At 38.7% G+C, this 72,089-nt stretch overlaps 1 protein-coding gene across 1 annotated transcript; it reads right to left on the bottom strand.

Annotated features, from left to right (window-relative positions):
* Positions 1–29,582: 29,582 nt before the first annotated feature.
* On the bottom strand, positions 29,583–56,749 carry LOC138753076 (probable G-protein coupled receptor 139). Its single transcript, XM_069915668.1, has 3 exons — positions 56,504–56,749; positions 42,674–42,764; positions 29,583–30,481 (listed from the first exon to the last, which is right to left on the bottom strand). Exons 1-3 carry the CDS (start codon positions 56,747–56,749, stop codon positions 29,583–29,585), a joined length of 1,236 nt encoding a protein of 411 aa, XP_069771769.1.
* Positions 56,750–72,089: the final 15,340 nt, after the last annotated feature.

Here is a 72,089-nt window from a genome sequence, read left to right as displayed (position 1 = left end):
AAGAAATCTCCAAATATCAACAGCTCCAGAGTTAGTAAGGAAAGAGTTAATATATGTAGCCGATTTATTCGGTAGGAACTGTGAAGGTTTCGACCTATCTAGCAGGGGATTCAAACAACAGTTAAAATCCCCACCCATTATTAAATGATATTAATTTAGGTTGGGTAAAATAGTAAACAAAGATCTAAAAAACTCAGGGTGATCTACATTCGGGGCATAAACATTAACCATGACAACCTTAATATTGAATAATAACCCAGTAACCAATAAAAATCTGCCGTTAGGGTCTACAGTGATGTCATGTTGAACAAATGTAATAGAGGGATCAATAAAAATAGAAATTCCTCGAGTATTACAGCATCAGTTGGCATGAAATTGTGGGCCTTTCCAAGATTTAAAAAAACGCAGATTATCCTCCTTCCTCACATGAGCCTCTGTAAAAAAATAATCTGTGCTTTCAGTCTCTGGAATTCTTTAAAGACCTTCCTCCTTTTAAACAGGTGGTTTAAACCATTAGCATTCCAAGAGACAAAATTAATGTTTTGATCCATTACTTAGGTCAACCCTCCAGTATATAAAGGGTTAACCAAAGCAGGGACCCATGCGTCCGGAAGAAGAATTAAGATATAAGGAAGGACCGGAAATGACGACGTGTCAGCCATATCTGTAGTTCTAAAAAAATCAGGAAAAAAAGAAAGAAAATGAAACATAAAAACCCCTGAAAGAAAAACAAAACCCACCCCCCACCCACAAAGCCCCCCATCTGACCAGAGAGCGATCAGAGAAAAAGAAGAAATAACACTAAACCTACCCCCATGTCTTCAGACGGCAGCTCCTAATATTAAGGTAAGATCCACCACCCAAACTTATAAGAAGGATAACTTAAGCTAAATTCAAATGCTAAATATTGAAAAAAATATATTTAAAAAGAAATAAAAGAAAAATCGTAATTGTGTAGAACCTGCTGATAAAACAAAGTCATAAAGAGTTAAATCATTTTAAAATTACTTTATGGAGAAAGACAAAGAGAAAATGGCGAATGTAAAAAAAAACTGCGAAAAGTTTTAATAAACAAAAAATAAAAAATCGCCATTTTCAGTAACTCAGAAATAAAATAGTAAAGAATATAATCATATTATTAGCATAGATTAATATAAAATTAAACATACACTTATATATTAAAAAAAATTCTCACAGAGGAGAAAGAAATATATATAAAAATGTGTTAGAGATGAACAGGATAATTAGAGCTACAATGATCTATGACTTTTCGAATGGTCAGAAATCAGAGTCTGACTATTAACCTGAAAAAGACCGATATCTTCCGCATTTTTTATCGGTCACTCAGGCTGAGAGGTCGCGCTAGACGGGAAATTAGCCGACAGGTAGTTCCGTGCTGCAGACACGGAGTCGAATATTTGACGAGCTTGGTTCTCTGGAGAAATTCTGAGCCTCGCAGTATACAGGAGCGCAGGTTTCAGTTTCTTCTCAAAACATTCAGACATCAGATCTTTAAACAGTCTTCGAGCCCGTACTACCTCCGGACTAAAATCTTCATAGGCTCTTAGACTAAAGCCACGAACAGTCACATTTCCAAGTCTTCTGGCTGTACGAATCAATCCATCCTTTGTACTCACATAGTGCGTACGGACCATCACCACTCTGGGATTAGAAGCTTCAGCATTTCGGTTCCAGATACGATGTACTCTATCGAGTAGCGGTGGATCAGCAGGGAATTCGGATGGGTATGCTTCTTTTAATAGCTCAGCAAAAAACGTCAGGAGATCTCCTTTCTCAATGCCTTCAGGAATTCCAACCAAACGAATATTTTGTCTTCTGGAACGGTTCTCTGAATCAATGCTTTTCAGCTGGAGTGCTTCAAGCTGTTTAATTGCTTAGGAAAGTTTCTGTTCGACCTCAGCCAGTCTAATCTCTTTTTGTTGAACTTCAGTCTGAAGAGCTGCAATTAAGATATGTTGTTTTTTGGTTTCAGCTTCTGAGGCAATTAAAGCTATACGAAGTTTAGCTAGATCTTTTTTTGTGACAAACATCTTTGAATTCATCACGCAAAAAAATTTAAAAAGTCAATGAAGGTCATCTCACTTAGTTTAATGTCTGGTTGTTTCTTCTCTCGGCCGTCACCTTCTTCTGCCCGGGTTTTAGCTCGTGTAGCTTTTCCGTCAGTCATTTCTTCAAAATTTTCAGACTCAAGTATAAATAGAGAAATAATAAAGATCTTTCTGACTTCTGTGAAGTTAGTTCAAAGGTAGATACAGGTTAAGAATAGTATATTTTATGGAGCAAAAACCAAAACGTGTTCACTCCATGAGCGCCATCTGGAGACCCCCTAATATGTCTAATAGGATGTGTTAATCACCAATGTTAATGCCCAAAACTCCCTTATTCTCGCTCATGAAGTGCTGTCTTAAAACGGGCTGTTTGTCAATTATGTTCGTGCCAATGTCAAACCTGTTATCTCTACCTCCCTTTCACAGATCGGTGCCATACTATGTTTATAGCAGTGTCAATTCTTCTTTGTTAAATTTATTCCACAGATTCCTCTTAATTAAGAATTAAAAATTGAAACGCGCAGCATTATTTCGATTTAATTCATCACCCTCATTTACTTTCACATGTATGAATTCTACAGCTTCAGGTATTATTCGACATGAAGGGGGTGGGTGGTATGTGGTGATTATAACCCACAGCGTCCACACTTTGCTTGAAAGACATTAATAGTTATTTCACATCTCTTAGTTCTGTAGTTCCTTTGCTGGGAAATTTGCTTCTTTAATTGATGACTCCACCCGAACTAATAGCAATGTTTCCTGGATTTATAATGTTAAGAAATAGCATCTACCCAATAACATTTAATGTCACATTTGGTTCTGCCGACTGCACTTCTACTCCTGACAACTCGTAGAAATCATGATTTCCCTTCTCTCGTGTGACATAAGACTATGCCAGGGTCGTTAATATCGATTGTAATGAAGCGGATATTGTTTCAGGAAGGAGATGGTATGGTACCCTGTTAAAACCCACTGCTGGAGATCTTGGATGTATGAATGGTCATCGGAATTATTTCGGCTATAAACTTAGTTCGATCCCTGTTCCAATGGGGATCCAGCTGTTAACGCCAAAGTATATTTTTGCATACTTTATTTCTCATAGATTTGTAGAGAGATGGCGATCTGGTTAAGACGGCCTATAACAGGTACAGGCAATAATGAGCAAATGAGGTACTAGAAGATCATAGAAAATTTAAGGAAATATTGAAGAAGAACATTAGGACGGCAAAAAGAAGACATAAGGTATCTTTGGGAGATAACGTGAAGGTAAACTCGAAGGGATTTCACAAGAATGTTATGAGTAAATGGATGATAAGGGAAAAGATTGGCGCTTAAATGAACAGGATGGTTGTCTATTGGTCGAGCTTTACAAGATGGGGTGATCTTATCTATGATTTTTGCATCAGTATTTACTCATAATATTCGCATGGTATATAAGGAATGAAGCGGAACAAGACGTCGTGGCAGGGAACAAATATAGATTAAAGAGGAGGAGGTGTTTGCTGTCTTACAGAAAATAACGGTAGAAAAATACCCAGAGCATGGCATGATATTCCCTCGGATCTTGAGAGACGAATGCAGACATTGCAGGAGACCTGGTTGAGTTGCCAGTGGATTGGAGGGTAATTCATGCTGCACTATAGTTTACAAAAGACTCTAAATGTCAACTTGGAAACTAGGGAATTACACAATGGTGAGCCTGATATCAGAGTAGGTTTATTATTGGAGGCTATTCTCAGAGATCGGATACATACGATGGGACAGCCAAAGCATTATTGTCAGCATGGGGTTATGCTTGGTAGATTGTGTTTTATGAATCTTATCGAGGTCTTAGAGGCTGTTAACAAGAATGTAGACGAAATAAAGGCTGTGGATGTTGTTTTCACTGATTCTAATAAGTCGTTTGACAAGATACCAGACGGGAGGTTCAGATAGAAGGTATCCATTGAAAGATTGTAAACAGGATTCGAAATTGGAAGGTAGATAATGGCTTCTCAGACTGGAGGCCTGCGATTAGTGGTGATCATCATGGATCAGCGCTGCTGCTATTCTTGTTTGCTCTCTCTATCGATTATCTTCAGGATAACGTGGTAAATTGGACCAGCAAGTTTGCTGATGACACTAAGATTGGAAGTGTTCTGGACAGTGAGGAAGGCTTTCAAATCATTTGGAGTGACCTTGACCAACTGGCAGATGGAACTTATTACAGACAATTGTGAGGTGATGCATGTTGGAAGAGAAAACCAAGGTAGGAGATACGGTGCAAATGGTCGGGCACGAAGGAGTGCGGAGGAACATAAAATCCGAAAATTTAGATCAATTGTTTCCCGAAAGTGGTGATGCAGGTAGACAGGGTTGTGAAGAAAACTCTTTGGCACCTTGGCCTCCATAAATCAAAGTATTGGGTACAGGAGGTGGAATGCTATGGTGAGGTTATATGAGACATTAGTGGGGTAAAGTTTGGAGTCTTATATGCAGTCGTGTTCGCGAAATGTGAGGAAGGATATCAATAAGATTGAAAGAGTTCATAGAAGATTTACATGGATGTTGCTGGGTTTCAGGATTTGAGTTAATGATAAAAGTTAAACTGGTTAGAACTTTATTCTTTAGAGTGTAGAAGAATGAGGGGAGATGAGATAGAGGTTTACAAATTTATGAGATGTCTAGACAGAATAAATGTATGTAGTCGTTCTCCAATTAGATTAGCAGAGAAACATACCATAGGACATGGATTTAGGGTGAAACAGGAAAGTTTATGGGGAACATAAGGGTGAACATTTTCACTCATAGAGTCGTGGTCGCGTGGAGCATGTTGCTATTGACGCTACAGATGGGGAATCACTCTCACATTCTTACATTGGATGAGATCGGTATGAATTGTGATGGAACGGAGCAGGTCAGTGGGAGGAGAAGCATGATGTTATCTGCAGAGACTAGAAGGGCTGAATGGCATGTTTTCTGCACTGCAGTGTTCTATGTTTCAATGAAAATCATGACCGCAAGGGCGCATTAACCTCTGCCCACCTATTTCTGCAAACACGAATACGGTATTTATGAAGAAGGACAATTAATCTGTGACAGAAAATTGAATTACATCATGGGAGAAGATTGTGAGAACAGCATGAAGATGTATATTGTATTTTTCCGATGTCAAAATCAAGATATTCTCCAATATGAACACGATTGTGTCCAGACCCACTGTTAATAACTTTGACTATTGTTAAAGATATAACTTAGTTTCCAAATAATACGTATCGCTGTTTTGATGCTATAACTCAACGAGTTGTTTCCAATTATGTTCTAGTTAATGTCCAAAATGTCAATTGAAATTTTATTCCGCCGTTCCATACCAATTATGTTCGTACCACGATCAGACTTTTCAACATAAAAAATCTTCCTCTGTGATACATATTAAGAACAGAAAAGAGATGGAAAATGTAGGATAATGATCAGAGATTTTCCAGTGGAGCACTGAGAAGAGCGAGAGAGAATATGTTTCAAAACATTTGCTCTCGACTGTGCGCATTTATTTGACCACTTATTTGTCTGGATCAACCTCTATCTATCATTTCACGTCCATGTCTGAAACTGAATCATGTTATTTTCTGTTATTTGTTGGCTTTTTACACTGTCCACTGCTCCTCCTTTCTCAGTGTCACCCACGAATGGACGGAAACACCCAGCGACATTTCCATCCAGATCCATTGTTATCGCTGTCACAAATATGGACGATCGAACACAGATCCATGTGGATCGCCATGTGTTGCGATCTTCTATCCAAAGGAAGACACTTCCATTCATCCAGTTGCATTCCGAACTTACGTGATTTAATCTACTTAATAAGCTATTTTTCAACATCTTGCGCCATGTCATCTATATTGCTGAAGGTAGTACTATTACTTAATGGCATTGCTAGGACGTCTTTGTCATCCTTTTGCAGAATTGCTTAATTAAACAATTATATTGATCATTTAATCAGTTCCTCCCCAATCTTATGATTCTCCCATGTTTTGCTATCAGCAGAGAAATTTCATACTCACTTTCAGGGCTTTAGTTTGCGCAGTGAATAATGAAGTGATTTTTCATCTATTTTCAATTATCCTTTCAGTTATGTAAATTATTTCAATTTCGGATTGACATGCTAAGGATGTTCTGCAGTCATTGAAGAAATGTATATATAGCGTGTGCAGCATCAAGTGCGATAGAGGGAAATCTTGTCAGTGCTTGCAATGATTTACAAAATGATTTAAAATGGTTGGAAGTCAGTGACAGTGAACAACATCTGAAAGAGGAGCAAAATTAACAGAAAAGCAGAATGAAGATACAAATATTGCTGAAGTTAGAGCACTCTCTGATGAGGACATAAAGTTAGTGCCAGTTGGATATTATATTAATGCGGGTTAATGATGAGAATATTGAGGTGTTGTGAGTTTCCTGCTAATAAAATATGGAGAGTTGTTCATCAGATTGTAATTCCTCAAGCCTAACAGGGTTAACCTTTAAACATTCCCCATAGCTCACATTTAGTTGGGCAGTTTGGGGTAAAGAAAACTACCTATAAAATGATGAATCTATTTTATTGGCCTAATTTGAGAAAAGTTGATGAGGCATTGTGTAAGACCCGATACACTGGTCAAGTTGTGGCAAAACCTAATCAGGGTCCACTAGTTGCTCCTTTAAAGCAGATTCCCGTTTTGAAGATTTTTATGCTGACATAATACTGGACATAAATCATGTCATTGAATTTCACTAAAAAATAGTGATTCTGTGTATTTCAACAATTAGTTCATAATTTGGGATATAAACAAATTCCATTATCTGCATCTCACTCGGAATCTCATGGAGCGTCGGAGAGGTTCCATTCATGTTATGATAACTATTATGAAGACATATTGTTGTGAGAATGAAAGAGTTTGTGATGGAAGTTCTCATTTACTTTTGTTTGCCGTCAGGGAACTGGTAGAAGAATCCTTAGATTTTAGGTTTTTTGAAATAGTATTTTGACATGATATTAGGAGGTCTTTAATATTCTTCAAAGAACAGTGTTAAAAAGAATGTGCATTTGAAGTGTTTGATTATGATTCACAATTCGAGATCATTGGTGAAAAAAGAGTTTAAGATATTTGTGGAAGATTTGAAAGTGGCTAAGATCTGGGATGACAGAAAAGCGAGAAAGAGTATTTTTTAAACTGGGGTATAGTGCGTTAATTCTAATCTCAACAACTTTTAATCATCTGAGAGCAAATATTTCAGGATTTATGAAATAAAATCTTAAGTAATTTAAGTTAGTTACGTGATGAAAACTCCTGATGTGAGACGAAAAGCAGAGCTGCTGTGAGAGCAGGATTAAACGTTACTTTAAGAATGTGAATGTTAGTCAGCAACAACCTTAGTCGTGTATGATAGGAAGTTCTGTAAAATCTTTACTGACATTGCTTAGCCATCGTGGAAGCCAACTCTACGTCTGGGACAAACTCTCCCAGTGCAAATTTCTAGTCAACACAGGTGCCGATGGTATTATTCTTCCTCGTTCGGGCTTTGGCATCTGTAACAGCAGCACAGGTCCGGCAGGCACTTCGGTGAATAACAGTTCAATTCGTGAATATGGAACCTAGACTGTACTCCTGAATTTGAGCTACAATAAACTCACATGGAAGTTCATTCTTGCTGCTGTGTCCTGGCCGTTGCTTGATGGCGACTTCTTCAGAGCCCACTCGCTGATGGTAGAAGTAAAATGGCGCTGGTTAGTTATGGAATCTGCAAAAGGACCTGCAGTCAGGAATACAGGTTCCATGAGGATTGTGCAATTTAATCGGACAACGTGTTCCAAAATATTAGGTTTAATTAAAATATGAATAGTGTAACATTTCTTACATATTTCTATACTTAACTCTAAATGTAATCCCATTATGCACAAATGTAAATGGGTGGGTGTGTGGGTGTGGTTCTGGGTATGGTTGTGGGTGTGCTGTGGTGCCTGTGTGTGGGTGTAGGTGTGTGTGTGGGTGTTGGGATGTGCGTGTGGGTGTTTGTGTGTGTGGGTTAAAGAGAGTGGGTATGGGAGTAAGTGTGCATGTGGGTGTGTAGGTGTTGATGAGCGTGTGTATATGGAGTATCTGTGTGTGCTTGAGTGTGTGGGTGTGTGGAAGTGTGGGTGTGTGAGTTTGTGTGTGTGTGTGTGTGTGTGTGTGTGTGTGTGTGTGTGTGTGTGTGTGTGTGCGTGTGTGTGTGTGTGTTTGTGTATGTGTGTGTGTGTGTGTGTGTGTGTGTGTGTTTTAAAGTCCGAAACTAATTCAGTTTAAATATATGTCTGGAAAGTCCAGTTTCAAACTGCTTGTGGAACATCAGCATATTTTTAAAATGTACTTCAGAAGTAATTATAAAACACATTTCATTATTGTAACTTCACATCTCTTTAAACTTACAAGTCTCTTGTTGTGATATATTTCAGGGATCTATTATTTACGAAAGTTTTTCCAATTTTTTAGCTGTTTCTCAAGGTTGTAAACTTCACAACGAGTTATTTCTTAATCAAGAGTGAACTTTTTCTGAGCACATGAGGCTGCCACACTTTGATTAGAAGAGCAGTTGGAAGTTGGCTTACTTATTTGAAAGCCATTTCTGTTGTGTATCTCCTATAATAAGGATAATGCAATATAGAAAAAGTTTCCCAATCTCTTTCTGCAGGGTATCCTAGTTTTAGAGGATGTCCAGAGTTTCTTCAGTCTCTTCAGTCGTCACCTGTTTCAAAATGCCTCTCTGCTTCAGTATCTAGTTCTCTAACATCACGTGATGTGGTATCCATCATCAATTAGATCAGTCTCAATTCTTGTGAACAATGTGACCTTTTTCCGAAGTCTTTAATCGTTTCCAGCTCCAGCTTCTTGTAAACCATGTGATGTTCATAGCTTTGCCTTGCAGACGTCATGACACTGAAAGATGGTAACATTTCTGACTGTATTATATTCTAGTGTGTGACCACCTGCAAAATCCATTGCATTACGTAAAACTTATCTATAGAAAATCTGGCTTAACAGTAACTTAAATATTCATATTATCACAAATCCATTACACATCCTTTCACACAGGAAATTTTTGATTGTTTAAAAGATCACATTTTTAAATTACACTCTGCCATTTGTTTTGATGGGTTTCACATTATTAAACAACTTAATATAAATAACGATTGCAGACATTACATGGAATTATTACATGTACATCGGCATTCATCGATGACCTTGGTTAAGACTCTAATGTGAGCTCGAACCAAGTCCAATATTTGCAAAATTAAACTCCAGTTTAATAATCAACTGTTCTTATTTTTAAATTTACTCAAAACTACCAAATGTTCATGATCAGTGTAAAAAATTATTGGTCGCATGTCAATGCAAGCATATCCTTCAAAATGATGCATGAGATAACAACCCTTTCTCAATAGTAATATAATAGTTGATGTTTACTGAATTAAACACTGGATGTTCAATCTCACCACAGTCATTATTTTCTTCCAAAAATCATTGTGATTTCAATAGAGGTTTGTGACGTAATATATCTTCCAGTTTGTCAAATGCTTACTGACATATGGCTCTCCAAATAATCTTTTCACTCTCCTTCAAAAGTTTAGTCAAGAGAATAGCAATGTCACCGAAGATTTTTACAGAACTTCCTATAATACCCTGCTATTACTAAAAGTCACCTTTCTTACCTGTGGTCAAGGAAATTCAAATATGGTCTGAACTTTAACTTGAACAGGCTCCAGGTTACTTTGACCAACAACATAACCAAATGAAATCACCTGAACATGACAAAATTCACTCTTAGCTAAATTAAAAGTAAGATTGGCATTCAAAAGTTCATCAAACAATTTCTCTTTAAAACGAGTCTCGCAAGAGTCAACTTGTATGGTTTCATAACCCTCAATATTTGCAGTTTTATTTACAATTAAGACCTCTGGAGAAGTTTATTTCTGGATAATATTCACATTCTTAAAATGATGTTTTATCATGCTATCGCAGCAATTCTGTGTTTGGCGTCTCGCATCAGGAGTTTTATTAATGTAACTAATTTAATTTACTGTAGATTTTGTTTCATAAATCCTGCAATATTTGCTCTCAGAGGATTATAACTTGTTGAGATTGGAATTAAAACATTATCCCACAGTTTAAAAATTCTCTGTCTCGCTTTTCTGTCATTCCAGATTTTAATTTTATTTTGAGCCACATTCAAATCTTTCTCAACTATCTTAAACTCTTTCTTTCCAATACTCACAGAATTCTGAAACATAGTCTAACACTTCAAATGCATATTCTCCTTAACAGTGTTCTTTGAAGAATATTAATGTTCCCCTAACGTCATGTCCAAATACTAATTCAAAAGGCCTAAAATCTAAGGAATTTTGTACCAATTCCCTTACGGCAAACAAAAGTTAATGAGCAGATCCATCACAAACATTTTCATTCTCACAACAATAGGCCTTCGTCATAGTTATCATATTATGAATGGAACTTCTCCGACGCTCCCTGAGATTCTGAGTGAGATGCAGATGATGGAATTTGTTTATCTCCCAAATTATGAACTAACTCTTGAAATACACATGATCTGTAGTTTTTAGTCAAATTAAATGACATGATTTATGTCCACTATAATGTTCACATAAAAATCTCAAATACAGGAATTGGGTTTAAAGGAGCAACTAATGGACACTGATTAGGTTTTGCCACAACTTGACAAGTTTGTCCGGTCTTACAAAATGCCTTGGCGACATTTTTCAAATGAGACCAATAAAATATTTTCATCATTTTATAGGTAGCTTCCTTTACCGCAAACTGCCCACCTAAATGTGAGCTATGGGGAATGTTTAAAGGTTAACCCTGATAGGCTTAAGGAATTACAGACTGATGAACAACTCTCCAATTTTCATGAGAAGAAAATTCGCGTCACCTTCATTTTCTCATCAATATACCCGCATTAATATAATATCCAACTGTTACTTTCTCAATTTCCTCATAGGATTGTGCTCTAACTTCTGCAAGGTCTGTATCTTAATTCTGTTTTTCTGTTAATTTTTCTCCCTTTTCAAATGCTGTGGACTGTCATTGACTTCCAACCCTTTTAAATCTTTTTGTAAATCACTGTTAACACTGACAAGATTTCCCTCTATCGACCTGGTCATTGCACACACTATATATACATTTCTTCAATGACTGCAGAACAACCTAAGTTGGAGTATTTTAAATCAATGGAAGAATAGTTTGAAAATAGATGAAAAATCACTTCATTATTTTCTGCACAAACTGTGGCCCTGGATCGTACCTTGGAAGTGAGTATGATTTTTATTCTGCTGATCGCTGAACATGGGAAGAATTATAAGATTGGTGTGGAATTGATTAAATGTGCAATATCATTGTTACATAAAACAGTTCTGAAAAAGGATAACAAAGATGTCCGAGAAATGTCATTGAGTAAAACTACTGACTGCAGTTTGTTGAATCATTGTGCGGTTTATTTCAGAATCGTTTTGTATTGTTTACTCAAGCTAATGCAACTGTTTTAGTTGTGGTGCTTTTAATTGTGTTATCGACTCTTTATTGGACAAATATCAAAAAAAATTCTAAGTAAATCAAAGATGGCAACACAAATTAATGCGTTAATAAAAGATTTAAATTTGGTGGATATTTGGAGAAAAGTTAACACTACAGAGAAAGATTTTGCTTTTTAACCTTCGAGACATGATTCGTTTTCTAGAATTGATTTATTTTTGGTACCAGCACATTTACAACGTAGAGTATTAAGGGCAGAATATAAAAGTAGAATTATATCTGATCATTCGCTATTACTTTTTTGTTGTGAAAATTCGGAGTTAGTATGTCTGTCGTTTAGATAGAGGTATTATGTAGTGCTATTGAAGAAACCTGAGTTTGTTACATTTTTTAAATAGCAGATTTCTTTATTTGTGACTGAAAATTTTAATTATGTGGATAGTCATTTTGTAATATGGGATGCTTTATTTGAGAGGGCAGATCATTAGTTATTCTACGAAAGTTAAAAAACAATATATGGAAGAAAGTTTAGTTAGAAAATAAGATTGCTGAGATAGATAAGGACTTTCAGAAGAGGTAACAGAAGATAAAATGTTCCATTTTAAAGGTTGAAATTGCGTTATGATCCGTTAGAAACTTATCAATTTGAGGGCTTTAGTAAACGAACTAAACAACGTTATTATGAGTTGAGGAAAGAGCTCATAAGGTACTTTCTTGGAAATTGAGAGCTGAACAGGCGTCTCGGACAATTAATGCTGTTAATAAGAGTTCAATAATAACATAAGCCTCAGGAAATTAATGACCAGTTTTGTTCATTTTATAAAAAAAGATATACTTCTGAGGGGAAACAGGATAATGGTTCTATTGACTCTTACTTATCTAAATTAAAGTTACCGGTATTAGATGGAATTGATGTTCAGGAATTGGAATCTCCATTTACAGATTTTGAAATTAACGAACCTATTCAGGAAATGCCAAAAGGAAAGTCCCCAGGAGATGATGGGTTGCCTATGGAATTTTATAAACTTTTATATGATGATTTTTCTAATAAACTTGGAGAGGTGTTGAATCAAGTTACTCAAGACCAGAAGTTACCAGAATCATGTTCTCGTGCTTTAATAACTGTTATTCCATAAAAAGATACAGTCCATTAAAACTATATTCATATGGACCTATTTTTTTATTAAATGTGGATTTTAAAATTATAGTGAAAGTATTAGCTAATAGATTTGATAAATATTTGCCTAAATTGGTACATATTGATCAAACAGGTTTAATTAAGAATATAAATGATTCAAACAATATATTTCGAATAATTACTTTGGTCAATGAATATCGAAAGCAACCTAACAATCCTATTCTGGTTGCATTCGATGCAGAAAATGTTTATGATAGGGTTGAGTGGTATTTTTTATTTAAGGTGTTAGAGCAATTTAAATTCCACCCTTTTATTTTCATTGGGTAAGGCTTTATATACGAACGTGATTGCTAGGGTGGTGAGAAATGGACAGATTGCTTTGCTATTTAAATGGACTTCTTCATCTCGACAGGGTTGCCCATTTTCACCAGCCTTATTTGCTTGGTTTGTGATCTGTCAGCTCAGGCTAATAGACAAAATTAAGAAATTAGATGGATGACGGTTAAGAATGAAGAATATAAAATTTACATTTGCAGATGACACGTTGGTATACTTGACAGAACCGTAACGGTCGTTGAAACAACTGCAAGAGTGTTTGTTGAAATTTGGAGAATTATCGCGATTTAAAATTAATTGGGATAAAAGTGAAATTTGATTAGTTAGAGTGCAAGATTATTCTGAATTTAACACAATTACAAAATGGAGGAGAAGTAAAATTAAATATTTAGGCATGCATTTGGATTCTAATTATCAATCATTATATAAATTAAATTATGTACCTATGTGAAGACGGATTAAAGCAGATTTAATTAAGTTGAAAGATCTTCAATTAACTTTGTTTGGTCGGGTTAACTGTATTAAAATGAATATGTTTCCTCGAATTCAATATTAATTCCAGTCACTACCTTGTTCACATTCGAAGAGATTTTTTTTCAACATCTGAATAAACCAGTGCGAGAGTTTTTATGGAAAGTTAGATTAGCTCGAATGGTGTTTTAAAGACTTGCATGGAAGTAAACACTGGGTAGATTACAAATACCACATTTTTGAAATTATTATGAAGAGGATCAGTTGAAGGAGTTAATTGGGAGTTAATTGAAGGAGTTAGATCAGCCTCATATTTGGGCTAAAGTGGAGATGGCGTGTAATTCTAGGGTTGAAATAGATGAATTTAAATATCGTTGGAACTCGATTGATTTACAGCAATATGATATGCCGATATTGAAATATTTATTAAAGGTTTGGTTAAATAAATAGGGTGTTAGGGTCGAAAGATAAATTATCTATTTTAACTCCATTATATAGTCATGAGATTAATCCTTTTTCAATGTTTAATAATCATTTGAATATTTGGGATTCTAAGGGTATAAAGACAATACAATATTGTTTTGTAGAGGGGAATTTTTTCTTTTAATCAATTGAGAGAAAGGTTTGATATACCTGTAAATTATTTCTTTGTGTATTATCATCGTAAGGATTTAATAAAAGATGATTATGGTGGAGAGATAATTATACCTACTTTATCGAGATTTGATTCTTTGATTTTCTCTATACTAAAAAAGTGTTATATTTCAGTTAGGTATAATTGTTACAAGATAATGTAGATATATCAGATTTGGAGAAATCTAAACTTAAACGTGAGAATGATTTAGTATTTATTTTCCTAAAGAAGATTGGGCGAATATGTGTCAAAAAGATGTAATTAAATTGACTAATGTGCGATATGGAATGGTTAATTATAATTATGACATCAATTATATTTAACCACGCAAAAGTTTTAAAGAAATGCGTTTAGTAAATCGGATTCTCGTTTTAGATGTTGTTGATATATTGTAAATTTTTACATGCTGTATGGAATTGTGTTAATATTCAAAATGAAAAATTAAAGTAGTTTTGGGGAAATTATTTAATTTTATACTACCGTAGGATCCATCGATTTTCTTGTTTATAGATTTATATTCGTTAAGAGGAATGGGATTGGATAAAATTTAAATTGCTTTTGTTCGTTTGGTACTATCAGTAGCGCATAAATGTGTTGCTAGTACCTGGAAGGATGATACTGAGACTAATATAGCTCGTTGGCATAATGAATTGAAAGTATGTGTTGTTATGGAACATTTTATTATAATTTACATGACAATTATATTTTTTCTTAGTGGGCTCTCTCCGTATTTGAAATATATGCATTTAGATATTTTTTGAAATGTTGTTAACATTTAGAATAAATATAGAATAAATATTTTTGTTGCTCCCCTTAAGGGAGCTGACTGTAACGGTCGGAGGGGGAATAGATATTAGTGATTTTGTTTTTTCCTGAATATTTTTATATTGTGTGCTATGTTTCTGTTATCTTTTAAGTAAAATTAGGAAAAAAGCCAAAGCCAAATAATTTTTTTGCCTTATAGTTCCCATTTTAATTTTTCAAAAACTCCATTAGTGGAAAAAGATATATATTTAAAGTAAGATTTCATTAACTCATTTACTGCAAGTACATTTGAATGCAATTAGGTCGGGAATACACGAGAACACATATTTCATATTCAACTACTATTTCAATACGTCATTCATCATAAACACACATTCAAGAATTGTCGTCACTTCAGTGAGAACATCGCCTCTGACGCTGGCTGCAGATTTCTTATAATTCGAGGTACTAACTTTGTTTATTTCAACCTTAAATCTCTACGTTTTGTAATTTCTCTTAACATGTAGCAAATCACTGACAATACTAAAACTGCATTCTACTAAATAAGATGATGGAAAATGTATCATTATTTCCCTTGATAAAGTAGTACAGTTCAGTATTTATTTACATCATGGTTCCTTTCACCTTGAACAGATTTTTAACAGTCATCATGTTGCCACTCTAATAACACCTCTTGATGGAATTTCAATTAACTCCACAGCAATGGCTAAGCTGTCCAAGAGGGAACATCCACTGTCTTTAAATCACAAATATTTCATTGACGTCGGTCTCAAACATTTGCTACTGGTCAACAATCACGTTTGTAGCAGCATTAGTTTCCTCACACTTATACAACCAATAGAATAGACAGTAAATTCTTGCAGAAATATTCCTATTGCGCAATTCAAGAAGTCTCAGGAATTCAAATATCTTTGTTTTTGCATCAACGATGGTCACCTTTGCTAGTTGGAATTGCTTGTTCTATGTGCTGAGTTTCTCAAAATTATCCGACAAGTAACTCGAAAGGTTAGATCAGGTGCCGCAGTCTGTCTGAGTACAGATGGCTGCTCTAAAAGGTTCATGTGGTTTTGTGTGTGTGTGTGTGTGTGTGTGTGTGTGTGTGTGTGTGTGTGTGCGTGTGTGCGTGTGTATGTGTGCACGTGTGTGTGTGTGTGTGTGTGTGTGTTTGTGTGTGTGTGTGTACGTGTGCGTGTGTGTGTGCATGCGTGACACATGTGCGTGCGTGTGTTTGTATGTGTGTGTTTGTGTGTGTATGAGGGAGACAAAGAGAGGGGGAGGGGAGGGACATAGAGTGATGGAGAGAACATTGAGTTACATTTCTACAGTTCAGCAGCAGCAGCTGGGACTAGAACAGGACAAGCTGAAATGCTTGTGGAAACCCCCATTTTGAAGACGGGTTATGAGTGCTTAGTTCAGCCTGGTCAAGCCCTTGACGTCCATAGAAGAGGAGAGGACTGACTGCATTGTGTTTCACTTGAAATACGGAATACAAAAAGGAACTCTGTGGTGAACTAAAAAAGGTTATCATCCAGAAAACCCTGAATGGAGAAAGATTGTTCAGCAAGACACCGAAGCGACTGAAACAGAAATTGATAGGGCAATAATGTAGAAATTAGCAAATTTCTCTATGTTCGATTGGTACTGCAGATGCCGATGCATGAAGACTATGGTTAATTGATGGACTGTATTAAATTCAGAAAGGCATATAGAAGCTGGAGAGAAGAATGAAAGTATCTTCCTCTGGATAGAAGATCGCAACACGTGGTGATCCGCACAGATCTGTGTTGGATTTTCTCCATTCGTGACCTCAATCACAATGGATCTGGATGGATACGTTGCTGGGTGTTTCCGTCAGTTCGTGGGTGACACTAAGAATGGAGGAGCAGTCGACAGTGTAAAAAGCCAACAAATAACAGAAAATAACATGGTTCAGTTGCAGGCATGGACCGACAAATGAAGCATAGATGTTGATCCAGACAAGTGAGTGGTCTCGAGCAAATGTTTTCAAACATATTCTCTCTCGCTCTTCTCAGTGCTCCACTGGAAAATCTCTGATCGTACTCCCACATTCTCCATATCCTCTCTGTTCTTAATCAGTATCACCGTGGAAGAATTTTTATAATGAATAGACTGATCGAGGTATTAACATAATAGGTGGAATAAAGTTCGATTTGACTCTGGCCTAAACATTTTACTGAATAAGCGTGTGCCATTTCAAGTATTCAATAAATCTTGTGGGTTTTGATCAGACTAAAAAGAAGGAAAATCACGTTCAGCGCCACACGCTGTCCAGCGCCAGCGATTGGGACAAGGGATCGAATTCCGCGTTGTCTGTGAGGCTGGGGGTAGGGGTGGGTGTGTGTTTCAGGATTCCTTGCACCGTATGTTAATGTGGTATATTGACGAGGCACTGGATTGTGGGCCGATTTGGCCTGTTGCCATGCTGCATGTGTCAAAAAGACTCAGATATATATCTGGTATAAAGAGATATTTTTGAAGGCACCAATACCAAACTTACTCGATGAGACAATATATAAACATGATAAAGTCCATGGAAAGTAAGGCATTCACCCCGCTGCTTCTGGCTGACTGATATCAAAAATAATATTTACACCAGGGCACATCCATGGTCATGGACGTCGCAAACGCGTTTGAGACCACTAATTTGGGAAGATATTACATGCAAATTACGTTTAAAAAAATATGCATGTCGAATGAATACATATTTAAAACAGGATTCTGTCACCGATGTATCCCCCTTGTAATGTACCAAGTGGACCCCGAAAACCAGCGGCAATCGAACTTCACGAAGACAAATACTTACTTAAACAGAAGTTGTTTTTAATGATCTTTAAACAAGAAAATAGGATTAATCTCGAACTTATTACTATTAACCTACCTAACCTAACTTAACCAAGTATAATTCTAAGCGCACATGTATGTAATGTGTTTGTAAGTTCAGAAAAGTTATTTAATTCACAGTCCAATCTCACGTTTCATTCCTCCAAGTTCTCTGGTTGCTGGCAATTTGTAAACTGTGCACAGAATTTAACATTCAGGAAGTTCACCAGACTTTGTTGTGAAAGGTAAATGGTTACCACTCAGGAAGGTTCTTGTCGGTTTTCAGAGAGAGATACGATGCTCATTGGACACAAACTGCTTCTTCCCATCATCAACATCAGTGTCTTGTTGAAGAAATTTGCACCATCAGGGATTTCCCGGTATGACCACGTTCTTTCAGGTCACCGCATATTTCCTTTTTGTATCCCGTATTTCAAGTGAAATATTAGACAGCCAGTCCTCACCTGTTGTCTGGACCACAAGGGCTTTGAGTAGGCTAAACTCAGAACTCACAATCCGTCTTCAAAATGGGTTTTTTCCACAAGTTCTCCAGTTTGTCCTGTCTCAATCACAGCTGCTGCTGCTGAACTGTGGAACTGTAACTCCATTATCTCTCCATTTCCCTCTGTCTCAAACACACACACACACACACACACACACACACACATACATAAAAACACTCATTCGCTCTCTCTCTCTCTCTCTCTCTCTCTCTCTCTCTCACACACACACACACACACACACACATACACACACACACACATATACAAACATACACACACACATACAAACACACACATACACACACACACACACACACACACACACACACGGACGCACGCACACATGGACGCACGCACACACGGACGCACGCACACTCAGAGAAAATGATAAGACCCTTATCAAACTGCCAAATGCATTCAAACAGACTGCAGCACTGATCCTAACCTTCTGAGTTCATTCATTTGCTGCTTTCCAAAACAATATTCATTACTCCACTGCATGTACAATTAACATATACTTGTGAAGACCTCATTGGAATCATTCAAAGTTGTGCTAAGCCACGCGGTGCCGCGACTGTCTGGCTTGAGCAGAGCTTCAGCTTTTTCAATTAGGTCTGATTCGAAATGTTTGCAAGTAACCAACATTTAAAAAAAAAACCTGCCACAATTTATCTTCTGTAAAACATATCTATATACAATATGAAGTATAACATAATCTGTCACACCCTGACTATTTTAAATTTACCTCTGTTAGAATTCAAATGAAATAGAATAATTATGCTGGGTCGGGTAGCTTTTTTAAAGAAACAGAAGCATAAATTATTATTCAGAATTTTGGAATGCAATGATTGACCAAAAATTCAGATCATGACAGAGTTTAGTGAGGATTTCAGCGACTGGACAGAATGAAAACCCTGATCCTCCTCTAACTGTTGTTTGTATATCCGTGTGACCTCATACAGATCGGTCCATAAGATAATCCATTTGCATTTATATAGAGTACATTAATTACTTCATTCTAAGAAATGGATAGATCAATGCATGGAGAATCTCCTGCCTGAACTTCTTTGGATAGCGGTGTAGATGGTCGTGTTTGTGCCAGAGCCAAGAAGTTGTGGCATAGTTTTCACGTTCACAGAAATGTTGACAGATGGTTGATTCTAATCCTGTGTATGGAAAATATTGCACACTGAGATAACACAGGAAATGTGGCCCGGAGTGTGGAAAAAGTGCTAGGTATCACACGCAGCAATGCGATGGACAAGTAAGCATGGTTACCCAGCTCACTGTCACTCCTGAGGTGGTGTAAGCTCCTCCAGACGCGAATGGCCACTAAAATGCCTCTGCCCATGAGTGCAATATCAAGCTAACTGAAAAAGAAAGGAATGAAAATTGATTGTAACCCATCGATTTGTAAGGTAGGGTGTGGTTTGACAGGTGAGCTGTGGGAAAATTATGGTGGGGTGTGTATTAATTGTGCTGCTGGTGGGAATATTGTGGTGGGGCGTGACGATATTGTGGTGGGGCGATGGAATATTATGCTGAGGGCGAGAATATTGCGCTGGGACGTGGGAATATTGTGCTAGTGGTGGGAATATTGCGTTGAGGTGTGGGAATATTGCACTGGATGGGTATATTGTGGTGGGGGTTGGTATATTGGAGTGAGTCGTGCGAATATTGTGGAGGGGCGTGGGAATATTGTGCTGGGCTGGCAATATTGTGCTGGGGATGGGAATAATGCTTTTTCATCTGGCGATATTTTGGTGGGGTGTTGGGATATTGCGGTGGGGTGGAGGGGCGTGGGGATATTGTGGTTTGGCGTGGGAATATTGCGCTGGGTGCGAATATTGTGGTGGGGAATTGGAATATTGTGCTAAGGTGGGAATGTTGTGGTGCGGGTTCGAATTTTGTGGTGAGTCATGCGAATAATGTGGAGGAACAAGAATATTGTGCTGGGGATGGGAATATTGCATTTTGGTGTGGGAATATTGTGTTGGGGCGTTGGGATATTGTGGTAGAGCGTTGGAATATTTCGGTAAGGTGCAGTAATTTTATGGTTGGTGGTGGGAATATTGTGGTAAGGCGTGTGAATATTGTGGTGAGGCGTGTGAATATTGTGGTGGGACGTATGAATATTGTAGTGTTGCTTAGGTCTATATTGTGGGAGGTGTCGGAATATTGTGCTTGGTGTGGGAAAATTGTGGTGGGCCGTTAGAATATTGTGGTGGGCGTGCGAATATTGTGGGAGGTTTGGGAATATTGTATTGTGAATGGGAATATTGTTCATGGGCATTCGGTATTGTGGTCAGTTCTTGGAATATTGTGGTCGAGTGTGGGAATATTGTGGAGGTGCGTGGCAATATTTTGGGCGTGTGGGAATATTGTGGTGGGGTGTGAGCATATTGGGGAGGGGCGTGAGAATATTGCGTTGTGGCTTGGGAATATTCTGGTGGCCATAGGAATATTGTGGTTTAGGTGGGTATATTGTGGTGGTGCGTGGAAATATTGTACTGAGACGTGAGACAATCGTGGAGGGGAATGGGAATATTGTGGAGTGCCGTGGATATATTGTGGTGTGGCGTTGGAATATCGTCCTGGGGCATGTGAATATTGTATCGGGACGGGAAACATTTTGGGAAACAATGAAAAGTTGGTTTGAAAACATATACTCGTTATATTGGTTTGAAAGGTTTGACCTAGCAACACTGTGGGTACAACACTATTTTGGTAACTTCTAAGTAAAACGACTTTGTTCTTTTAATTTTCATAATTTGTATTTCAGCTCTACCAATGTTTACCTACTGTTTCCCCATTGTTTATCTTATTTTATCCTTGGCTTTTTTTGACTGGTCATTCCAAATGATCTAATTTGCGACGAGGATTACAAATGACCTTAACAATCATTTCTCCTTCCAGACCCCTTTACCTTTTCAGGTCAATAGTGAGTGAGATGTGTATCTGGATGAATTTTTCTTCACCTGTGTATGGCTGGTGGTGAGGAGGGGAGAAATGTCCGACCGAGGCGGAGGAGGATGCCAAGATTGGAATAAATATGGATCCCCAGGCTGACAGAGTATTTTCATGTCGTTTGGGAGGAATTGTTAGAGCAGCATGCACACTCACATTTAAAAAAAAAACAGACTATTTGCCGGAGTTTTGTAGAATGCTTTTTGCAGGAGGCAGCAAGGTATCGACAGCGGCTTGCCTGGGTGAGCATGTGATCTTTGCAGGCAGAGAGGAACTGTTTTGTTCTCAGAGAGTCGTGTGTGAAACAATGACAGGAGTCACAGCATTTTTTTTCCTGAAGGACAAAGCCGGCAACCTTTGAAAGTCTGCCTGGTCGAAGGAGAGGAATGATGGTGTGAAAGGTGACCTGAAAGAAAGATGATAATCTGGATAACCCTGAAGGGGTCAAGTTTCATCAGCATGACTGAGTGAGAAGGAATCAGCTGTGGATGTCCAGGAAAAGGAATCTCTCTCTGAAAACCAGAAAGAACCCTCCTAAGTGGTAACCATTTGCCTGTTACCGTCAAGAGGGAATGATCTGCCTATGATTCCACCTGGTGTCATTTCCTGTTCACCTCCTGCCTCATCCCTCCTTCAGCTCATTTCCACGTGTCAGTTTCTACCACCTGCAGCCTTCGATTGAAGCTTTGATTCTCCAACAGTGATCGCACATTTGACCCCGTGTTCTCCATCTTCCTTTTCGTGGACCCTTTATTTTCTCTTGACACACGGCCCCTTTATCAGGCTCCTGTCAATTAATGTTGTGTGTGAATGGACGGCTGAAGGAAGCTGCAGTGTTTGAAACGGTAACAAATGCAGGGATCACGACATCTGAAATGTATCTATAGAAAGAGGCATGTATGGATACCTGAACTCGTTACCATTTGCAATGAATTCGATACGGCAGTATGTGAGCAAATCAGCCTCGCCCTGACAGTGGGATAAAAGATGAAGACGTATGTGGAAAGGCGACAGTGGAAACAAAATGGATCGGCTTAGGCGTGATTTTGTGAAACATCTCAGCTTTTTCTGTGATGGAAACCCGAGCTGGGTGCAGTATTCAGTTTAAATCCCGCTTCCAATGTCCACAAAAGCCAGGTGAACTTTGTTAATGCCAACTTCTGTGCACAGTACAAGAATTGCCTGCAACCAGTGAGATTGGTCTGTGCTCTAAATAACTTTTCTAATCCTAAATGTACGTTCACACACCTGCGCTTGGTATTAGAGGGGGGGGGGGGAATTAATTAGGTAGGTTAAGTAATAAGTTAAATTTTAATTCTGTTTTCTTGTTCAAATATAATTAAAAACGATGTTTATTTAGGTAACCCTGTGTTGTGGTGCTTATTTATTGCTGCTGGTTTTGGAAGACTTACTCTGGAATCCGTTATACCAGAAAGAGTAAACCAAGAAGCGAGTGCAGTTCTGAAGCAGTCTATACGAGAAAAAAAATGTCAGGACCCGCGCTAATATTTTCATTCATTTTCTTCAGTGTCCCTTGTTTCCACCACTAATTTATTACATTTTTCATTTCTAAGACATGATAAAATATTGATTAACCACTTTCAGGGAGCTCACCCTGTTATATTCATCTGTTGCAGCCCTGTGGCACATTCACAATGAGCAGACCAAGCAAGTAAAGGGATTGTCTCTCTTTCAGTGATTTAACATATTCCAATTTTTAATTGGCATTTTTGGGATGTTTCGCCCTGAAATGAGCATCAAGACGGTCTGCATTCAGTTTTTTTTTATTTCTCAAAGTCTGTTGGCATAATAGGCAAAAGGATGCACGTTGGTAGCGTACATCAGGTATAACCCCCAAACCTCAAGAACTCCTCTAACCTCATTCTTTACTGGCCCATAAATACTTAAATAATTCTCGCATGCCTCTAGTCGTCTTAAGATTTACCTCCACTTTATACTGTTACCTCTTCATCTTGCAGCCTTCCTTTCAAATATATATCCCCATCTTAACCCCCAATCCCTTCCATCACTCGTCATGGTTCACTGCTCTCCAGTTAATATCTACGTAAACGTCATGTCTAATCGTGTTGACCCTGGACTCTTTATACTGGTTATGTCATCTCTGCCCATGCAGACTCGAGCAAGGGGATCCATCTCAACCGCGGAGGGAGCATTTTCTTGCAATGATGGTGCTCAACCGGCCGAGGATCTCCAGCAGTTTATAATGCCTTCTTCTTCGGAACATGTATTTTATTCCGCGCTGATAAAAAGAGAGGGAAGTCTGGAATGAGTAAATATGTTCACATTGCTGAACATTTTTCAATGAAAATCCGGTACGTCCAAATCACTTTGTTTAACAGGAGCTTTTATTTTCCAAGTTAAGTCTTCGAAACAGCGTGTGCCTACTCGTTTTTAAAAGATATCGAAAACCCAGTGATTTATAATTTGAATCCCCAACTATCATAATCACGTCTACACCTTTCGATTCTATTGACGGATTGCAGCAGCATTTTATAAACACAAATAAAATTCTGCCAACAAAACAGCTATATCAACGGAATTGAATTGTTAGGCTGGTTTCCACACTCAACCAATGTACTGTCATCAACAGAAATAGAGGCAACAGATGTTCAATTACGTTGGTGCATATTTTAAAGATATCTACAAAATGCACGAAGATTTTCGACCATGTATTTGTAGATTGCCAACATTGGTTGTAATAGCAAGTGCATTTAATGACAGAGATATCCATTTAATGTAAAGAAATATTTTTACCCAATTCTCCAGCTGTTTCCTGAATTTCCTCTGTGACAATGTATAAATGCACGTGTTGGTTCAGGTACTGAGAAATTGCAACATGAATCCACATTGCTGCAGGACATATGTCGGTGTATTCAAGTATTTGTTAGTGTAAAAATAATTTTGATATTCCTATTTCAAGTTAAACATGGTAAAAGGAATCCACAACAAAATAAAGTTTATTGACAGAGCAAATAATAAAAATCAATGACTTCCTCCGATTTTCCACCTCCGAATCTCTCTGCAAAATATAATATGACTGATTATGAAACGATTGAATAATACAATTAAACAGAAAGGCAACAAAGGTGTCATGATGCTGTTGAACACCCGGTATGCCTGGAATACGGGTGAAGTGACAAATGCAGTGTTTCCAATGCAGTACCATGGAACGCGGTCAATAATGTACAGCGGTTTCACGGCAAAGTAGCAGGGAACAAACCTGGCACAGATTTCTGTCGGCACAGCCTCCGTTCTCTCGGTGCAATAACGTTCCTTCAGCTTTTAACTAGAAATAGCGATAGAGCGATCGAACGTAAAATCCACCGTCAGCCACACTGAAGAATCCATGGCCGAAAGGCTCACGACAAGGTTGAGAGTGCATATCGGAGTTATAAGCAAATAACGGGAATAATTATATATATTATTTATTTGATCCAACAGAACGCCAGATACAACGCTGATCAAATCTGCAATTGCCGTCCAGCCAAGTAACGAGCTATGCATTTGGAGAGTGCATATTTTCCACGTGAAGGAATCACAATCACAATTAAATTACCTGGAACGAGGAGGTAAAAAAAAGATAGTTCAACTGATTTAAACCTGACCTGTTTGACTTGGTGCATCGAGCCCATAAAGTACGCTGTATCAACCCATTCTTTTTCCGGCAGGTTGTCTGACAATCATTGAGTGTAAAGTCAGCTGCCTGTAATTCCGTTTGTCCCCTCGATGTGAAGCGAACGGGGAACCGGAGCAGAGATTGTGCCACATGTTCCAGCAGTGTTAAGCGGGCCTCTGAGGTCCACAGTTTTAACCGCGAGCAGATACTCACCTCAGAGTTAGTCCTCCGTTGTTATCTGAAAATGCTGGATGCATTGACAGTGGGTAGAAAGTGAGGCAAGTAAACTTGTGTTTCTTCAGGAGTAAGAGCCTTCGCTATATGGAATCTTAAATATAAATATCAAGCTGGCAAGAGCACACTGAACGAAATGCGAGTGAGCTATTCTCGTTCTTCTTCAGCTCAATTATGGGGACGTGAGGGAGGGGTTAAATTTGAAAACCGAGAGCATTCGTGTGATCCTGCCGTTTTTCGCATCAGGCTCGTCTCATTGAACAAACATGCTGAAGTATGTGTTCCTCCATTGGACAAGGTTTAATGAATGTCAATCGTCTGGGGAGACGATGAGCAAATGTTGTTCATGTTATTTGCAACATCTTTTAGAAAAAAGATTCTGAATATTTTCCCGGAATCCCCGATCAAGAGGGGACACACATGGGAAGATTGTTGAAAATGTTAGGGGGAGCCAATTCAACTTTGGCCCAAACAGGAGGTTGTGTAACATCTAACATCCTATTGACAAATTTTTATTGTGTCGTCTCAAAGAAATTATGAAATTGAGGCAGTTGACGTCTCCCTAAAGCATATTTGGGCAATGCTATCCAAGCTAATTTCCTTCTCCACAACATTTTCTTTACTGCCATGTACGTTCCAAGTTAAGTTTCAAAAGGAAAGTGCGCATCCTCGTATTTAAAAGATTTCTAAAACCCACTGATTTAGAATGTGAATACACTAATATTATAATCACATCTATCCTTTAGGTTCTCTTGACGGATTGCAGCAGCATTTTACAAACTCAAATATAATTCTTGCAAAAAAAATCTATATCACCAGAGTTGATTTGTTGGACTGGTTTCCACACCCAAATAATGATCTGTCTTCAATGGAAATAGAGGCACAGGTGCTCACTCCTCTTGGTGCATCCATTAATGATATCTACAAAACGCACGGAGATTTTAGACCATTTATGTAGACATTCTCAACAGTGGTTGTAATAGCAAGTGCATTGATTGACAAAGATATCCAATTACTGTAAAGAAATGATTTACCCCATTCTGCAGATGCCTCCCAAATGCCCTCTGTTAGAATGTACAAATGCACGTGTTGGTCGAAGTATGAGGATTTGCAACATGAATCCACAATGCTGCAAGACATATCTCGGAGTATTCAAGTACTTCTCCGTTTAAAAATAATTGACAACTGGCCATGTAAAGAGATATATGGTAAAAGGAATCCACAATAAAATAAGTTTGATTGATAGAGCGAAAAATTAAATAAATGACTTCGTCCGCATCTCACTGCAACCCACTTTTATTTTGGAGTGTCCGACGACGCAATTTATTTACAATTATAATATGACTGATTGTTAAAGCATTAAATAATAGAATTAAACTGATCAGGAACAAAGGTGTTGTGATGCAGCTGAACACAATATATGCTTCGAAGAGGGATGAAGCGAAAAATTCTGTTTTTTCAATGCAGTAGCATGGCATTTGGTTAATGACAGAGCGTTTCATACTCTCTGAGAGAGAGAGAGAGAGAGAGAGAGAGAGAGAGAGAGAGTGAGAGAGAGAGAGAGAGAGAGAGAGAAAGAGAGAGAGAGAGTGAGAGAGAGGGGGAGAGGGAGAGAGGGAGAGAGAGAGAGAGAGAGAGAGAGAGAGAGAGAAAGCGAGCTGAAAGAAATAGGTTATTATCTGGCAAACCCTGAAGGGGTAAATTTCGTCAGCAAGACACTAAAGTGGCTGATGGACGTAAATCATTTTTAGATGTCCTGGAACAACACTCTCTCTCCGAAAATCGACAAGAACCTTCCTGGGCAGTAACCATTTACCTTTGAAACATCAATGCCTGGTGAACGGTATAAATATTAAACACTTTGCAAATGATAAGAATTGCCCTCAACCAATGAATATGGAGGAACGAGAAGCGAGAATGGACCGTGCATCAAATAACATTTCTGAACTAACACACACATTACACATATATGCGCTTCGAATTAGAAAGGGGTTAAGTTAGGTTAGTTAAGTCAATTGTGTTAAGTTGAAGTGTGATTCTGTTTTCATGTTAAAGATAATTAAAACAAAATCCTGACATAACAATATTACCTGATCTTATCTGTATCCTATTTTTTTTTTCATATCGGGCAATTGCCTGCCTGCATCGAGATGCGCCTATCATTGCCCAGACCACCAACATCATGATTAAAAACAGCTCCGTCTGTTCATGTCACTGTACAAGGGACGCTGGGATGGCAAATAAAATCCATCTGATCTCGGTTACATAATCTACAAAAGTACATGGAATCGCCTGGAAGCTCAAGCAGAAATAACGCAGATAATAGGAGACTTCTCTATAAAGGAGCGATGAGAGAGGCACAGTTTAGCATTCTCACAATGGGGCGGGTGCTGACTATTTTCCACAAAGGCTGTAATGATGAAATGGTACAAATGACGGAAGGTTAAATTTCCATTGACGATGCAGTAAGGACACGCATCAGAAATGTTTGATGTGGGGGTGTGGCTTGATGGCGAAGCAAGAAGAAGTGTAATTCTGCCGTCCCCCAGTTGGACTCATAAGTACCCGAATTAAAACTCTTAATAAATTCAGGAATATTTGCTTCGATGTTGTCTGAATGTTAAAAGACTACAATGGCCGCTAATACAAAGAAGTCGAAAGCACAAACACAGAAGAAACCTCCTTTTAAAAGTACAGATGAAATCAGGTCTTTTTCATGGAAGAATATTTTTTTAAGTAATTGACAGTTTAAAGGAAAAAAGTTATTGAGGGATTGTTTTGAAGAGGATAATTTTTATCATTTAACCTACTTAGAGAGAAATAATAAATTTAATGAATTCTTTGTTTGTTTATTATCAAATTAGAGCATTAGTGAAAGAAAATTTTTCAAAAGAAATGAAAATTCCCAAGTGAACGAAATTTGAGTTTATAATTTCTCATTTTGAAGTTAAGGGTTCTATTTGAGAAATGTAGGTGTTGTTACAAAATACTATGGATAAAATCAATAAAGATAAATCCAGGAGTAAATGGGAAAATGATTTAACTTGTGATATTGATCAGGCTGAGTGGGAAATAAAGTGTTTTGAGGGTGTGAATAAATTGTTTAATGTAAGATACAGTATGATTAATTATATGTTCTTTCATCAGTTATATTTAACCCCTGAGAAATTGAGAAAATATGGATTTAGTAATTAGGAGTTGTGTTTTAGATGTGGATTATGTGTTTGAACTATTTTACATTCTCTTGGCCTTTGTGATACAGTTCAATCATTTTGATACAAGCGAACGTGAGTGCATAGGCTTTCTTCATACGTGCAGTCATGTTGCATCTTTGACCCTTAATGCACACTCCCCACAAATGTATCAGAATACACCACTATGTTGCAACATTTAAGATATATTTCTGCTGCATTGAATATTCTTGAGGGCAATGAATGTTATGGTTAAGTAGGATCACTGTACTATTGCCTTAGATACATGTGCATCAACATATTCCCGATCTAAATAAATGCAACGTATAACATCTGTATAAAAAAGTTGTTTTTATACACTATCTTAATCTGTCCTAAGTATACCGAGGCCTAAGACAGCATTGGCATAGCACCTGATCTGACTGTATGCCAGGTACGCTTGGATTGTCCAAACAAAGCTTCTATTGTGCTACATACATCAAATATAGATGCTTTCAGGTGCAACGGGGGATTCTCGGAGCAGGATATTATATCAACAGGAGAAGAGTTAGGTCAACATCCTGACCGGTTCCCCATTTTCAAGGGGCCATCCGACAGCCTCATAGGAGTACAATAGGCTGCTTCGCAGTTTTACAGTTGGGTGTTGTGGCCACCTGGAAGTGGTAAGGGGACCTATCCAAACCGCGGAGGAAGTGTTTTCTTGCATGATGGTGCTCGACCGGTCGCGGAGCTCCAGCAGTTTATAATTCCTTCTTCTTCAGCACATGTAGTTTTATTCCGCGCTGATAAAGAAAGGGGAGGGGTGTCCGGAATGAGTAAATATGTTCACATTGTTGGACATTTTAAAATGAAATTCCGGTACGTCCAAATAACTTTCTTTAACATGAGCTTTTATGTTCCAAGTTAAGTCTCTGAATGTACGTGCGCATCCTCATATTTAAAAGATATCAATAAAATAATGGTTTAGAATATGAATCCCCTAATATCATAATCATGTCTACACCCTTTGGTTTACTTGAGGGATTGTAGCAGCATTTTAAAACCTCGAATGTAATTCTGCCGACAAAACAAGTATATCACTGGAATAGAATAGTTGGACTGGTTTCCACGTTCAAATAATATACTGTCATCAACGGAAATAGAGGCAACAGATTCTCAATGACGTTGATGCGTCCTTTAATTATATCTACAAAAGGCACGAAAATTTCCGACCATTTATTTGTAAATTCCAAACAGTGGTTGTAATCGCAAGTGCATTTAACGACAAAGATATCCATTTAATGTAAAGAAATATTTTACCCCATTCTTCAGCTGCTTCCTGAATTCCCTCTGTGACAATGTATAAATGCACGTATTGGTACAGGTACTGAGAAATTGCAACATGAATCCACATTGCTGCAGTACATATGACGGAGTATTCAAGTATTTGTCCAGGTAAAAATAATTTTGTGTTGGCCATTTCATGAAACATATGGTAAAAGGAATCCACAACAAAATAAAGTTGATGGACAGAGCGAACAATAAAAACATTGACTTCCTCCGATTTTCCACCTCCGAATCTTTCTGCCGCTCACTATTTTTTCGGAGACTCCGACGCAATTTATTTACAAATATAATATGACTGATTATTAAAGTATTGAATAATATAATTAAACAGAAAGGCAACAAAGGTGTCATGATGCTGTTGAACACACGGTATGCCCGGAATTGAGGTGTAACGACAAATTCAGTGTTTTCAATGCAGTACCATGGAATGCGGTCATTAACATAGAGTGGTTTCACGGCAAAGTAGCAGGGAACATACCTGGCACAGGTTACTAACGGCACCATTAGTGTCACCACAGCCGCCGTTCTCTCGGTGCAATAACGTTCCCTCAGCTTTTGACTACAAATGGCGATAGAGCGATCGAAAGTAAAAGCCACCGTCAGCCAAACTGAAGAATCCATGACTGAAAGCCTCACCACAATGTTGAGAGCGCATATCGGAGTTATAAACAAATAAGGGGAATAATGATGGATATTATTTATTTGATCAAACAGAACGCCAGTCACAACGCTTATTAAATCTGCCATTGCCATTCCAGCCAAGTAACGAGCTGTGCATTTGGACAGTCCACATTTTCCACGTGAGAGAATCACAATCACAACTAAATTAGCTGAAAGGAAGAGAAAAAAAGATTGTTCAATACATGTCATCATGACTTGTTTTACTTGGTACACCTGCCCCATCATGTACTATGTCTCAACCCATTCTTTGTGCGACTGGTTGGATAACATTTATTGCGTGTAAAGTCAGCTGCCTCGGGCTCCTTTGTCCCGTCGAGTTGGCAAGAACGGCGAGCCGAAGCGCAGGGTTCATCACATGTTCCAGCTGTTTAGAGCGGGACTCTGAGGTCCGCAGATTTACCCGCGAGCAGACACTCACCTCAGAGTTATTCCTCCCTTGGGGTCTGAAAATGCTGGGTGCATTGATAGTGGGTAGAATGTGGGGTCAGAAATCCTTTGTTTCTTCAGAAATAGAGCCTTCACCATATGGAATCTTAAATATAAATATCAAGTTGGCAAGAGCACACGGAAGGGAATGCGAGTGAGATATTCTCATACTTATTCAAAACAATTATGGGGACGTGAGGGAGTTGTAGCATTTGCCATGTCGGCGATCAATTGGAAAACGTAAAGAAAGAGCTGTGCTGTAAATCACAGCTGTAATATTTCAAGGTTTCGTCCATAGACTCGAATAACTGGAATCATATTTCTAAGCCTTGCGTTGTCAACCGGAGCAAAGAATAAGCTGGAACTGGATCAGTTTTGGCACGGACCTTGCTGCTGACATGAATTAATGAACCGTCAGCAGAAGTTTAAATAGAGAACAAAAAAGTAAATATGGGTTGGTCGAAGCTTGAGCGTTCTGAATATGATTTATCCCGAGCCTCAGCTTCGGTAAGGGCTATCAAAACTATCTTCTGCAGTGCGGCAGAACAATCAGAAAGATGGACAAGACGGAGAGTAGCAAGTTCCTATAACGTACCAGGAATCCCCACCACTGCCAGCAGTGGGAAGTAAATTGACGCAATGTAGTAAATGGCAGCATATCCCATTTTCCATGCGAGATAACGATCAATGTACAGAAGGTTCAAACGAGCAGGTTTAAAGGGGATTGTATCAACACGCTCTTATAGAAGAAAAGGAGAGTCCACCGAGACCATTGGCATGAACCTGCCGTTCATCGCATCAGGCTCGTCTCATTGAACAAACACGGTGAACTATTTGTTCCTCCATCAGACATTGTTCAGTGAATGACAATCGTCAGGGGAGACGACGAGCAAATGTTCTTCATGTTGTTAGTGGCATATTTTAGAAAAGGGTGTCGAATATTTTCGCGGAACCCCCCGATCATGGGAAAATTATTGAGATGGTTAACGGGAGTCAAATCAACTTTAGCCCAACCAGGAGGTTGTGAAACATCTAACGTCCAATATTTAAAAAAAATAATTGTGCAGTCAAATAATAATTCTGAAACTGAGGCAGTTGAAGCCAACCTAAAGCATATTTCTAAGTAAATTTCTGGAATGCTACCCTAGCTAATTTCCTTTTCTACAATATTTTCCTTAATGCCGTATTCGTTCCAAGTTAAGTATCCAAAAGAACGTGTGCATCCTGGTAACCATACGACCATATAACCATTTACGGAGCGGAAACAGGCCATGTTGGCCTTTCGAGTCCACACCGGTTCACTGATTTTGTGCAACCTCTTCAGGAATTGGTCACGGTAGATCTTCATTCAATAACGATGGGCGAATTCAATGCAGGTGGAATCAGATGTAGAAATGTTTGTAAAACGTGCAGGTCAATACTTCTCGCGCCCGATTGGTTAGTTCCACCCAACCCACTGTATGGGGACTGGTTCAGTCCATAACTAGTCCGCTAATTGGGCACCCTGTGTCTGAGGAGGTGCACGCCTTATCTGGGCTTCGAAAATTACAGTTGGGAGGTAAAATCCACTCACGTACAACCCAGGTTAAATCAGACAAGCAGGATGAAAAGAGAGGGGCTGCTGCTAATAACGGTCCGACAAGGAAGGACCTTTTTCTAACCTTGTTAAAGTTAGGCGAACCTAAAAGTGATATTGATGGGAAACCTACTGTGGTCCTTTATGCCCTTTATAAGAGGAAGGCAGGGGAACATCTTCCCCAGCTGTTGAGTCCTCCTGGCCCAACTGTGCCTTTTCCACCATCTGCTGCTCCTATCAAGCCAGCTTCTCTTGCTCCAGTTATCCATGATGAGATACAACAAATGGTTAAAAAGGCTCTTATGGATAATAGTGGCATGTAGGCCTGGAAGCCCCCGAACCCTACTAAAGCATGAGGGTGTGGGCATAGCCCCCGTGTCTACTCTATAGGGACACGGTGTATACATGGGGACCCGCAGCCCGACATAACGTTAACAGACATCTTAGTCACATCTTCATCACTGGGATGTTTGTAGATGATTTCAATAACGCAGTGATTTAGAATGCGAATCCCCAAATATCATAATCACGGCTAGTCCTTTCGGATCTCTTGACGGATTGCAGCAATATTTTCAAAACTCGAATATAATTCTGCCAGCAAAAGAGGTATATCTCCGGAGTTGAATTGTTGGACTGTTTTCCACACTCAAATAATGCTCTGTCATCAATGGAAATAGATGCACAGATGCTGACACAAGTTGGTGCATTATTTAATGATATCTGCAAAACGCACGGAGATTTTAGACCATTTAATTGTAAATTCTCAATAGTGGTTGTAATAGCAAGTGCATTTAATGTCAAAGATATCCATTTAATGTCAAGAAATATTTTACCTCATTGTCCAGCTGCCTAATAAATGCCCCCTGTGACAATGTATAAATACACATGTTGGTACAGGTACTGAGAAATTGCAACATGAATCCACATTGCTGCAGGAAATATGTCGGTGTATTCAAGTATTTTTCAAGGTAAAAATCATTTTAAACTGGCCACGTCAAGTGATATATGGAAAAAGGAATACACAACAAAATAAAGTTGATAGACATAGCGATCAATAAAACGATTGACTTCCTCCGATTTTCAACCTACGAATCTCTCTGCAACCCACGCAATTTATTTACAAATATAATGGATGATTATTAAAGCATTGCATAATACAAGTAAACAGTTCGGCAACAAAGGTGTTATGATGCAGCTGAATACAGTATATGCTTCTAAGAGGGGTGAAGAGACAAATTAAATGTTTTCAAGGGAGCAGCAATGACTTAGAGCGGTTCATACTCTCTGAGGGAGAGCGAGAAAGAGAAAAGAGACAGCAAGAAAGAGGAGACGGGGAAGTTCGTGATTAGCAACGAAGTTTACCGATGGGAGGGTCAAGTATCGTTTTACAGCCTTTATTTCGCATAGTGCATCATTGGTAGTTGGTGGCAGTCTCCATAATTACTGACTGAAATCTTATCTATAAGCATGTATATTTATGGAGATGTGCTAAAAACCTATTAAATGAAATAGGATGAAATAGTGGAATATTATATTTTTATATATTAGGATCATAGTTTTATCTAATATGTCTAATAGGATGTGTCAATCACCAATGTTAATGCCCAAGACTCCCTTATTCTCGCTCATGAGGTGCTGTCTTAAAACGGGCTGTTTACCAATTATGTTCGTGCCAATGTCAAACCTGTTATCTCTACCAACCATTCACGGATCGGTGCCATACTATGTTTATAGCAGTGTCAATTCTTCTTTGTTAAATTTATACCACAGATTCCTCTTAATTAAGAATTAAAAATTGAAACACGCAGCATTATTTCGATTTAATTCATCTCCCTCATTTACTTTCACAGTGTATGAATTCTACAGCTTCAGGTATTATTCGACCTAATGGGGGTGGGTGGTATTTGGTGATTATAATCCACAGCGTCCACACTTTGCTGGAAAGACATTAATAGTTATTTCACATCTCTTAGTTCCGTAGTTCCTTTGTTGGGAAATTTGCTTGTTTAATTGATGACTCCACCCGAACTAATAGCAATGTTTCCTGGATTTATAATGTTAAGAAATAGCATCTACCCAATTGCATTTAATGTCACATTCGGTTCTGCCGACTGCACTTCTACTCCTGACAACTGGTAGAAATCATGATTTCCCTTCTCTCGTGTGACATAAGACTATGCCAGGGACGTTAACATCGATTGTAATGAGGCGGGTATTGATTCAGGAAGGAGATGGTATGGTACCCTGCTAAAAACCACTGATGGAGATCTGGGATGTATGAATGGTCATCGGAATTATTTCGGCTATAAACTTTGTTCAATCCCTGTTCCAATGGGGATCCTGCCGTTAACGCCAAAGTATATAATTGCATACTTTATTTCTCATAGATTTGGAGAGATATGGCGATCTGGTTAAGACGGCCTATAACAGGTACAGGCAATAATGAGCAAATGAGGTACTAGAAGAGCATAGAAAATGTAAGGAAATATTTAAGAAGAACATTAGGACGGCAAAAAGAAGACATAAGGTATCTTTGGGAGATAACGTGAAGGTAAACTCGAAGGGATTTCACAAGAATGTTATGAGTGAAAGGATGATAAGGGACAAAATTGACCCTTAAAAGAATAGGGTGGTTGTCTATTGGTCGAGCTTTACAAGATGGGGTGATCTTAACTCTGATTTTTGCATCAGTATTTACTCATAATTTTCGCATGATATATAAGGAAGGAAGGGGAACAAGACGTAGTGGCATGGAACAAATAGAGATTAAAGAGGAGGAGGTGTTTGCTGTCTTATAGAAAATAATGGTAGAAAAATACCCAGAGCCTGGCATGATATTCCCTCGAATCTTGAGAGACGAATGCAGATATTGCAGGAGGCCTGGTTGAGTTGCCAGTGGATTGGAGGGTCATTCATGCTGCACTATAGTTTACAAAAGACTCTAAATGTCAACTTGGAAACTATGGAATTACAGGATGGTGAGCCTGATATCAGAGTAGGCTTATTATTGGAGGCTATTCTCAGAGATCGGATATGTATGATGGGACAGCCAAGGCATTATTGTCAGCAAGGGGTTATGCTTGGTAGATTGTGTTTTATGAATCATATCGAGGTCTTAGAGGCGGTTACCAAGAATGTAGACGAAATAAAGGCTGTGGATGTTGTTTTCACTGATTCTAATAAGTCGTTTGACAAGATACCACACGGGAGGTTCAGATAGAAGGTATCCATTGAAAGATTGTAAACAGGATTCGAAATTGGAAGGTAGATAATGGCTTCTCAGACTGGAGGCCTGCAATTAGTGTTGATCCTCATGGATCAGCGCTGCTGCTATTCTTGTTTGCTGTTTCTATCGATGATCTTCAGGATAACGTGGTAAATTGGACCAGCAAGTTTGCTGATGACACTAAGATTTGATGTGTTGTGGACAGTGAGGAAGGCTTTTAAATCATTCGGAGTGATCTTGACCAACTGGCAGATGGAACTTATTACAGACAGTTGTGAGGTGTTGCATGTTGGAAGGGAAAACCAAGGTAGATGATATGTTGTAAATGGTCGGGCACAAAGGAGTGCGGAGGAACATAAAATCCGAAAATTTAGATCAATTGTTTCCCGAAATTGGCGATACAGGTAGACAGGGTGGAGAAGAAATCTCTTTGGCACCTTGGCCTCCATAAATCAAAGTATTGAGTACAGGAGGTGGGATGTTATTGTGAGGTTATATAAGATAAGTGGGGTAAAGTTTGGAGTTTAATATGCAGTTCTGTTCGCGAAACGTGAGGAAGGATATCAATAAGATTGAAAGAGTTCATAGAAGGTTTACATGGATGTTGATGGGTTTCAGGATTTGAGTTAATGGTAAAAGTTAAACAGGTTAGGACTTTATTCCTTAGAGTGTAGAAGAATGAGAGATGAGATAGAGGTTTTCAAATTTATGAGATGTTTAGACAGAATAAATGCATGTAGTCGTTCTCCAATTAGATTAGCAGAGAAACTGCTTTAGGGTGAAACAGGAAGGTTTAGGGGGAACATAAGGGTGAACATTTTCACTCATAGAGTCGTGGTCGCGTGGAGCACTTTGCTATTGACGCCACAAATGGGGAAACACTCTTACATTCTTACATTGGATGAGATCGGTATGAATGGTGATGGAACGGAGCAGGTCAGTGGGACGAGAAGCATGATGTTATCTGCAGAGACTAGAAGGGCCGAATGTCATGTTTTCTGCGCTGCAGTGTTCTATGATTCAAACGATAATCATGACCGCAAAGGGCATTCTCCTCTGCCCACCTATTTCTGCAAACACGAATACGGTATTTATGAAGAAGGACAATTAATCTGTTACAGAAAATTGAATCGCATCATGGGAGAAGATTGTGAGAACAGCATGAAGATGTATATTGTATTTTTCCGATGTCAAAATCAAGATATTCTCCAATATGAACACGATTGTGTCCAGCACCACTGTTAATAACTTTGACTATTGTTAAAAATATAACTTAGTTTCCAAATAGTCTCGCTGTTCTGATGCTATAACTCAACGAGTTGTTTCCAATTATGTTCTAGTTAATGTCCAAAATGTCAATTCAAACTTTATTCCGCCGTTCCATACCAATTATGTTCGTACCCCGATCAGACTTTTCATCATAAAACATCTTCCACAGTGATACATATTAAGAACAGAAAAGAGATTGAAAATGTAGGATAATGATCAGAGATTTTCCAGTGGAGCACAGAGAAGAGCGAGAGAGAATATGTTTGATACGATTTGCGCTCGACTGTGCGCATTTATTTGACCACTTATTTGTCTGGATCAGCCTCTATCTATCATTTCCCGGTCCATGTCTGCAAATGAATCATGTTATTTTCTGTTATTTGTTGGCTTTTAACACTGTACAGTGGTCCTCCTTTCTCAGTGTCACCCTGCGACATTCTCATCCAGATCCATTGTTATCGATGTCACAAATATAGACGATCGAACACAGTTCCATGTGGATCGCCATGTGTTGAGATTTTTTATCCAAAGGAAGACACTTCCATTCATCTAGTTGCATTGCGAACTTCCGTGATTTCATCGACTTAATAAACAATTTTTCAACATCTTGCGCCATGTCATCTATATTGTTGAAGATAGTACTATTACTTAATGGCATTGCTAGGACGTCTTTGTCATCCTTTTGCAGAACTCCTTAATTAATCAATTATATTGGTCATTTAATCAGTTCCTCCCCAATCGTATAATTCTCCCATGTTTTGCTATCAGCAGAGAAATTTCATACTCACTTTCAGGGCTTTAGTTTGCACAGTGAATAATGAAGTGATTTTTCATCTATTTTCAAACTATTCTTTCAGTGATTTAAATTATTCCAATTTCGGATTGACATGTTAAGGATGTTCCGCAGTCAGTTAAGAAATGTATAATCATGTTGAGGAACTTTGGGGGGCATCCGTTGCGCTCTAGTATTTGCCAAGGCCCTTTCCTGCTCACTGTGTCGAAGGCTTTGGTGAGGTCAACAAAGGTGATGTAGAGTCTTTTGTTTTGTTCTCTGCACTTTTCTTGGAGCTGTCTGAGGGCAAAGACCATGTCAGTAGTTCCTCTCTTTGCGCGAAAACCAACAAGGTCGGGTCAGATTCAGCAATGAGCTCTCTGAACCCTTCTCCATTAACAATGGCGTGAAGCAAGGCTGTGTTCTCGCACCAACCCTCTTTTCAATCTTCTTCAGCATGATGCTGAACCAATCCATGAAAGACCACAACAATGAAGACGCGGTTTACATCCGGTACCACATGGATGGCAGTCTCTTCAATCAGAGGCGCGTGCAAGCTCACACCAAGACACAAGAGAAACTTGTCCGTGAACTACTCTTTGCAGACGATGCCGCTTTAGTTGCCCATTCAGAGCCAGCTCTTCAGCGCTTGACGGCCTGTTTTGCGGAAACTGCCAAAATATTTGGCCTAGAAGTCAGCCTGAAGAAAACTGAGGTCCTCCATCAGCCAGCTCCCCACCATGACTACCAGCCCCCCCCCCCACATCTCCATCGGGCCCACAAAACTCAAAACGGTCAACCAGTTTACCTATCTCGGCTGCACCATTTCATCAGATGAAAGGATCGACAACGAGATAGACAACAGATTCTCCAAGGCAAATAGTGCCTTTGGAAGACTACATAAAAGAGTCTGGAAAAAGAACCAACTGAAAAACCTCACAAAGATTAGCGTATACAGAGCCGTTGTCATACCCACACCCCTGTTCGGCTCTGAATCATGGGTCCTCTACCGGCATCACCTACGGCTCCTAGAACACTTCCACCAGCGTTGTCTCTGCTCCCTCTGCAAAATTCATTGGAGCGACTTCACCCCTAACATTGAAGTACTCGAGATGGCAGAGGCCGACAGCATCGAGTCCACGCTGCTGAAGATCCAGAATGGAGGACCATCGCCTTCCCAAGATCGTGTTATATGGCGAGCTCTCCACTGGCCACCGTGACAGAGGTGCACCAAAGAAGCGCGACAAGGACTGCCTAAAGAAATCTCTTGTGCCTGCCACATTGACCACTGCCAGTGGGCTGATATCGCCTAAAACTGTGCATCTTGGCGCCTCACAGTTCAGCGGGCAGCAACCTCCTTTGAAAAAGACCGCAGAGCCCACTTCACTGACAAAAGACAAAGGAGAAAAAACCCAGCACCCAACCCCAACCAACCATTTTCCCCTGCAATCGCTGCAACCGTGTCTGCCTGTCCCGCATCGGACTTGTCAGCCACAATCGAGCCTGCAGCTGACGTGGACTTTTACCCCCTCCATAAATCTTCGTCCGCGAAGCCAAGCCAAAGAAAGAAGAAATGTATATATTGCATGTGCAGCATCTAGTGTGATAGAGGGAAATCTTGTCTGTGTACACAATGATTCACAAAATGATTTAAAATGGTTGGAAGTCAGTGACAGTGAACAACATCTGAAAGAGGAGCAAAATTAACAGAAAAACAGAATGAAGATGCAAATATTGCTGATGTTAGAACACTGTCTGATGAGGACATAAAGTTAATGCCAGTTGGATATTATATTAATGCGGGTTAATGATGAGAAAATTGAGGTGTCGTGAGTTTCCTCCTAATAAAATATGGACAGTTGTTCATCAGATTGTAATTCCTAAAGCCTAACAGGGTTAACCTTTAAACATTTCCCATAGCTCACATTTAGTTGGGCAGTTTAGGGTAAATAAAACTACCTATAAAATTATGAATCTATTTTATTGGCCTAATTTAAGAAAAGTTGCTGAGGCATTGTGTAAGACCCGATACACTGGTCAAGTTGTGGCAAAACCTAATCAGGGTCCACTAGTTGCTCCTTTAAATCAGATTCCCGTTTTGAAGATTTTTATGCTGACATAATAGTGGACATAAATCACGTCGTTTAATTTGACTAAAAAATTGAGATTCTGTGTATTTCAACAATTAGTACATAATGTGGGATATAAACAAATTCCATCATCTGCATCTCACTCGGAATCTCGTGGAGCGTCGGAGAGGTTCCATTCATGTTATGATAACTATTATGAAGACATATTGTTGTGAGAATGAAAGAGTTTGTGATGGAAGTTCTCATTTACTTTTGTTTGCCATAAGGGAACTGGTAGAAGAATCCTTAGATTTTAGATTTTTTAAATTAGTATTTTGACATGATGTTAGGAGGTCTTTAATATTCTTCAAAGAACAGTGTTAACAAGAATGTGAATTTGAAATGTTTGATTATGATTCACAATTCGAGATCATTGGGGAAAAAAGAGTTTAAGATATTTGTGGAAGATTTTAAAGTGGCTAAGATCTGGGATGACAGAAAAGCGAGACAGAGTATTTTTTTAAACTGGGGAATAGTGCGTTAATTCTAATCTCAACAACTTTTAATCATCTGAGAGCAAATATTTCAGGATTTATGAAATAAAATCTTAAGTAATTTAAGTTATTTACGTGATTAAAACTCCTGATGCGAGACGCAAAATATAGCTGCTGTGATAGCACGATTAAACGTTACTTTAAGATTGTGAATGTTAGTCAGGAACAACCACAGTCGTGTATTATAGGAAGTTCTGTAAAATCTTTGCTGACATTGTTTAGCCACCGTGTAAGCCAACTCTACGTCTGGGACAAACTTTCCCAGTGCAAATTTCTAGTCAACACAGGTGCCGATGTTATTATTCTTCCTCCTTCGGGCTTTGGCATCTGTAACAGCAGCACAGGTCCGGCAGGCACTTCGGTGAATAACAGTTCAATTCGTGCATATGGAACCTAGAATGCACTCCTGAATTTCGGCTACAATAAACTCACATGGAAGTTTATTCTTGCTGCTGTGTCCTTGCCGTTGCTTGGTGGCGAGTTCTTCAGAGCCCACTCGCTGATGGTAGAAGTAAAATGGCGCTGGTTAGTTAGGGAATCTGCAAAAGGACCTGCAGTCAGGAATACAGATTCCATGAGGATTGTGCAATTTAATCGGACAACGTGTTCCAAAATATTAGTTTTAATTAAAATATGAATAGTGTAATATTTCTTACATATTTCTATACTTAACTCTAAATGTAATCCATTATGAACAAATGTAAATGGGTGGGTGTGTGGGTGTGGTTCTGGGTATATGGGTGTGGGTGTGCTGTGGTGCACGTGTGTGGGTGTGGGTGTGTGTGTGGGTGTTGGGATGTGTGTGTGGGTGTTTGTGTGTGTGGGTTAAAGAGAGTGGGTATGGGTGTAATTTTGTATGTGGGTGTGTAGGTGTGTGTAGGTGTTGATGAGCGTGTGTATGTGGAGTATCTGTGTGTGCTTGAGTGTGTGTGTGTGTGTGTGTGTGTGTGTGTGTGTGTGTGTGTGTGTGTGTGTGTGTGTGTGTGTGTGTGTGTGTGTGTGTGTGTGTGTGTGTGTGTTTTAAAGTCCGAAACTAATTCAGTTTAAATATGCGTCTGGAAAGTCCAATTTCAAACTACTTGTGGAACATCAGGATCTTTTTAAAATGTACTTCAGAAGTAATTATAAAGCACATTTAATTATTGTAACTTCAGATATCTTTAAACTTACAAGTCACTTGTTGCGATGTCTTTGAGGGATATATTTTTTATGAAAGGTTTTCCACATTTTTAGCTGTTTCTCAAGGTTGTGAACATCACGACTAGTTATTTCTGAAACAAGAGTGAACATTTTCTGAGCACGTGAGGCTGCCACACTTTGATTAGAAGAGCATTTGGAAGTTGTCTTACATATTTGAAAGCCATATCTGTTGTGTATCTCCTATAATAAGGATAATTCAATATGAAAAGGTTTCCCAATCTCTTTCTGCAGGGTATCCTGGTTTGACAGAAGGTCCAGAGTTTCTTCAGTCTCTTCAGTCGTCACCTGATTAAAAATGTCTCTCTGCTTCAGTATCTAGTTCTCTAACATCATGTGACGTGGCATCCATCATCAATGAGATCAGTCTCAATTCTTGTGAACTATGTGATCTTTTTCCGAAGTCTTTAATAGTTTCCAGTTCCAGCTTCTTGTAAACCATGTGATGTTCATAGCTTTGCCTTGCAGACGTCATGACTCTGAAAGATGGTAACATTTCTGACAATATTATATTGTAGTGTGTGACCGTCTGCAAAATCCACTACATTACTTCAAACTTATCTATAGAAAATCTGGCTTAACAGTAACTTAAATATTCATATTATCACAGATCCATTACACATCCTTTCACACAGTAAATTTTTGATTTTTTAAAAGATCACATTTTTAAATTACACTCTGCCATTTGTTTTGATGGGTTTCACATTCTTAAACAACTTAATATAAATAATTATTGCAGACATTACATGGAATTATTACATCTACATCGGCAATCATCGATGACCTTGGTTAAGACTCTAATGTGAGCTCGAACCAAGTCCAATATTTGCAAACTTAAACTCCAGTTTAATAATCAACTGTACTTATTTTTAAATTTACTCACAACTACCAAATGTTCATGGTCAGTGTAAAAAATTATTGGTCTCATGTCAATGCAAACATATCCTTCAAAATGATCCATGGGACAACAACCCTTTCTCAATAGTAGTATAATATTTGATGTTTACTGAATTAAACACTGGATGTTCAATCTCACCACAGACATTATTTTCTTCCAAAAATCATTGTGATTTTAATAGAGGTTTGTGACGTAATATATCTTCCAGTTTGTCAAATGCTTCGTGACATATGGCTCTCCAAATAATATTTTCACTCTCCTTCAAAAGTTTAGTCAAGAGAATAGCAATGTCACCGAAGATTTTTACAGAACTTCCTATAATACCCTGCTATTACTAAAAGTCACCTTTCTTACCTGTGGGCATAGGAAATTCAGATATAGTCTGAATATTAACTTGAACAGGCTCCAGGTTACTTTGACCAACAACATAACCAACTGAAATCACCTGAACATGAAAAAATTCACTCTTAGCTAAATTAAAAGTAAGATTGGCATTCAAAAGTTCATCAAACAATTTCTCTTTAAAATGAGTCTCGCAAGATTCAACTTGTATGGTTTCATAACCCTCAACATTTGCAGTTTTATTTATAATTAAGACCTCTGGAGAAGTTTATTTCTGGCTAACATACACATTCTTAAAATAATGTTTTATTGTGCTATCGCAGCACCTCTGTTTTTGGCATCTCGCATCCGGAGTTTTAATAACATAACTAATTTAATTTACTGTAGATTTTATTTCATAAATCCTGCAATATTTGCTCTCAGAGGATTATAACATGTTCATATTGGAATTAAGACACTATCCCACAGTTTAAAAATTTTCTGTCTCGCTTTTCTGTCATTCCAGATTTTAATTTAATTTTGAGCCACTTTCAAATCTTTCTCAACTATCTTAAACTCTTTTTTCCAATACTCATGGAATTCTGAAATATAGTCTAACACTTCAAATGCACATTCTCGTTAACAGTGTTCTTAGAAGAATATTAAAGTCCCCCTAATGTCATGTCCGAATACTAATTCAAAAGGCCTAAAATCTAATGATTCTTGTACCAATTCCCTTACGGCAAACAAAAGTAAATGAGAACATCCATCACAAACATTTTCATTCTCACAACAATAGGCCTTCGTCATAGTTATCATATTATGAATGGAACTTCCCCGACGCTCCCTGAGATTCTGAGTGAGATGCAGATGATGGAATTTGTTTTGGAGTCTCCAGGTGGCGCTCATGGAGTGAACACGTTTTGGTTTTTGCTCCATAAAATATACTATTTTTAACCTGTGTCCACCTTTGAACTAACTTCACAGAAGTCAAAAAGATCTTTATTATTTCTCTAATTATACTTGAGTCTGAAAATTTTGAAGAAATGACTGAAGGAAAAGCTACACGAGCTAAAACCCGGGCAGAAGAAGGTGACGGCCGAGAGAAGAAACAACCAGACATTAAACTAAGTGAGATGACCTTCACTGACTTTTTAAAATTCTTTCGTGATGAATTCAAAGATGTTTGTCACAAAAAAGACCTAGCTGAACTTCGTACAGCTTTAATTGCCTCAGAAGCTGAAACGAAAAAACAACATACCTTAATTGCAGCTCTTCAAACTGAAGTTCAACAAAAAGAGATTAGACTGACTGAGGTCGAACAGAAACTTTCCAAAGCAATTAAACAGCAAGAAGCGCTTCAGCTGAAAAGCATTGATTCAGAGAACCATTCCAGAAGACAAAATATTCGTTTGGTTGGAATTCCTGAAGGCATTGATAAAGGAGATCTCCTGACGTTTTTTGCTGAGCTATTAAAAGAAGCATACCCATCCGAATTGCCTGCTGACCCACCTCTACTCGATAGAGTACATCGTATCTGGAACCGAAATGCTGAAGCATCCAAACCCAGAGTGGTGATGGTCCGTATGCATTATGTGAGTACAAAGGATAAATTGATTCGTACAGCCAAAAGACTTGGAAATGTGACTGTTCGTGGCTTTAGTCTAAGAGCCTATGAAGATTTTAGTCCGGAGGTAGTACGGGCTCAAAGACTGTTTAAAGATCTGATGTCCGAATGTTTTGAGAAGAAACTGAAACCTGTGCTCCTGTATCCTGCGAGGGTCAGGATTTCTCCGGAGAACCAAGCTTGTCAAATATTCGACTCCATGTCTGCAGCACGGAACGACCTGTCGGCTAATTTCCCGTCTAGTGTGACCTCTCAGCCCGAGTGACCGATAAAAAATGCGGTAGATATCGGTCTTATTCAGGTTAATAGTCAGATTCTGATTTCTGACCATTCGAAAAGTAATAGATCATTATAGCTCTAATGATCCTGTTCATCTTTAATACATTTTTATATATTTTCTTTCTCCTCTGTGAGAATTTTTTTAAATATATAAGTGTATGTTTAATTTTATATTAATCTATACTAATAATATGATTATATTCTTTACTATTTTATTTCTGAGTTACTGAAAATGGCGATTTTTTATTTTTTGTTTATTGAAACTTTTCATGGTTTTTTTTTACATTCGCCATTTTCTCTTTGTCTTTCTTCATAAAGTTTTATTTCATTTCAAATATTTTTCTTTCAATATTTAGCATTTGATTTTAGCTTGAGTTATCCTTTTTATAAGTTTAGGTGGTGGATCTTATCTTAATATTAGGAGCTGCCGTCTGAAAACATGGGGGTAGGTTTAGTATTATCTCTTCTTTTTTTCTGATCACTCTCTGGTCAGATGGGGGGATTTGTGGGTGGGGGTGGGTTTTGTTTTTCTTTCAGGGGTTTTTATGTTTCATTTTCTTTCGTTTTTTCTTGATTTTTCTTTTAGAACTACAGATATGGCTGACACGTCGTCATTTCCGGTCCTTCCTTATATCTTAATTCTTCTTCCGGGCGCATGGGTCCCTGCTTTGGTTAACCCTTTATATACTGAAGGGTTGACCTAAGTAATGGATCAAAATATTAATTTTGTCTCTTGGAATGCTAATGGTCTAAACAACATGTTTAAAAGGAGGAAGGTCTTTAAAGTATTCAGGAGACTGAAAGCACAGATTCTTTTTTTTACAGGAGACTCATGTGAGGAAGGAGGATAATCTGCGTTTTTTTAAATCTTGGAAAGGCCCACAATTTCATGCCAACTCATGCTCTAAGACTCGAGGTGTATCTATTTTTATTGATCCCTCTATTACATTTGTTCAACATGACATCACTGTAGACCCTAACGGCAGATTCTTATTGGTTACTGGGTTATTATTCAATATTAAGGTTGTCATGGTTAATGTTTATGCCCCGAATGTAGATCACCCTGAGTTTTTTAGATCTTTGTTTACTATTTTACCCAATCTAAATGAATATCATTTAATAATGGGTGGGGATTCTAACTGTTGTCTGAATCCCCTGCTAGATAGATCGAAACCTTCACAGCTCCTACCGAATAAATCAGCTACATATATTAACTCTTTCCTTACTAACTCTGGAGCTGTTGATATTTGGAGATTTCTTCACCCGACAGATAAAGAGTTTTCCTTTTTTTCTCATGTATACCATTCATACTCGAGAATTGATCACTTTTTTATTGATTCACGTTTTATTCCACTTGTAACTGCTTGTAAGTATGACATTATAGCCATTTCGGATCACTCTCCATTACAACTCTCTCTTATATTCAAAGACTATGTTTCTACTATTAAGCACTGGCGTTTTGATGTTACATTATTGCAAGATTTAGACTTTGTTAAATTTATGAAAGAACAAATTAACTTTTTCTTTTCAACAAATTACACTACGGTAATTTCTTATGGAATATTGTGGGATACATTCAAGGCTTATATTCGTGGTCAAATTATTTCTTGCTCAGTAGCTTTGAAGAAATGCATCAAAAACAAGATTCATCTATTGGTTGAGAAGATTAAAGACATTGATAAGAGATATGTGACTGATCCTACTGAAGAACTTTACAAACAAAGAATTGAACTGCAGATGGAATATAATTTGTTACTTACATTTTCGATTGAAAACCAGTTAATTAGATCTAAATCTGATTTTTATGTGCATAGTGAGAAATCGGGTAAACTGTTGGCTAATCATCTGAAGAATATTTCAACTAAACGCCAAATTGTGGAGATTTGCAAACAGAATGGAGAACTGACTGTTAACCAGGAAGAGATAAATCAATCTTTCAAAAATTTTTATACATCCTTATATAGTACAGAATCCCCTCAAGACCTTAGTAGTATGTTTAATTTTTTGGAACATTTGAAACTCCCAAAAGTATTACCTCAAGATAACTTAGAATTAAGTAAACCCATTACAGATTCGGAGATTAATAATACTATTTTCTCACTGAATTCGGGGAAAGCACCAGGTCCTGATGGATATTCTGTGGAATTTTATAAAGCTTTTTCTTCTACTCTCTCTCCCTGGCTGATTAAGATGTTTGATGAATCTATCACATTGGGTAAACTATCACAATCATTTTACATAGCTACGATTTATCTAATCTTGAAAAAAAATATAGACCCGACCGAATGTTCTTCTTATAGACCTATTTCTTTGTTGAATGTTGATTCTAAGATCTTCTCTAAAATTCTAGCGACAAGGCTAGAGAAGATATTACCATATATTATCTCTGAAGACCAGACTGGATTCATTAAAAATCGTTATTCCTCCTTTACTATTAGAAGATTGATGAATATTATTTACACTCCTTCACATAAGTCTTCAGAATGTGTTATTTCACTAGATGCTGAGAAGGCCTTCGATAGAGTAGAATGGCCTTATTTATTTACAGTTCTTGAAAAATTTAATTTTAGTCCGATATTTATATCTTGGATTAAACTTCTTTATAATTCCCCAGTTGCCTCGGTTTTTACTAATACCCAAATATCGCCATATTTTCGATTATTTCGGGGCACCAGGCAAGGGTTCCCACTTTGCCCTTTATTATTTAATTTAGCTTTAGAACCTTTGGCAATTGCTATCAGAGAAGCACCCAATATTACTGGTATTATTCGTTGCAGGGATATTCATAAAGTATCACTATATGCAGATGATTTATTGTTATATATTTCCAATCCTGAAAATTCTATTCCTGCAGTTTTATCTTTATTAGCCCAATTTAGTAATTTTTCGGGATATAAACTGAACTTAAATAAAAGTGAATTATTCCCTTTTAGTGGATGGGTTCCTATTTATGATAGTTTGCCTTTTAAAATAGCTAGATACCATTTTATATATTTAGGGATTAAGATTACTAAAAAACATAAAGATTTGTTTCGGACTAATTTTTTCCCCCTATTGGACCTGATCGGCAGTTTATTTACCAATTGGTCACCATTATCCCTATCCATGATAGGCCGAATTAATGCTATTAAGATGATGATCTTACCTAAATTTTTATATATATTCCAAGCTATACCTATTTTTGTTCCTAAATCTTTTTTTGATAAGGTCGATTCTAAATTGTCCTCATATATCTGGCAAAACAAGAATCCTAGATTGGGGAAAAAATATTTACAGAAATCTAAACTAGAGGAAGGGTTGGCATTACCCAACTTTAGAATTTATTACTGGGCAATTAATATTAGTTATTTAAGGTATTGGTGAATTATTCAGAATTATCTCTAAATCCCCATTGGGTAAATTTAGAAATTAAACCGATACAAAATTTTTCAATTAGCTCTATTTTGGGAGCTGCTATCCCTTTTACTCTTACTAAATTATATAAACAAATTGATAATCCAATGGCTAAACATACACTACGTATATGGTTTCAATTCCGGAGATTTTTTGGCCTATGTCATTTTATCTTGGAAACTCCTATTATACTAAATTTCCTTTTTCATCCCTCTCTAATTGATCAAGCTTATTTACGCTGGAAAGTTAAAGGTATAACATGCTTTTCGGATTTATTCTTGGATAACTCTTTCATGTCATTTGAACAATTATCCATGAAATATGATTTACCTCGATCTCATTTCTTTCGATATTTGCAGATTAGGAGTTTCTTAGTTTCGACTTTACCCTCTTTTCCCAATCGGGAGACTACGACTGTTTTAGAGGATATACTATATTCAAAATTCCCTCCAAAATGTGTGATATCTAAATTATATAATATAATTACAAAAATTAATTCTGGGACTTTTGAAAAGTTTAAAAATGATTGGGAAAGAGAACTAAATCTTCATATTTCCAATGAAAATTGGAATAAAATTCTGCGACTGGTAAACTCTTCTTCTCTATGTGCAAAGCATTCACTAATACAGTTTAAAGTTGTTCATAGAGCTCATGTGTCTAAAGATAAACTCCATCGCTTTTATTCTCATATCGATCCTATATGTGATAAATGTCAATTGGAAATAGTTTCCCTTACACATATGTTTTGGTCCTGTCCCTCTTTACAGAATTATTGGAAGGAAAATTTTTCCATTATATCTACTATTTTGAATATTGATTTACAACCACATCCCATTACTGCAATTTTTGGATTACCTATGATAGATTTGACTTATTTATCTCTTCCTGCGGATCGTATGATTGCTTTTCTTACACTAATGGCTAGAAGACCTATACTATTGAATTGGAAAGCGGTTAATCCTCCCACTGTTTTCCTATGGTTTACCCAAACTATACTATGTTTAAATTTAGAGAAAATTAGAAACTCTGTCTATGAATCCCCTTCTAAGTTTGAGTTAACCTGGCGACCATTTATTCAATATTTTCATTTGTGGTGAGTTGATCTGGCTCTGTTTTCTTTCTATGATTATGTATGATAATTGGGCTGTAAGATGAGATCGGAGTGATTGGCGTGGTTTAGCTATATCTGTAGTTTTTTTTAAGTTTTTTTAATTCAGATTTGTTTTTTCTTCCTTTTTGGGTTTTTTTTTCTCTTTTGTCATATTTTGTTATTAATTATATCTTTTTTAGAGATAGTTCACACCCTAAACTGATCTAAAAAATTTTTATGATATATTTTTATTCTGTAATATTATTGTTTAATATCTCTGTATTAATTCATTACTTACTATGTATCTTTTATATCTCTTTGAACTGTATGTGTTTATAAATTATAATAATAATAAAAAGATTGAAAAAAAGAAAGTAATTTGTTTATCTCCAAAATTATGAACTAACTGTTGAAATACACATGATCTGTAGTTTTTAGTCAAATTAAAGGACATGATTTATGTCCACTATAATGATCGCTTAAAAATCTCAAAAACAGGAATTGGTTTTAAAGGAGCAACTAATGGACACTGATTAGGTTTTGCCACAACTTGACAAGTTTGTCCGGTCTTACAAAATGCCTTAGCGACATTTTTCAAATGAGACCAATAAAATATTTTCATCATTTTATAGGTAGCTTCCTTTACCGCAAACTGCCCACCTAAATGTGAGCTATGGGGAATGTTTAAAGGTTACCCCTGATAGACTTAAGGAATTACAGACTGATGAACAACTCTCCAATTTTCATGAGAAGAAAACTCGCGTCACCTTCATTTTCTCATCAATATACCCGCATTAATATAATATCCAACTGGTACTTCCTTAAATTCCTCATCGGATTGTGCTCTAACTTCTGCAAGGTCTGTATCTTAATTCTGTTTTTCTATTAATTTTTCTCCCTTTTCAGATGCTGTGCACTGTCATTGACTTCCAACCCTTTTAAATCTTTTTTGTAAATCACTGTTAACACTGACAAGATTTCCCTCTATCGACCTGGTCATTGCACACACTATATATACATTTCTTCAATGACTGTAGAAAAACCTAAATTGGAGTATTTAAAATCAATGAAAGAATAGTTTGAAATAGATGAAAAATCACTTCATTATTTTCTGCACGAACTATAGCCCTGGATCGTACCTTGGAAGTGAGTATGATTTTTATTCTGCTGATCGCTGAACATGGGAAGAATTATAAGATTGGGGTGGAACTGATTAAATGTGCAATATCATTGTTACATAAAACAGTTCTGAAAAAGGATAACAAAGATGTCCGAGAAATGTCATTGAGTAATAGAACTGACTGCAGTTTGTTGAATCATTATGAGCGGTTTATTTCAGAATCGTTTTGTATTGTTTACTCAAGCTCATGCAACTGTTTTAGTTGTGGTGCTTTTAATTGTGTTCTCGACTCTTTATTGGACAAATATCCAAAAAAAGGTATAAGTAAATCAAAGATGGCAACACAAATTAATGCGTTAATAAAAGATTTAAATTTGGTGGATATTTGGAGAAAAGTTAACACTACAGAGAAAGATTTTTGTTTTTAACCTTCGAGACATGATTCGTTTTCTAGAATTGATTTATTTTTGGTACCAGCACATTTACAAGGTAGAGTATTAAGGGCAGAATATAAAAGTAGAATTATATCTGATCATTCGCTATTACTTTTTTGTTGTGAAAATTCGGAGTTAGTATGTCTGTCGTTTAGATAGAGGTATTATGTAGTGCTATTGAAGAAACCTGAGTTTGTTACTTTTGTTAAATAGCAGATTTCTTTATTTGTGACTGAAAATTTTAATTATGTGGATAGTCCTTTTGTAATATGGGATGCTTTATTTGAGAGGGCATATCATTAGTTATTCTACGAAAGTTAAAAAACAATATATGGCAGAAAGTTTAGTTAGAAAATAAGATTGCTGAGTTAGAGAAGGACTTTCAGAAGAGGTAACAGAAGATAAAATGTTCAATTTTAAAGGTTGAAATTGCGTTATGATACTTTAGAAACTTATCAATTTGAGGGCTTTAGAAAAAGATCTAAACAACGTTATTATGAGTTGAGGAAAGAGCTCATAAGGTACTTTCTTGGCAATTGAGAGCTGAACAGGCGTCTCGGACCATTAATGTTGTTAAGAAGAATTCAATAATAACATAACCCTCTGGAAATTAATGACCAGTTTTGTTCATTTTATAAAAAAAGGATATACTTTTGAGGGGAAACAGGATAATGGTTCTATTGACTCTTACTTATTTAAATTAAAGTTACCGGCATTAGATGGAGTTGATGTTCAGGAATTGGAATCACCATTTACAGATTTTGAAATTAACGAACCTATTCAGGAAATGCCGAAAGGAAAGTCCCCAGGGGATGATGGGTTGCCTCTGTAATTTTTTAATCTTTTATATGATGATTTTTCTAATAAACTTGGAGAGGTGTTGAATCAAGTTACTGAGGACCAGAAGTTACCAGAATCATGTTCTCGTGCTTTAATAACTGTTATTCCAAAAAAAGATACAGTCCATTAAAAATATCTTCATATAGACCTATGTCTTTATTAAATGTGGATTTTAAAATTATAGCGAACGTATTAGCTAATAGACTTCATAAATATTTGCCTAAATTGGTACACATTGATCAAACAAGTTTAATTAAGAATATAAATGCATCAGACAATATATTTCGAATAATTACTTTGGTCAATGGATATCGAAAGCAACCTAACAATCCTATTCTGGTTGCATTAGATGCAGAAAATGATTTTGATAAGGTTGAGTGGTATTTTTTATTTAAGCAATTTAAATTCGACCCTTTTTTTTTGGTTGGGTAAGGCTTTATATACGAACGCGATTGCTAGGGTGGTGAGAAATGGACAGATTCCTTTACTATTTAAATTGACTTCTTCATCTCGACAGGGCTGCCCATTTTCACCAGCCTTATTTGCTTGGTTTGTGAACTGTCAGCACAGGCTATTAAACAAAATAAAGAAATTAGATGGATGACGGTTAAGAATGAAGAATATAAAATTTACATTTGCAGATGACATGTTGGTATACTTGACGGAACCGTAAGGGAAGTTGAAACAACTGCAAGAGTGTTTGTTGAAATTTGGAGAATTATCGCGATTTAAAGTTAATTGGAATACAAGTGAAATTTTATTAGTTGGAGTGCAAGATTATTCCGAATTTAAAACAATTAAAAAATGAAGGAGGAGAAGTAAAATTAAATAATTAGGTATGCATTTGGATTCGAATTATCAATCATTATATAAATTAAATTATGTACCTATGTGAAGACGGATTAAAGCAGATTTAATTAAGTTGAAAGATCTTCAATTAACTTTGTTTGGTCGGTTTAACTGTATTAAAATGAATATGTTTCCTTGAATTCAATATTAATTCCAGTCACTACCTTGTTCACATTCGAAGAGATTTTTTTTTCAACATCTGAATAAACCAGTGTGAGAGTTTTTATGAAAAGTTAGGTGAGCTCGAATGGCGTTGTGAAGACTTGCATGGAAGTAAATACTGGGTGGATTACAAATACCACATTTTTGAAATTATTATGAAGAGGCTCAGTTGAAGGAGTTAATTGGGAGTTAATTGAAGGAGTTCAATCTGCCTCATATTTGGGCTAAAGTGGAGATGGCGTGCAATTCTAGGGTTGAAATAGAAGAATTTAAATATCGTTGGAACTCGATTGTTTTACAGCAATATGATATGCCGATATTGAAACAGTTATTAAAGGTTTGGTTAAATAAATAGGGTGTTAGGGTCGAAAGATAAATTATCTATTTTAACTCCATTGTATAATAATATTAATCATTTTTCAATGTTTAATAATCATTTGAATATTTGGGATTCTAAGGGTAAAAAGACAAAACAATATTGTTTTGTAGAGGGGCATTTTTTTCTTTTAATCAATTGAGAAAAAGATTTGATACACCTGAAAATTCTTTGTTTGTGTATTATCAACGTCAGGCTTTAATAAAGATAATTATGGGAAAGAGATAATTGTACCTACTCTGTCGAGATTTGATTCTTTGATTTTCTCTATACTAAAAAAGGGTTATATTTCAGTTAGTTATAATTGTTACAAGATAATATAGATATATCAGATTGGGAGAAATCTAAACTTGAATGTGAGAATGATTTAGTATTTATTTTCTCGAAAGAAGATTCGGCGAATATGTGTCAAAATGATGTAATTAAATTAAATAATGTGCGATATGGAATGGTTAATTATAATTATGACATCAATTATATTTAACCACGCAAAAGTTTCAAAGAAATGCGTTTAGTAATTTGCATTTTCGCTTTAGATGTTGTTCATATATTGTAAATTTTAACATGCTGTATGGAATTGCGTTAATATTCAAAATGAAAAATTAAAGCAGTTTTGGAGAAATTATATAATTTTATACTACCGTAGGATCCAACGATTTTCTTGTTTGGAAATTTATATTCGTTAAGAGGAATGGGATTGGATATAATTTAAATTGCTTTTGTTCGTTCGGTACTATCAGCAGCGGGTAAATGCTAGTACTTGGAAGGATGATACTGAGATTAATATAGCTCGTTGGCATAATGAATTGAAAGTATGTGTTGTTATGGAAAATTTTACTTATACTTTACATGACAATTATTTTTTCTTAGTGGGCTGTCTCCGTATTTAAAATATATGCATTTAGATACATTTTGAAATGTTGTTAACATTTAAAATAAATATAGAATAAATATTTTGTTGCTCCCCTTCAGGGAGCTGGCTGTAACGGTAGGAGGGGGGATAGATATTAGTGATTTTTATTCCTGAATATATTTATATTATGTGCTATGTTTCTGTTATCTTTTAAATAAAATTCTACAAAATAAGATGATGGAAAATGTATCATTATTTCCCTTGATAAAGTAGTACAGTTCAGTATTTATTTACATCATGGATCCTTTCACCTTGAACACATTTTTAACAGAGTCATCATGTTGCAACTCTAATAACACCTCTTGATGGAATTTCAATTAACTCCACAGCAATGGCTAAGCTGTCCAAGAGGGAACATCCACTGTCTTTAAATCACAAATATTTCATTGAGGTCGGTCTCCAACATTTGCAACTGGTCAACAATCACGTTTGTAGCAGCATTAGTTTCCTCACGCTTATTCAACCAATAGAATAGACAGTAAATTCTTGCAGAAATATTCCTTTTGTGCAATTCAAGAAGTCTCATGAATTCAAATATCTTTGTTTTTGCATCAACGGGCGTCACCTTTGCTAGTTGGAATTGCTTGTTCTATGTACTGAGTTTCTCAAAATTATTCGACAAGTAACTCAGAAGGTTAGATCAGGTGCCACAGTCTGTCTGGGTACAGATGGCTGTTCTAAATGTTTCATGTGGTTTTGTGTGTGTGTGTGTGTGTGTGTGTATGTGTGTGTGTGTGTGTGTGTGTGTGTGTGTGTGTGTGTGTGTGTGTGTGTGTGTGTGTGTGTGTGTGTGTGTGTGTGTGTGTGTGTGTGTGTGTGTGTGTGTGTGTACGTTTGTGTGTGTGCACGTGTGCGTGTGTGTGTGCATGTGTGACATATGTTCGTGCATGTGTGTGTATGTGTGTGTTTGTGTGTGTATGAGGGAGACAAAGAGACGGGGCGGGGAGCGAGATAAAGTGATGGAGAGACAATTGAGTTACATTTCTACATTTCATCAGCAGCAGCTGGGTCTAGAACAGGACAAGCTGAAATGCTTGTGGAAACCCCCATTTTGAAGACGGGTTATGAGTGCTTAGTTCAGCCTGGTCAAGCCCTTGTCGTCCATAGAAGAGGAGAGGACTGACTGCATTATGTTTCACTTGAAATACGGAAAACAAAAAGGAACTCTGTGGTGAACTAAAAAAGGTTATCATCCGGAAAAACCCTGATGGAGAAAGATTGTTCAGCAAGACACCGAAGCGACTGAAACAAAAACTCTGATGGGGCAATAATGTAGAAATTAGCAAATTTCACTATGGTCAGTTGGTACTGCAGATGCCGATGCATGAAGACTATGGTTAATTGCTGGACTGTATTAAACACCGAAAGGCATATAGAAGCTGGAGAGAAGAATGAAAGTGTCTTCCTCTGGATAGAAGCTCGCAACACGTGGTGATCCGCACAGATCTGTGTTCGATCTTCTCCATTCGTGACCTCGATCACAATGGATCTGCATGTATACGTTGCTGGGTGTTTCCGTCAGTTCGCGGGTGACACTAAGAATGGAGGAGCAGTGGACAGTGTAAAGATCCAACAAATAACAGAAAATAACATGGTTCAGTTGCAGACATGGACCGACAAATAGAGCATAGAAGTTGATCCAGACAAGTGAGTAGTCAAATATATGCGCACAGTCTAGTGCAAATATTTTCAAATATATTCTCTCTCGCTCTTCTCAGTGCTCCACTGGAAAATCTCTGATCGTGCTCCCACATTCTCCATATCCTCTCTGTTCTTAATCAGTATCACCGTGGAAGAACTTTTATGATGAATAGACTGATTGAGGTATTAACATAATAGGTGGAATAAATTTCGATTTGACATTTTGAACATTAACTCGAACATAATTTGAAATAACCCGTTTCGTTACAGCATCAGAACAGCGAGACTTATTATGTGGAAGCTAAGTTATACCTTTAACAATAGTCCAAGTCGATAAGAGTAGTTCTGGACACAATCGTGTTCATATTGGAGAATACCTGGAATTTGACATCGAAAAAATATAATATATATCTTCATGATGTTCTCACCATCCTCTTCCATGATGCGATTCCATTTTCTGTAACAGATTATTTGTCTTTCTTCATAAATACCGTATATGTGTTTGCAGAAATAGGTTTCAGAGTAGATAGGAAGAGGAGACTGCCCCCTAGCGTCATGATATATCATAGAACCACAGAACACGACAGCGCAGAAAACATGCCATTCGGCCCTTCTTGTCTGTGCACAAACCTCACACCTCTCATCCCACTGCCCTGCACCGTCCCATCACCATTCAGACCGCTCTCATTCAAAGTAAGAATGTAAGAATAATTCTCAATTACAGCGCCAATGGCAACATGTTCAAAGCTGCCACGACCCTTTGAGTGAAAATGTTCACACTTATAATCCCCCTAAACTTTCCCCTTCAATCTAAAACATTGTCCTATGGTATTTATCTCTCCTTCTCTAAGTGGAGAGTGTCTACTTGCATTAACTCTGTCGACACATCTCATAATTTTCTAAACCTCTATCTAATCTCCCCTCATTATCTAAGGAATAAAGTTCTAACCTGTTTATTTGTTCCCCCTAATTCTACTCCTGAAACCCGGCAACATCCATTTCATCAGCCAATTTGTCGGTCCAATTTACAACATTATCATCTAGATCATTGATAGAGAAAACAAACAATAATAGCACCAGCGATGATCCTAAGGAACACCACTAATCGCAGGCCTCCAGTCTGAGAAGCCGTCATCTACCTCCCTCTGTCTTCTACCCTTCATCCAATTTCGAATCCGGTTTACAATCATTCCATGGATACCTTTTCTCTGAACCACCCATGTGGTATCTTTCCTAGAGTCCTTACTAGAGTCCATGTAAACAGTATCCACAGCCTTTCTTTCTTCTACTTTCATGGTAACCTCCTCGAAGACCTCGATAGGTTTCGTAAAGCATAATGTACCACGCATACCACCATGCTGACAATCATCCCTTGACCGTCCCATCGTGCATATCCAATCGATCAGAATAGCCTCCAATAATAATTTGCAGTCCTACTGTTCTTAAATATTTACTTACATTTCATATACTCGTCTCCTACTTCATTTGCTCCTTGTTGCCTGTATCTGCTATAGACCTACTTAACCAGATCAAGAATATATCTTCAAAAATATGAGAAATAAGGAATGCAAAAGGATACACGAGATATCCAATCAATTACTTTTGTTATCAAAATTAGCGTTGACGTCAGGATCCCTCTTGGAACAGGGTTCGAACTTATCAAGTGAAAGGAGGTATCTCCTATTTTTCCATCGCTTTTAGCCGAAACAATTCCAGTGACCATTCAAACAACCCAGATTTCTAGCAGTGCGTTTCAGCAGGTTACCATAATCATCGCCTTCCTGAAATAGTACCTGCCTCATTTCAATCGAGATTAACGTCCCTGGCATAGTGTAGGGTCACCAGAGAGAAGTGAAATCATGATTTCTACGAGTCGTCAGGTGTAAAAGTGCGGTAGGTAGAAGCGACTGTGACATTCAATGCAATTGGGTAGATGCTGTTTCTTAACCTTATAGATAAAGGGCACATTGCTATTACTTAGGCTGGAGTAATCAATTTTTTAAAAAAAACTTCCATGGGAAGGAAATACGAAACAAAGAGGTGTGAAATAAAGATAAATGTCTTTCAAGCAAAGAGTGGACGTTGTCGGTTATAATCCCTCCGCCCATCCCCCACCCCACCCACTATTGGCGAATAATGCCTGAAGCTGTAGAATTTAAACAATGTGAATGTTAATGAGGGTGATGAATTAAAACGAAGATATTCTGTGTGTTTCAATTTTTAATTATTAGTTAGGAGAAATCTGATGAAGAAACGTAACAAAGAATAACTGGCACAGTCATAAACATAGCTTGCACCGATCTGTGAAAGAAAGATAGAGATTACAGCTTTGACATTGAAAATAACGTAATTGGCAAACAGCCTGTTCTACGACAGCATCAAATGAGCGAGATAAGTTACAGAACCGAAATGGTAGCCGTAAATATAGTCATGGGCATTAACAGTGGTGATTGACGCATCATGTCAGATAAAATTAAGATGCTAATATACAAAGATTTTAATAAAGATATTATTATTCCGTGATATAAGCCTATTTCCTGTAACAGCTGTTTAGCACCTCTGCATAAATATACATGCCGAGAGGTGTGATTTCGGTCTCAGTAAGCATGGAGACTGCCGCCAACTACCAATGATGCACCATGTGAAATAGAGGCTGTACAATGATACTCGAGCCTCCTATCTTTTCCCGTCTCTCTCCTCTCTCTCTCTCTCTCTCTCTCTCTCTCTCTCTCTCTCTCTCTCTCTCTCTCTCTCTCTCTCTCTCTCTCTCTCTCTCTCTCTCTCTCTCTCTCTCTCTCTCTCTCTCTCTCTCTTTCTCTCTCTCTCTCTCTCCCAGAGAGTTTGAACCGCTCTAAGGCATTGAGTTTCAATTGTTAAAATACTGCTGCAATCTGTTACGAGAACTGAAACGTGTAGATGTGATTATGATATTCGGCGATTCAAATTCTAAATCACTGATATATTGAAATCATTTAAATACGAGGGTGCGCACGTACTTTTGGAAACTTAACTTAGAACTTATACGGCGGTAAGGCAAATGCTGTGGAAAGGAAAAATAGCTTGGGTAGCATTGCAGAAATGGATTCAGAAATATGCTCTAGGTTGACTTCAACTGCCTCAGTTTCAGAATTATTATGAGACTGCACAATTCAAATTTGTTAATTTTTTTTCTTTGGCTTGGCTTCGCGGACGAAGATTTATGGAGGGGGTAAAAAAGTCCACGTCAGCTGCAGGCTCCTTTGTGGCTGACCAGACCGATGCGGGACAGGCAGACACGATTGCAGCAGTTGCAAGGGAAAATTGGTTGGTTGGGGTTGGGTGTTGAGTTTTTCCTCCTTTGCCTTTTGTCAGTGAGGTGGGCTCTGCGGTCTTCTTCAAAGGAGGCTGCTGCCCGCCAAACTGTGAGGCGCCAAGATGCACGGTTTGAGGCGTTATCAGCCCACTGGCGGTGGTCAATGTGGCAGGCACCAAGAGATTTCTTTAGGCAGTCCTTGTACCTTTTCTTTGGTGCACCTCTGTCACGGTGGCCAGTGGAGAGCTCGCCATATAATACAATCTTGGGAAGGCGATGGTCCTCCATTCTGGAGACGTGACCCATCCAGCGCAGCTGGATCTTCAGCAGCGTGGACTCGATGCTGTCGACCTCTGCCATCTCGAGTACCTCGACGTTAGGGGTGTGAGCGCTCCAATGGATGTTGAGGATGGAGCGGAGACAACGCTGGTGGAAGTGTTCTAGGAGCCGTAGGTGGTGCCGGTAGAGGACCCATGATTCGGAGACGAACAGGAGTGTGGGTATGACAACGGCTCTGTATACGCTTATCTTTGTGAGGTTTTTCAGTTGGTTGTTTTTCCAGAAGACTCAGAAACCTGGCCAGGAATCCTGGGCAAGCATGGCGTCGGCAAGTGCAACGACAATGGGCGCCTCCTGTTGGAGCTCTGCGCAGAACAGCGGCTTGTCATTACAAACACCCTTTTTCAGCAGAGGGACAGCCTTAAGACCACCTGGATGCATCCCCGATCCAAACACTGGCACCTCCTGGACTACATCCTGGTGCGAGAAAGTGACAAACAAGATGTGCTCCACACCAGGGTCATGCCTAGCGCGGAATGCCACACTGACCACCGGCTGGTTCGCTGCAAGCTCAACCTTCACTTCAAGCCAAAGCCCAGGAACAATAAAGCCCCCAGAAAGAGGTTCAATGTTGGAAAACTGCAGTCAGACGAAGCGAGAGGAAACTTCCAGGCAAACCTCAAAGCAAAGCTCGACGTTGCAACCCGCCTCACGGACCCGTCCCCTGAAACCCTCTGGGATCAAATTTGTTAATAGGAGGAAAGATATTACACAACCTCCTAGTTGGGCTGAAGTTGAATTGGCTCCCCCTAAAAATCTCAATTTTCTTCCCATGTGCGTCCCCTCTTGATCAGGGTTCAGGGAAAATATACAACAGCCTTTTCTAAAATATGTTACAAACAACATGAAAAACATATGCTCGTCGTCTCCCCTGACGATTGTCTTTCATTCAACCTTGTCTGATGGATGAAAAAATAGTTCCCGTGTTTGGTCAATGAGACAAGCCTGATGCGATAAAGGGCAGATTCACGCCAATGGTCTCGGAGGACGCTGTTTTTCTTCTATGAGAGCGTTTTGACACAATCCCCATTAAACCTGATCGTTTGAACCTTCTATACATTGATCTTTACCTCGCACAGAAAATGGGATATGACGCCATCTACTACATTTCTTCCATTTACTTCCCACTGCTGACAGTGCTGGGGATTCCTGGTACGTAACTGGAACTGGCAACTGTCCATCATGTCCATCCTTCCGATTGTGCTGCCGCACTGCAGAAAATCGTTTTGATATCCCTTACAGAAGATGAGTCTCGGGATGAAACATTTTCAGAATGCTCAAGCTTCGAACTTCTCATATTTACTTTTTTGTTCTCTATTCAACCTTCAGCTGACGGTTCATTCATTCATGTCAGCAGCAAGGTCCGTGCAAAAACTGATTCTGTTCCAGCATTTAACTTTGCACCGGTTTACAACGCACGGCTGAGAAATATGTGTCCATGTATTGGAGTCTTTCGAAGAAATCTTGAAATCTTACAACTGTGAATTACACCACAGCTCGTCCTTTACGTTTCCAATTTACCTCCGACGTGGCAAATGGAACCAGCCCCTCACGTCCCCATACTTACTTGAAGAACGAGAATAGCCCTCTCGCATTCCGTTCCGTGTGCTCTTGCCAGCTTGATATTTATATTTAAGATTCCATTTGGTAAAGGCTCCAATCCTGAAGAAACACAGGATTTCTGAACCCCACTTTCTACCCATTATCAATGCATCCAGCATTTTCAGATTCCAACGTAGGAATAACTCTGAAGTGAGTTTATGTTATCGGATAAAGCTGTGGAAATCAGAGTCCCGCTCACAACAGCTGGAACATGTGGTGCAATTGCAGCTCCGGTTCACCCTTCTCGCAACCTCGAGGGGACAAACGGAGCCCGAGGCAGATGACGTTACACTCAATAATTGTCAGCCAACCTGCCGGACAAAGCATGGGTTGAGATAGGGAACATGATGGGCCAAATGCACCAATTAAAACAGGTCAGGTTGACATCTATTTAACTATTCTTTTCTCCTCCTTTTACGTAATTTAATTGTGATTGTGATTCTCTCACGTGGAAAATGTGGACTGTCCAAATGCGCAGCTCGTTACTTGGCTGGAATGGCAATGGCAGATTTAATAGGCGTTGTGTCTGGCATTCTTTTGGATCAAATAAATAACATCTATCATTTTTCCCGTTATTTGCTTATAACTCCGATATGCACTCTAAGCCCGCCCATGGAAAATTCAGTTTGACTGACAGTTGTTTTTACGTTCGATTGCTCTATCGCCATTTGTAGTCAAAAGCTGATGGAAGGTTATTGCACCGATAGAAGAGCGGCTGTGCTGAGAATATTGGTACCGATAGAAACCTGTGCCAGGTTTGATCCCTGCTACTTTACCATGAAACCGCTCTATGTTATTGACCGCGTTCCATGGTGCAGATTCACGAGTGAAATGTAACTCCCCTTGGCAGAGCTGTATGAGATATGTGGTGGTGGAGAAGATGAAGAATTCGTTAAGTATGGTCTCAGACCACTGGTCAGTGCTCACCTTGACAGTGGCTTGTTCAAATCACCTCGCGTCCTTATTGGCAAGACACTGAATTTAGCACCATCCGTGAGAACATTCGCCCTCTCACCCTTGTACTGACATCTCCAGATACCGATCCATGATAGGTTGCTACTGCAGAAATTACTTAGAAGGAAGTCGGCTAAAGTCCACATTGCCGTGGTGTTGCTCTAACTCAGATTAGTATAGCTCAATACTGGCAGTAGATACACTGCTCAAAACATCGTAGTTGTGAGAGCGTGCATATATCACTGCGTGTACAGTCGTGACACACACACCTTTCAAATGATCACTGGTCTAAGAACGTGCGTATACGTCTGTGGGTATAATGGTACCAGATCCACCTTGCGATATTCAGTGCACCACGAGCCTATGTTTCAGCCCCGTTGAATGTGTCCCAATGTCTGTATCACCTATGTGAATTAATAATTGTATACTGTTTAACACTCTCTCCCGTTTATTTCCTCTCAAGATCTTTTCCCACGGTCTCTTATAAATTGTGCGCCTATGCCCCCATGCTTATAAATTATGTGCATTTTTTTCCACTCCCCCTTATAAATATGTTTGTGTGTTCCCAAGCCGCCTTATCAATTTGGACGTATGTTCCAAGCGCCCATGAACATTGTCTCTCTTATTTGTTGTTGCATTAATAAAGTAACATTTGATTGCACAACCGTGTGACCAGACCCGTGTTTCTTTGAAGATACCGACGCCGACACTTTCTCAAGAAATCAATTGGCGCTTCGAGAAAAAGTTGGGACTGGACACAGGTGTAGATTTAACAAAATTCGAGTAGGAGTATAGTTCAACCGTGCATGAGGTTGTTTTGATTGTTATGCGTGTGGAAGTCCTACCGGATGCATGATTTAATGTGGATCTGTTCACTAATAAAGGTAGCAGCAGGCAACACACAAATAGGAAGGGGATCAGGGATTGGTGTATAAGATAACTTTGAAGAAATTGGCCGTTTCGTGGCTTTGCTAGCAAGCTACTCCAAGCCATTTGTTCGACAGGTTGGACCCCCAGGGGCAGCACCACATGGTCTCCCCTCTGGATGAATCGGGGTTTCCTGGGAACATGTGTCTTATAACCGTACTGAGGCGCCTTTGGGATATCAAGTCAGGATTAAACCGGCAGTGTGCTCATCAAGCACGGGTCCATACGGAATGCATCGGACATTTATATTACGTGCAAAGGTAGAATGAAAGCGAAATACATCAAAATTGCCTGCGATCTTATAAAAGTGCGGATGCGTCATGACATCGTAACGACCTCACAAGCTACCAACCCGATTATGAAGACACGGGGAGAAGAACGATGATGGTCGGGGGATGGGGTAATGTGGTTGGACAATAATGAATTTGCAGAGATCGAGTCCGATTGAGCGGGGCAGGTTTCCCACGTTGTTCTAATGGACATTTCGAGCTTTCCCCAGTTGTATTCTGTTTACTGAGTGGTATTAGAGAATGGTCCTTATCACCAACCTCTAAGGCGAGCTTCCGGTCCCCTCGCACATAAGGACGACAGGGTAAACCCTCTTGGACCTCAGAGAGATAGTCTTCCCTTTGATGGGAATAGAAAGCGGCAGGATGGTTCGTGGTCTTTGCCCTGCTCGAAGGTCTGGAGTACTTACCACCGGGCACAACCATAAATGTGGCGGGTTGGGGAAGGTGTCCCGCAGTGGTTCGTCGGTCGGAGACAAAATATGGGGTAAATAGGAATACCATGATAGGAAAAGATTTTTAGAGTGCCCTGGTATGGGTGCCTTGTAACTTCCATTCCCACCCATGCCATGTTCGCTACGTGGCGGATAAACTGCGAGAATAGCCAGGAAAATCCACACAGCTGACCATGCCGCTCGCTGCGCCTCCCACTTCGCTTGAACTTACGAAGTTATGAATTGCAGGTGGAGAGTCAGTTCAGATTGGGGTCAGACCAGTGGTGCGTTCACACTCTGAGAGTGGCAGATTCAAATCACCTTGCTTACTTATAGGCTGGACCCTGTATTTACGACCAGCACAGAGAACATTCACTCCCTCTTCCTCATTGTGAGAGCAGATATCGCTTGGAAGGGTCTCGGGAAAGGTGCAGATTACTCCTAAGCTGAGCCGTGGAGTTGCTAGAAATCCAGTAGCTCCAGAGTAATACTGGCAGGAGAAACAATGCTCACAACTGATCAGGGGCCCGCGAGTATGCATATACCGTAATGGATATGTTGGTACCAGATCCTTGTCGTCTTATTCACTGGTCCAAGAGGGTAAATGTATACCGCACAGAAATACTTTTGTTGGGTTTGCAGAGAGAGATTTCGTTGTTCCAGGATTTCTACAACTGAGGTACCAGCATTAGACACTTCAACTTCTCACGGACGAAACCTGCCCCTTCAGGGTTCTATAGATGGTCACCTCTTTCATTCACGCTACCGCAGCATAGCCTGAAACATCAAAAAGATAGCACTGTGTATAGTTCGACTATGTGAATTAATAATTTCGCCTCATTGATTCCCGTTACGATCACTTCCTACGCTTACTTATAATTCTGTGCGAGTGTTTCCACCAGTCCTTATAAAGTGGCCCTCTTATTAATTGAAGTGTTAATAAAGTTACGTTTGATTCAAATCCCTTGTGTCCAGAGTCATCTTTCGTTGACCCAATCGAACTTGAGTGATTCTCAACAAATCAGTGACATACTGCAGTTTAGCAATCTGGAGCGATTCCCGATGGCGAGGGACTGTGTACAAAAGGTGTACCACGCGGTTTGGGTATCAGAGAGGAAGATACACACTGTATATTTACGAGGAAGGTTGGTCCACCATTCATAATCAATGTTGGGTGGTATAAATGTCGTAGTACTGATACCACCGATGGCATGGAACCATGTCAATATTACTGAAACGTTTCTCATACACTTAGAAACTAAATAACGCAAATATCTTGTGGCATACATCTGACAGATGGTGGCGCAAAACAGATTGAGTTACATCATGTGATAAGCACTGATGGAAAGATATATATTGGGGTAGTTCTGACATCACGTGAACACGTGGAGTCTGGTTGATGGAGTGGAGTATTGAGCGTAACCCTTGCAACGTGACAAATTGTGGTGTAATTTTGATGGAATCGAGACTGTCTGTGGGTGAGAATAAAATACATTTTAATGTCGATACAAACAACCTTGCGAGCATTTACAGTTTGCATGTTTGTAATATGATCCATCAACCTTAGTGGGCAGATGTCTTTCTAAATGACTTTTACAATTGTAAATAAAGCTTCGTGCGTGCACGCTCTTTCTCTTGAGGGCTTTAGATAACCTCAGAAATGTTCCTGCTGATTAAGAGAGAGAGAGAGAGAGAGAGAGAGAGACAGACAGAGAGAGTGAGACGGAGAGACACAGAGACACAGAGAGGGAGAGAGAGACAGAGAGAGACAGAGAGAGAGAGACAGAGAGAGAGAGAGAGAGAGAGAGAGACAGAGAGAGAGACAGAGAGAGAGAGAGAGAAATAGAGGTAAAATGTGCTCTCTCAGCTACTGTTTGACACTGAAAGCCATCCAGGAATCTTCTTGCACGTCAATAAAAGCAACAGAACGGCGGATGGCTGGAAGTCCTAACTTTTTGATGTTTCAGGCTATGTTGCGGTAGTGTGAATGAAAGAGGTTACCATCTATAGAACCCTGAAGGGGCAGGTTTCATCAGTGAGAAGTTGAAGTGTCTAATGCTGGTACCTCAGTTGTAGAAATCCTGGAACAACGAATATCTCTCTCTGCAAACCCAACAAAAGTATTTCTGTGCGGTATACATTTACCTTTCGAGCACCAAAGACTGGTAAACTTTGTACATGTTAAATCCTGTGCACAGTATTAGAATTGCCTGCATCCAGAGAACGTAGAAAAATGAGAAGTGAGATTGAACTGTGAACCATGAACTTTTCTTAAATTTACACACACATTTTATACACGTGAGCTTGGAATTAGAAGTGGGTCAATTTTAGTAAGTTAAGTATAGAGATAAGTTAAAGTTTGATTATATTTTCATGTTAAAATATAATTAATAACAACTTTTGTTTAAGTAAATACTTGCCTTGGTGAATGTCTATTGCTGCTGTGTTTTGGGATATGGTGAACAATAAAACCATAGACCTCTTGCTCTCCATCTCTGAGTCACGTGCGTTCGTTCCATTGTTCTAAGCCCTCAGGCCTTTATAACCCGGCTAACAATTAAAATATGATGGACCAAGAGCGCATTTGGTAGCAGGATCATAGCGAAAGGAAGTAGCGGGGTTGTCGTCTTATGGAAGGAGTCAAATACTCTCCATCCAGGTTCAGTGTAATAACTTATCTTCCTGGTACAGAAGAAAGGCACACGGCGGATGATCACCTTGGGATTATACGTGAAATAGAATGGGATGTTCTTGCAACAGAGCAGAACGTCAGTGGTTACCAGAAATCCACCTGTGGGCCTTTCCGTGAAATATTTAGCTTTCAGCTTCTGGCAACAAATGGAGACAAATCGATCAAATGTGAAAGTGACGGTGAACCAGACGGAGCAATGTTTGGCCTTACGAGTTAACACATTGACCACGCTGCACACCGGGGTGACGTCCAGGAAATTCGATGGGAAATAATAGCGATGAATGCAATAGCAGGCGACATCAATGACAATGACAAGCAGATCAGCAGCTGCCATGGCAACCAGGTAGCGCGTGGTGCAGGTGGACAGGCCGCACTTTCCCCTGGATAGGGTGACGACCGCCACGAAATTCACTGGAGAAAGAGAAGGAAGCCGGGATTGAGTGCACACATGATGGCGGATCGTTAAGAGCGGACTGATTACGATCAGGAAATTACAGTGAGGGGAAACTTAACGGGAAAAGAACCATTACACGTGCCAATTAGCACTTCACCCGACGTAAACCTGAAGCGGAGGGAGAGGAATGTTGCTTTAAATTCTGTTTCAAAGAAAGGTATGTGGATTTTAACGCCCCTCTCCTACGTCCAAGAAGACCTGCCTGCTTTTGTTTTTAGAAAGAGCTGTGTAACAGGCCATTTCGGCCCACGAGTCCGCACCGCCCAATTTTCACCAAACAACACGTCTGCTACGTTTAGAACGGTGGGAGGTAACCAGGAAAACCACGGACACACGGGCACAACGTACAAACTCATCACAGACAGCACTGGGATACGACTATAGTCCAGATCGCTGGCGCTGTAAAGGTGTGTGCTCACCGCCAACCCTGCCACCCCCAAGGACGTTGTTTCCTTCGGCACCTCCAGCCGCTCCGCCCCTCGCACCCCATCCATCGTCTTCCAACGTCCTTTTATTCCCAATGAATGCGTCCACCTGTCTCTATCGCCCATGCTCGCCCTTCGTCACTAGCTCCGTCTTCCCGTCTAGTCTCACCGATAGAAAGTATGTGAATTGATTGTCCAGGTCGCTGAACCGATTAATATCGTTGCCACCTCTAATTGGTCCACGGATTGGACACTGTGGCATCCAGCATTGTCTTCATACGGGCCATCTTTGTTTGCCATGTCAGTCCTTCTACAGGGCCTCGACCCCAAACGTCGCCCATCAATTTCCCTTAAGATAAAAAGAAAGGAATTCAAAGAGATTCATTCGTCCCTAAAATTAACATTCACTCTGATATAAAATCGGCCTTCCACACCGGAAGACGCAAAAAATATTAAATGGCAACGAGGATTAAAAGAAATCGGAATTCATGGTTGATCAGAAACGAATGTTTCAGTTCACTGAATACGATGAACTCTGTTGTGTTTCATGATGTTAAACTGGATGAGGTGACATCACTTCCAATGGCGTTTGGCAGCTAGTAGTATTCGCGCTAAAATAAATCAATAAATTTTACAGAAACCACGTGCAGATGGTAATCACACCCGGCCTGATTCACAATGGAATAGACGTATACGGGCCATCCGGCCCAACAGATCTGTGCCGACGCAATTCTCTATCTAGTGGTTCTCAACCCTTTCCTTTCCACTCACCTCCCACTTTAAGTCATCTCTCTGCCATCGGGGCTCTGTGATGAGTCAGGGATTGCTTAAGGTGGGAAGTGAGTGGAAAGAGAAAGGTTGAAAATCTTCATGACTCGCTATGAGCACAGTTTCAGAACTCCAAAAGAAACGGGCCAATGACAATGTTTCTCAAGCAAAATATTTCATTAACAATGGGGTTCAGAGCATTGATTCTCAACCATCCTCTCCCACTCACAGACCACCGATAGCCTCTGGATTACTTGAGTGGGAAGAAAAAGGTTGAGAGCCAATGATCTCAGCTCTTCTCCTGTGTCTACAGTTGGTCCACGTCACTCTTTTTTTCTGTCTGTTTCCATGTTAACGTACTTTATAATCGTGGTTTTACCTGCTCCCAGTCATATACAAATGAAAATTAAACTGGTTTTCGTCCGTCTCACCCCTCATAATTTCAACATGCGCGGAAATTGGGCGGTTCATCCTTGTCATTCGCATGGTCCGTCAGGCAACCAGAGATAAAGTTTCCTTCAGCGGCGCGGTTGAGGGCGGCAGGGTTCGTGAGGCAGTCAGCGAAACGTTTCTTACAGACTCCACGCTTAGAATCGCGCAATGTCAGCTGTTTGTGCGTTCCCGACGTGTCTGTGTGGGTTTTCACTGGGTTCTCCGGTTCCTTCCCACCTTCCAAAACGTACAGGGGGTGCGTTGAATGACTGGATATAATTGGACGGCACGGGACTGTCCAACAAATAAAAAAATAAGAAGCGACCAAAGGTTTAGGAAAAGATTCACATCCATCTTCTTTGGACTGGACATGTGAAGAGACCTGGGCTTTTATTTCCTCCGAGCTGTCGATGCCTTGCGGCGCTCTTGCAATGTTATGAGTATCATCGCCGTCTTTTTTTCAAGGGTACAGGAAAGTAGAATTTGAGGCATTGATTCAAGGTCAGCGGGGATATCATAAATAGAGCCGGTCGAAGATTATTTCCAAATCCAGGGGTTGCGTATGTGGTACGATCTGTCAAAGGAGTCGGGAACATTTACACATCTCATAACAAGGATAGGAAGGTGCAGAATGATAATGGCTCGATCGCATCAAATAGTTGGAGCTGAGGTAGGGAACAGAGTCGCAATGCAGATGTTCTGCCGAATGCACTTTTTTCCACCTTGTACTGCGACACAACGGGAGAGTCCAATGATCCTGACAGTGAATCCAGCGGTTCCCTGATGCCCTTACACTGCCATACGAAAGAAAAATATAATTTCCGTGCTCTTTTTTGTCGACCAATATTATTTTTCTCGATATACCCTTACTACAATCTCTGAAATATACTGTATCATTATCAAACGCCATTGAGGTACAAATATTCCACATCTGTTAATTCTCCCGAACTATGCTATGAGCCACATCTTTTCAGGAACTGTATCAAGTTTGTCCCGTTTCCAGTGAGCGAGCTCACGATGACCTTTCGAAATAACTTCCCGCTATCGTTTAAGAACTTTATAACATCTTTCTGATGAATTCTGGAATTACATTTTCACAAAGTGAGATAAACAAGTGGAATCACAGTTTCTCCTACCAGGAAAACAGATGAAGGCAATCATCATGTACTCTATCTTCTCAACCCTGCGATATGACGACAAGATGTCCTGTGCGACCATAAATATCTCCAATTGAAACTTTGAGGCGATGAACTCCCTTCGTTAAAATACGCGAATTTCCACAGAGGCATAGATTTCCACGCTATTACAAAATAGCGATTTTAATCACAGGGCAAACTGTGACCGAATATATTCCCTGCTTGGGCCGTCGGTTTCCTTCAGAGACGTAATTGAGAAATACGAAAGAGTTAAAAAAAAATTCTGATGAGACAATGAGTGAACATTGATTCTGTCAGCGTCAGGGATATTACGGTTACAACATTTCACACTGTTAGAAAGTGAGTGTGGATATGATTAATACGACCTTCTTTTGTGCATGATGCTGTTGTAATTGTGAAGTGGTTCAAAGAGTCCACATACCCAAATTAAACTATCACTTTTGTAAATCACTCGAAAAGAATTTAACTTACTTTTCTTCTCTTTCTCTAAATTTTGGGTTGGGTTGGGTTATTATTTTTGTTTGACGGTTTGACTGCACAATGTGCGTTGTCTCTGAATATTTTTCATTTTCTTTTAAGTTAATACCACATTTTGTAATTGTATCATTCAATTGTATAAATACTAAATACCAATAAAATATTTAAAAGGAAAAAAAAGGACTCTGGCCTAAACATTTTACTGAATAAGCGTGTGCCATTTCAAGTAATCAATAAATCTTGCGGGTTTTGATCAGACCAAAAAGAAGGAAAATAACGTTCAGCGCCAGTGATTGGGAAAAGAGTTCGAATTCTGCGTTTTCTGTAAGGCTGGTGGTAGGGGTGGGGTTGTGTTTCAGGATTCCTTGCACCGTATGTTAATGTGGTGTATTTACGAGGCACTGGATTGTGGGCCGATTTGGCCTGTTGCCATGCAGCATGTGTGAAAAAGACCCAGATATATATGTGGTATAAAGAGATATTTTTGAAGGCACCAATACCAAACGTACTCGATGAGACAATATGTAACCATGATAAAGTCAATGGAAAGTAAAGCATTCACCACGCTGCCTCTGGCTGCGATATTACATGCAGATTACGTTTTAAAAAATATGCATGTCTAATGAATACATATTTAAAACAGGATTCTGTCACCGATGTATCCCCCTGTTATGTACCAAGTGGACCCCGAAAACCAGCGGCAATCGAACTTCACGAAGACAAATACTTACTTAAACAGAAGTTGGTTTTAATGAACTTTAAACAAGAAAACAGGATCAATCTCGAACTTATTACTATTAACCTACCTAACCTAACTTAACCAAGTATAATTCTAATCGCACATGTATGTAATGTGTGTGTAAGTTCAGAAAAGTTATTTAATTCACAGTCCAATCTCACGTTTCATTCCTCCAAGTTCACTGGTTGCTGGCAATTAGTAAACTGTGCACAGAATTTAACATTTATGAAGTTCACCAGGGTTTGGTGTGAAAGGTAAATGTTTACCACTCAGGGAATATCTTGTCGGTTTTCAGAGAGAGATACGATGCTCAATGGACACAACCTGCTTCTTCCCATCAGTGTCTTGTTGAAGAAACTTGCACCATCAGGGTTTTCCCGGTATGACCACGTTCTTTTAGGTCACCACATATTTCCTTTTTGTTTCCCGTATTTCAAGAGAAATATTAAACAGCCAGTCCTCACCTCTTGTCTGGACCACAAGGGCTTTGAGTAGGGTAAACACAGAACTTACAATCCGTCTTCAAAATGGGTTTTTTCTGCAAGTTCTCCAGTTGGTCCTGTTCCCATCACAGCTGCTGCTGTTGAACTGTGGAACTGTAACTGCATTATCTCTCCATTGCCCTCTCTCTCAAACACACACACACGCATACAAACTCTCTCTCTCTCTCTCTCTCTCTCTCTCTCTCTCTCTCTCTCTCTCTCTCTCTCTTTCTCACACACACATACACACACACACACACACACACTCACACGCACGCACGCACATATACATACACTCAGAGAAAATGACAAGACCCTTATCAAACTGCCAAATGCATTCAGACAGACGGCAGCACCGAGCCTAATCTTCTGAGTTCATTCATTTGCTGCTTTTCAAAACAATATCCATTACTCCACTGCATGTACAATTAACATATACTTGTGAAGACCTCATAGGCATTATTCAAAGATGTGCTAAGCCATGCGGAGCTGGGACTGTCTGGCTTGAGCAGAGCTTCAGCTTTTTTCAATTAGATCTGATTCGAAATGTTTGCAAGTAACCAACATTTTAAAAAAACATGCCATAATTTATCTTCTTTAAAAAATATCTATATACAATATGAAGTATAACATAATCAGACACTGACTATTTGAAATTACCTCTGTTAGAATTCAAATGAAATAGAATAATTATGCTGTGTTGGGCAGCTTTTGTAAAGAAACAGAAGCATAAATTATTATTCAGAATTTTGGAATGCAATGATTGACCAAAAATTCAGATCATGACAGGGATTAGTGAGGATTTCAGCGACTGGACAGAATGAAAACCCTGATCCTCCTCTAATTGTTGTTTGTATATCCGTGTGACCTCATACAGATCGGTCCATAAGATAATGCATTTGCATTTATATAGAGTACATTAATTACTTCATTCTCGGAAATGGATCGATCAATGCATGGAGAAGCTCCTGCCTGAACTTCTTTGGATAGCGGTTTCGATGGTCGTGCTTGTGCCAGAGCCAAGATGTTGTAGCATAGTGTTCACGTTCGCAGAAATGTTGACAGAGGGTTGATCCAAATCCTGTGTATGGAAAATATTGCACACTGAGATAACACAGGAAATGTGGCCAGGAGTGTGGAAAAAGTGCTGGGTATCGCACGCAGCAAAGCGATGGACAACAAAGCACGGTTACCCAGCTCACTGTCACTCCTGAGGTGGTGTAAATCCTCGGACACGAATGGCCACTAAAATGCATCTGCCCAT

The sequence above is a fragment of the Narcine bancroftii genome, chromosome 2 (assembly GCF_036971445.1).
Source record: "Narcine bancroftii isolate sNarBan1 chromosome 2, sNarBan1.hap1, whole genome shotgun sequence".
Taxonomy (NCBI): domain Eukaryota; kingdom Metazoa; phylum Chordata; class Chondrichthyes; order Torpediniformes; family Narcinidae; genus Narcine; species Narcine bancroftii.
The sequence above is the reverse complement of the archived record's forward strand: the minus strand, read 5'-3'. Positions and strand labels throughout refer to the sequence as shown.

Bases quoted from the DNA above. Each gene is read 5' to 3' on its own strand.
- LOC138753076 (XM_069915668.1), bottom strand. From the start codon at position 56,749: ATGGGACGGTCAAGGGATGATTGTCAGCATGGTGGTATGCGTGGTACA. The intron at 42,765-56,503 runs GTAGATGACGGC...TTTCATGTTCAG, and splicing joins AGGGTAGAAGACAGAGGGAG to GTGATTTCAGTTGGTTATGT. The intron at 30,482-42,673 runs GTAAGAAAGGTG...TCTTCCTTTCAG, and splicing joins TGAATTTCCTATGCCCACAG to CTAATTTAGTTGTGATTGTG.